Source organism: Nerophis ophidion, linkage group LG20 (genome assembly GCF_033978795.1).
Source record: "Nerophis ophidion isolate RoL-2023_Sa linkage group LG20, RoL_Noph_v1.0, whole genome shotgun sequence".
NCBI lineage: Eukaryota > Metazoa > Chordata > Actinopteri > Syngnathiformes > Syngnathidae > Nerophis > Nerophis ophidion.
In genome coordinates this window covers 19,066,580-19,122,718 of record NC_084630.1, presented here as the reverse complement: position 1 = coordinate 19,122,718, position 56,139 = coordinate 19,066,580, and the positions used below count along the sequence as shown (strand labels likewise).

At 39.3% G+C, this 56,139-nt stretch overlaps 1 protein-coding gene across 1 annotated transcript; it reads right to left on the bottom strand.

Moving 5' to 3' along the window:
- Positions 1 to 9,424: 9,424 nt before the first annotated feature.
- Positions 9,425 to 53,185, bottom strand: LOC133538825 (E3 SUMO-protein ligase CBX4-like). Its single transcript, XM_061880644.1, has 5 exons — positions 52,918 to 53,185; positions 52,799 to 52,842; positions 45,571 to 45,636; positions 38,905 to 38,971; positions 9,425 to 19,326 (listed from the first exon to the last, which is right to left on the bottom strand). Exons 1-5 carry the CDS (start codon positions 52,984 to 52,986, stop codon positions 18,103 to 18,105), a joined length of 1,470 nt encoding a protein of 489 aa, XP_061736628.1. The 5' UTR covers positions 52,987 to 53,185; the 3' UTR covers positions 9,425 to 18,102.
- Positions 53,186 to 56,139: the final 2,954 nt, after the last annotated feature.

Here is a 56,139-nt window from a genome sequence, read left to right as displayed (position 1 = left end):
CCAACAAAACAATATATAATAATGCAGTCAAATTCCAAAACCAAACCCGACCTAGCAACATTCAGAATAGCAATACACAGAGCACGGTGCAATCTAAAAGTAGTGAAACAAAAATGAATAATATCAATATTAGTAACAATTTCAAAATAGCAGTGATTAAAAATGCCTCAGTGATATTATCATTATAAACGTTAATAAAAAAATTAAAAAAATAACAATGCATCGTATCTAATAAGCTGGATAACACACTGTGTCCAATATTTTACACAAATATATAATAAGTCATATTGTGGTTCATTTAATACTTAAAACAAATTTCAATAATGGATCCCATATTCCAATACATGACTCATTATTATCTAAACTAAGTGCAGTTTTTTCTACTGATATCATTTACATAGCTTGTGTATACCAGGCAGTATGAGTTGGACTATGAACCAATTTTTTAAACATTACCCGTTTTATTATTATGCATATTGAAAGAAATGCATTTTTACTCTTTGATGACACGTTACTAAAACACATGCTTTTGAAAAATATATTTTACCGAGGCCGTGTGAATCCGACATTACGGTATTTTTTTGGGGATGTAAACCTACATTTAATTCACAAATTGTCTTGTCACGTGTGACGTTTTTTGTTGTTGTGAGTAGCTTTAAAACTACTAACATATCAATGTGCTCAAAATGCGGGTTGATTAAAGGCCTACTGAAACCAACTACTACCCACCACGCAGTCTGATAGTTTGTATATCAATGATGAAATATTAACAATACGGCCTTTTTAGTTTACTAAAATACAATTTTAAATTTCCCGGGAGTTTCGTCTTCGAAACATCGTGTAATGATGACGTGTACGCAAGACGTCACTGGTTTTTAGGAAGTGTGAGCGCTGCACACACACACAGCTAAAAGTCGTCTGCTTTAACGGCATAATTACACAGTATTTTGGACATCCGTGTTTCTGAATCTTTTGCAATTTGTTCAATTGATATTGGAGAAGTCACAGTAGAAAGATGGAGTTTGGAAGCTTTAGTCTTTAGCCACACAAACACACGGTGATTCCTTGTTTAAAATTCCTGGAGGTAAAACTTTTCTATGGATCAGAACGCGGTCAAGCGAACATGGATCCCTACCAAATGTTAACCAGCAGGTTTCGGTGAGAAAATTGTGGTTAAAAAGTCAGTTATTACCGGAGAAAAGCTGAGCTTGTGCCGTCTATAGCTGCCGTCGACTCCCCTGAGACACTGCGCGTCAAGACACCACCCTCCCGACTATCAGGTACTATTTAACTCACTAAAATGCTAGCAACACAATAGAAAGATAAGGGATTTCCCAGAATTATCCTAGTAAATGTGTCTAAAAGCATCGGAATCCATCCCGATGCAATCGCGTTTTTTTTTTTTCTTGTCCGTCACTATCAATATCCTCAAACACAAATCTTTCATCCTGGCTCAAATTAATGGGGAAATTGTCGTTTTCTTGGTCCGAATAGCACTTTTTGTTTGGAGGCTCTGTCACGCCAAATTTCTTCCCCCTACAACCCCCCCGCCCCCCCTCCATTTACTTCCGGGATCATGATTAATACAGATGTTTTTTTAACGCTATATTATAAAAATATAACGCTATATTATAAAAATACAGACGTTTTGTTAACATTATATTATAAAAAAAATAAATAAATAAATTAAAAAAACAATTTACAAACACAAGCTATGGGATGACTTAAGAGGAAACGTGAGGAAACGTAACCCCAGAAGTAAATGCGTCATCCCATAGCGAAATTGTTTTTTTAATTTTATTTTTCTAATATAGCGTTAACAAAACGTCTGTGTTTTTATAATATAGTGCAATATTTTTATAATATAGCGTTAATAAAACGTCTGTATTAATCATGACCCCGGAAGTAAATGGGGGGGAAGGTTTTTGTTGGGGGGGAATAAATTTGGCGTGACAGCTCCCATTAAAAACAATGCAAATATGTGAGGAGCCCTCAAACATGTGACGTCATCGTATGCGACTTCCGGTAGAGGCAGGGCAATTCTCTTAGCACCGAAAGTTGCGAACTTTATCGTGGATGTTCTCTACTAAATCCTTTTTAGCAAAAATATGGCAATATTGCAAAATGATCAAGTATGACACATAGAATGGACCTGCTATGCCCGTTTGAATAAGAAAATCTCATTTCAGTAGGCCTTTAAAAAAGACAGCGGAAATGTGGTTATTTATGATAATAATTAATGTGTAACAAATATACAGACATGTTTTTTATAACACACATGCTTTTGAAAAATATATTTTACTGAGGCACGTGAATCCGACATTACGGTATTTTTTTTAATGTAAACCTACATTTAATTCATCAATTGTCTTCTCACGTGTGACGTTTTTTGTTGTTGTTAGTAGCTTTAAAACTACTAACAGATCAATGTGCTCAAAATGCGGGTTGATTAAGTGGTTACATTTAAAAAAACAAACATCGCCTGTAAAATTCGTATTTACCTTTTTTTTTTATACAAGAGACGCACGCGCGGCCTGCAATCGGCAATTAGTTTTTAAATGAATTATAAATTATTTCAAGAAATGCACGCGTGTACTCAACATTTAATAGTAAGTAATAATAGAGCTATAGCATTATTATTTGATTATTAATGATAATATTATTTTAAGAGCATATCATATTGTACACGAAAAATTATTATTTAGAACAATTTCCCTTGTGGATCAATAAAGTTTGTATGAGTCTAAGTATTAATAATAAGTGAATTGCAATTATAATTAAATGTATACTTGTGCAAACACATAAATGTGCAATAATACAGTCATCTTCTAATCAATTATTGCCGAGCGAAAACAATCAATAACGTACCGTAACTGACATAGCGTGAAATTAATCAGAAATATATGAATTACCTCAACAATTTGTCAAGTTTTTTTTAATATTATTTATAATTCTGCCTGTTCCCGACTTTAATGTCGCATCGTGACAAAAGAGATTATTTATATAGAACTATTTAACGTATGCTAATTTAACCGCACTGATATTATTTATTTAAAAAAAAATTGTTAATAATAAAAAATAAATATTCATTAAATTTCGACTCTTTTTGAAGGGTTCGGTGTAAAAGTCCGGCCTTGATGGAAAATATCAATGATTTTACGACGCTATTTAAAAACACACAAAAAAATCGTAGTGTATTTTACAGAACTAAATAATTAAATATGACGGACTCAGAACTTATTTTACTTTGATTTAAGATGTTCATTTCCATACTGATTTAGATTCAACTACTGAATTAATTGCATTAAAATGATGCACACGGCATTTGTAAAGTTTTTTTTTTTTATCGTTTTAAAATACTTTGATTACATGAATTATTTCCAGTCAACCTGGCACTTTATTGTGATCCTTAAACGCACTTTAAATTAAAGCAAAAAAATAAATAAATACATGCATTTTTGTCACGTTGAAGCCATTTTAAGCCCCAAAGCCCAATATAAATATTTTCTTCATTTTCTTTGTATATGATTTTATAAAAACAGTTTAGCTATTTATCATTGTGTGCATTAAAATGGTTAAATGGTTCCTGAGCTAGGGGTCTGCAACCTGCGGCTCTTTCACGCCTCTGCCCACGCTCACACAACATTTCTATTAATAATGGCCAAATAATTTTTAATCAATTATATTTTTATTTAGTTGTGTATGTTTGTTGTCTGTATCTGTGTTGGCCTTGCCATGAGGTGGCGACTTGTCAAGGGTGTCCCCCGCCTTCCGCCCGAGTGCAGCTGAGATAGACTCCAGCACCCACCGCGACCCCAAAAGGGACACGCGGTAAAAAATGGATGGATGGATAGTGTATTTTAATGTTAGTTGTTATTTTACGGCAGATTAATCACGCCATTTATTTTGCTCTTTTACAGTCTGTCCATTCTACAAATAAAATTTCATTTATGACCAATTTTGGGCTATTTTTTTATCTAATTGAAATGTTTTATGATAATTGAATGGATGTCAGAGGACTCCTGCAAACATGACACACATGCTCTGCTCCTGTCCCTGTCTGAAAGCCTACACACTAAAAAAATGCTGGGTTATTTTGATAACCCAATTTATGAGTTGCTAGTGTTGAGTTAAATTTTTGTAGTTATTTTTATGGATAGCAATCCATTTTTGGGGTTATAAGGGTAATAATTTAACTACAATTCTGGGTTTTCGAAATTATGAACCATTTTCGGGTTGTTTTTCATATCGCTTTTTCGGGTAAAAGGCTTTTTTTTTTTTAATTAAAAAGTTATTTTTTACTTGAAGGGAATTTTATTATGGATTAATCTCAAAAACATCATTTACAATCACCCAATTATCATAACTCAACTTTTGAGGTAAATAATTGAACCCAATATTGGGTTGGGAATAACCCAACATTTAGTTATCATAACTCAACTTTTTGGTTAAATATTTCAACACAAAAAAGTCGGGTTGAAAAAATTGATCCAAAAATGTTGAGTTTAAATAACTCAAATAAGAGGTTTGTCGTTTTCCGAACCAGCAGTTGGGTTAAAATTGGGTTATTTTTCAACCCAACATTTTTTAGGTAAATTAAAGACACAAATGTGACACTCACTGTTGACAATTAACCTTTCCACTTACCTCATTTTTAAAAATTTTAATCAGTAGCACTTCTCTGTATTTTTTGGAATTCTTTTTACTTTTTTTGGTCAGTTTGTTTGATTTTTTTTTTTATCTGCTTGTAGTGAAGAGTAAGGTAGTAAATTATTTATTTATTTTATTTTATTTTTGGGGGGTTTGTCTGTTTATAAGTACCTGTATTATGATTCCCATATCAAATAAATAAACAAATCAATCGATATCATTAAAAAACAAAAACAATGTATAGTTTGCCAGCATTATACTAGTAACAACTTGACTATAATGAATTATTTTTACGAGCTGCCGGAGGCCAGTAAAAAACGAGCTGCGGGCCAAAAAAAGGCCCGAGGGCCACACTTTGGACACCTGCTTTACACGCCAGATGCAAAGCATCAATACACCTTGACATCCAGCAACATAAAAATGTCTGCCTTTATAGGCTTTTCATGGAAAAAAATATCACTATAAATCTATTTTTGAATAATAAAAAAAATAAATAAATTGTACTTTAGACACGCCATGACGTCACTCCATAATAACCCCTCATCGAGTATGGTTGTAACGTCATGAACATGACCATCAAAATTATTATTTTTTTCAATCCTCTAGACGCAAACATGACTTTATGAATTATAATACACCATCTGCTGCTGCCAGGGCGTGTTTTTGGCGCACGCCATTAAAATAGACGTCGCGGAGAAGAAGCCACGTTGTCCTGCGCGCGTCCTCACAACTGCGCATGCGTCACTGCGCATGCGTCACCGCACGTGCGCCTAAAATAAGATCGATAATCTCTATATCCTGCGTCGATTAGATAAGAAATCATGACGCTATAATTAACCGAAATACAAATATTTATGAGATCGAAACTATTGCTCAAGCGCTTTGCAACGGACACATTTGAAAAATAAATAAATAAATAAATAATAACATAATATATGTATGTATATATATATATATATATATATATATACACACACACATACATATACATATGCATATATATATATATACACATATATTTTCATATACATGTATACATATATACATACATATATATATATACACATACATTTACATATATATGTATACATACATATACATACACACATATACATATATATATACACATATATATACATATATACATACATACATACATATACATATATACATACATACATATTTATATACATAAATATACATACGGTATTGCCACAGGTCATATAGTATGTGCCTGCCTTGAATTACTGCTGGGTCAAAGTCGCTTCGCAAAATAATTAGCGCATGCTTAGTATTACCGCCATGTCAAACTCGTGACATCACGAGTTACACCTCCCCTGTCATAATTTTCAAAATGGAGGAGGCTGATTTCAATACGGTAATTTGAAATCGCATAAAGGGAAGAAGATTAAGAGCTATTCAGTAGGATTCAGGATCCAAGCTTACATCACACTCAAATTTTTACTGCATGCCTTTGGTAAGTGCCGGAGTGAGACGAGGTTTTAAAATATTTAGCGCATGCTTACTTTTACGGCGTGCCTTTGGTAAGCGCAGGAGTGAGAAGAGGTTTTAAATTAATTAGCGCCCTGGCGGCAATTCAAGGAAATACGGTATATATACATATACATATATTTTTGTGCTTAATATTAACATTTTAGTCAGAAGTGAACAATACATATACAGTAATAATTGTTGCCTTGTCCTAGTAGCATTTTTTAAATATATATTGTGACAAAGACGTCAGGGCACGTTACATTTAAAATCTAAAATACGTTTTATATGAATTCAAGTTTAGTTATCATAATTGGTACCCCCGATTAAAGCATGTTTTAAATTATATCCTTCATTTGGACGAGAGGAATTCAATTCAGTCGGGCACTAAAAAATACACCTAAAAATGAGCTATGACGTCACTTGATTGACAGTCTTGTGAGACGACGCTGGCTGCTGCGAGATCATTATTAGGACAAACTGATGTTAAATTATGTTCTCTATCACACACGGACGACATATATTGTCATTTAGACCAAACTGGGCCGTCATTTATTGTTCAACTTCGGCAGGCACGTTAATAACAGTGCTTCACAAGCTCTACTCCATTTTCCGGTGCCTCACTGAATAATGTCCCCGTTGCAACACAAACAATAGTTCCCTGGGAACGCATACCTTTACAGTAGCTCCTATTGTTCCAAGGAGGGCGAAAAACACTTTTTATTTCAACACACTCCCCCGTAGTTACCTGCCGTCAAAACTCTAAAAGACCGACCGCAAAGTTCCTGTCTTCACAATAAAAGCCCTCCTTCATCCTGCCTGCGCTACCAAAATAAGAGTCTCAGAAAGCTAGCAAGCTACGGAGTTTGCCTCCAATGTATTTCTTGTAAACTGTATAAAAATGGAGTATGGAAGCTGGAATAAGATGCCAAAAACCAACCATTTTATTGTGGCATTGGACAGAAAGGAGGACTTTTATTTTTGTCCTCAGTTAAAAATTGAGGACGTTATCATCACTAATGTCTGATTCCAATCAATGCAAGTCATCAGAATCAGGTAAAATATTATATAGACTATATATAACTACAGGGTTTCCCACACATCCATTTATCTGTGGCGGCCGCCGCAAAATAGTTACGGCCGCCACAAATAAAAAATATTTTATTTTTCCCCGCTTTTGACTCGCTCGACCGCTCATAAAAGCAATGGGACTCTGTCTGTGAATAGAGCTTGTAGTTACATATTATATAAATTTTATATAAATATGTATATAAATATATATATAAAGTGTTGTAATTATATTCCAACTCCACGTTCTTCTTGGTCATCGCCGCCACTCCCCCCCCCTCCCCCCCCGACCACACCACCACAAATAGATGCCTGACCTGTGGGAAACACTGAACTATATATTATATTCTTGTCTTCATGAAATAAATGTGTTAAACATGCTTGTATTATCATTAAACACCTTTAACGTGTTCACAAAAATGTATCTTTCATAAATAAATAAATATAAATTATATATATGAATGAGGTAGATCCCCTCGACTTGGTCAATTGAAAAGTAGCTCGCCTGCAGAAAAAGTATGGCCACCCCTGAAATATAGTAATTTACTGTGAAATCTTTACAGCTAGTAATTGTAATTGCATGCAGAGCTGTGAATTGACAGTGAATTAATCAATTTGTTATACAAAATCCCAAACCAGTGAAGTTGGCACGTTGTGTAAATGTTAAATAAAAAGAAAATACAAAGATTTGCAAATCATTTTCAACTTATATTCAATTGAATAGACTGCAAAGACAAGATATTTAATGTTCCAACTGGTAAACTTTGTTATTTTTTGCAAATATTAGCTCATTCGGAATTTGACGCCTGCAACATGTTTCAAAAAAGCTGTCACACGTGGTGAAAAAGACTGAGAAAGTTGAGGAATGCTCGTCAAACACTTATTTGGAACATCCCACAGGTGAACGGGCTAATTGGGAACGGGTGGGTGCCATGATTGGGTATAAAGGCAGCTTCCGTGAAATGCTCAGTCATTCACAAACAAGGATGGGGCGAGGGTCACCACTTTGTCAACAAATGCTTAAGCAAATTGTTTAAGAACAACATTTCTCGACATTATCCTTGGGTGGATAATGTAAATCAAAACAATCAGAGAATCTGGAGAAATCCCTGCATGTTTGCGATATTACGGATCATCCATCCCTCAGGCGATTGCGCGTCAAAAAGCGATATCAGTGTGTAAAGTATATCACCACATGGTCTCAGGAACATTTAAGAAAACCACTGTCAGTAACAACAGTTGGTCACTACATCTGTAAGTACAAGTTAAAACTCTACTATGCAAAGCAAAAGCTATTTGTCAACAACACCCAGAAACTCCGCCGGCTTCGCTGGGCCCGAGCTCATCTAAGATGGACTGATGCAAAGTGGAAACGTTCTGACGAGCCATTAAATTGTAAGTTAATGATTATTTGTAAAAAAAAAAAGTTTCCCAGTTCGAACATTACATTTCTTTGTGAGGGGGCGTGGCCTGCGGACCTGCAGCGAGGCGGGGTGTGCCGGGGCCGGCTCGGAGATCGGCGACATGTGCATAGATGGCCCACTTCGGCGCGTTGATCTGATCACCTGTCACTCTATAAAAGGGCAGTAGCCGGGAAGGAAGTGGTTTGAGAAGTTGGAGTTGATGGTCGAGAGAGAACCCTAGCACCAGCGAGAGCAAATGCGAGACGGAGACGAGAGCGGATGGTCGAAAAGTAACCTGAGGAACGAGACCATCACGAGAGGCGATTGCTGAAAAGCAGTATAAGTTTATAGAAAAATAAAGCAAATCACAAAACCGTCGAGCCTGTAATGTGTCTTCTGGGTGGTCTGAAGAACCCGGAGATGCAAGACCTCCACAATCTTATCTTTGCAGTTTATTCAATTGTATATACGTTGAAAAGGATTTACATCTCCATGAGCTTCAAGAGTTAGTCACCTGTAATGGTTTTCACTTCACAGGTGTGCTTGACGCTCATGGAGAGAATGCCAAGAGTGTGCAAAGCGTGGCTATTTTGAAGAAACTAGAATATAAAACAGGTTTTCAGTTATTTCACCTTTTTTTTTGTTATGCACATAACTCCACGCGTTCATAGTTGTGATGCCTTCAGTGATAATCTACAATGTAAATAGTCATGAAAATAAAACACATAGAATGTGAGAAGGTGTGTCATTACGCCAAAATGCAGCATAGCAGTCGCCGTGTTAGTGCTGTAAACGTCATTAAAAGTCCAACCTATTGCAAACATTTTATTACCACAAATGTTAAGGAAAAAATTGACTAATCACACAAAACAATAATAGTGCATTAAAGCAGTTTGCTGCACCTCAAGATATGCAACAGACAGAGCTGGGGTGGTTGGAAGTGGACACATAATAAGGAGGCGAGTACAGTCAGTATGTGCATAGTCCGAGACAACTAAATAATGTAAAAGGTGCACTTTCATGAAATTTATTGGTTTAACGTCCAAATAAATCAGTTTCTTCTATTTTCATACAGGTGCTTTTGGGGACTAATAACATAATGTTATTAATCTGACCTTTTAAAAGGTTGAACAGGATCTAATCTTGTTTTTAAACCGATTCACGCGATAATGAGGTTATTTTTGTGCGCATGTAAACGTGTTGACTGTTGACCATTGTCTGACCGGCACAGATGTGTGGAATGAACGAACGATAGACCACCCGGCTGGTGGTCTGAAGCAGATGGATTACACAGCTCATCTGGCACATAGATTTGGGACCGCTATCACACGGAGAATACTCTCTGCACTGCTGCAGAACAAATTTAACCTGGTCACATGGACCCGAATACATTGCTCAAAAGAGGGGGAAACTCTCTCTGAAAAAGCCATTTTCTTCAACATCAGAAATGACACTGAGCAGACACACACACACAAAAGTTTTTGTTCGTGACTTGTGGGGACCACCCTTTCTACAGGTTGTGGAGGCATTAAAAAAAAAATTGTAAAATGGCCACTCATACATGTCTTTAAATCTCTGGATTGATGAAGTAATGTGCTGATCATACTTACTGGGGACCCTGGGGAAAAAGAGTTAATATGGTTCATGGGGACCAAATTTAAATAATTTTGCATAATTCACACAAATTTGTACAGAACTACTGAGGACCATTTAAAAAAAATTAAAATAGATGTTAAACATGCTTACTTTTCAGCAAACATGTTTTATGAGCCAAAGCTTAAAACTCACTTAGGCATCTTCAGAATGGATCGGACTATTATTTAAAAAGGTTTCCCTTTAGGGGACCTGCTTTTTTGGTCCCCATACCGTCGGAGATCCCCTAAAGGTGAGTGTGTAAACAGAGCAATGTCCCCATTAAGTAAGCATTGCTAGAACACACACACACACACACACACACACACACACACACACACACACACACACACACACACACACACACACACACGTTTTTGTTCGTGACTTGTGGGGGCCACCCTTTCTACAGGTTGTGGAGGCCTTAAAAAAATTGTGTAAAATGGCCACTGCCCAGTTAGCTCATACACGTCTTTAAATCTCTGGATTGATGAAGTAATGTGCTGATCATACTTACTGGGGACCCTGGGGAAAAATAGTTGATATGGTTCATGGGGACCAAATTTAAATTTTGCATAATTCACACAAATTTGTACGGAACTACAGAGCACCATTTAAAAAAAAATATATATATTTGTTAAATATGCTTACTTTTCAGCAAACATGTTTTATGAGCCAAAGCTTATAAATCACTTAGGCATCTTCTGAATGGATCGGACTATCATTTAAAAAGGTTTCCCTTTAGGGGACCTGCTTTTTTTGGTCCCCATATCGTCGGAAGTCCCCAAAAGGTGACTGTGTAAACAGAGCGATTTCCCCTTTAAGCATTGGCAGAACAAACACACAAACACACACACCCTCACACACACACACACACACACGTATTTGTCACCTTCTTGAGACCTGAGAAAAATTCCTACCTCTTTAGTACCACCCTTTCTAGATTTACAGTATAAAAATGTGTATTTACAACATTAATAATATATAGATAGTATGCCTCACAATACGAAGGTACTGGGTAGTCCTGGGTTCAATCCCGGGCTAGGGATCTTTCTGTGTGGAGTTTGCATGTTCTCCCCATGACTGCGTGGGTTCCCTCCGGGTACTACGGCTTCCTCCCACCTCCAAAGACATGCACCTGGGGATAGGTTGATTGGCAACATTAAATGGTCCCTAGTGTGTGAATGTTGTCTGTCTATCTGTGTTGGCCCTGCTATGAGTTGGCGACTTGTCCAGGGTGTACCCTGCCTTCCGCCCGATTGTAGCTGAGATAGGCACCAGCGCCCCCCTGCGACCCCAAAGGGAATAAGCGGTAGGAAATGGATGGATGGACATACTATGCAAATATAAAAAAGCTTGTTGTGAAAAATGAGTTGGAATTTCACAAGAAAAAAGGTCACACTTTCACAAGTGGAACATAGAACTTTGGCAGTATTATAATAAAAGTTGTCATTTTACTCAAGGCAAGTCCAAATTTGACGAGAAAAATGGAACATTTGCGCATTATGATAAAAGTTGGAGTTTTACTCAGTCGCAATTTTACAAGAAAAGTTTAAAATTTTGGCAATTTTTTGAAAAGTCATAATTTTACTTGGCAAATGTTACAATTTTATAAAAATACTTTAGAATTTTGGCAATATTATAATGATTGGGATTTTACTTTGCAAAATTATGACAAAAGTCATCATTGGACTGAAAAAATTTCACTATTTTACAAGAACAACAAAAAAATTGGCAATATTGTGATGAGTAAGAATTTTATATGACAAATATTTCGCAGTAAAAAGTAATGTTACATAAAAAAGTAATAATTTTACAAGAAAATATTGCAATATTACAGAAACAGAAAGAGTATGAGAAATTGTTCCCAATTTTATAAAGTAATAGTTGACACATTGTAAGAAAAAGACTGCTTTTAGTACATTTTTAATTTTGTTTGTAATTGTTTTTTAATCATTATTTACTTCAAGTTAATACAGTATGTCTCTATAAACATATACATTTTTTTAAAGTTAATTTTGGCCAAAGGGAGCACATTTCAATTCCTTACACACAATTGTTATTTCATATGTTGACCAGAGGGCGAGCACTTTAAAAACAGACACAGTCAATTTGATAAATCCCTCTTTTTTGGGACCACCCTCATTGTGATAGATTTCCCCACCAGGGGTGCAAATGAGACATTCTCCATTAGATGTAATGGTTTTCTATATTGGGACCACGATTTATGTCCTAACTTGTTCACACCTCCTCATATGGACGGCACTTTTCCTTGTTGTTGTCTAAAGAAGGGTGTAAATTAGACATACGCGGTTTGCGGTCTCATCCGCGAGTCGGGCGATTGACATGACGAAAAAATAGATTTTAATTAGATTCGGGCGGGTGGCGGTTGAACCATCCGGATATATTTGATATACTGTACATGGTTCTGGGATCCGTATTCTTTGCCAGTCAAAGAGCCATTTAAGACCCGTGTCCTAAAGCGAAGAAGTCAATAGGAGACGCTAATATTCTCTAGAATGACTGCCGGCAGTCACCCAAAAAAAAGTATTAGGGCGTGCTATGAAGTCATTGACTTTCTCACCTTCTACAACATGTACGATCTGCTTGTCAGTCCAGCATCATGTTGTGTGTGGCTTCCGCGGCAACACGCACACGACTGCAAGGCATACTGGGTGACACAGAGTACACTAATGGTTGTGATATAAACAATTTTAACACTTAGTAATATGCGCCACGCTGTGAAGCCACACTGTGAAGCCACACCAATTAAGAACGACAAACACATTTCGGGAGAATATCCTCCCAGTAACACACCATAAACGCAACACAACAAATACCCAGAATCCTGACTATTTTATACACCCCACTAGCAGCACCCCCCCCCCCCCCCCCCCCCCCCCCCCCCACGTGCGTTGGTAAGGTGGCGGGGTTGGGGGCGCGGGGGTGTAAAATAATTCAGGAAGTGTCACGGAAACAAAGGATTCTGGATATTTGTTGTGTTGGGTTTATCATTGGGATTTGCCTTTGCAAAATTATAAAAAAGGGCATCATTGTACTAAAAAAAAGTGATTATTTTACAACAACAAAATTGGCAATATTGTGATGAAAGTCAGAATTTTATGACAAACGCCACCATTTTGCAGTAAAAAGTATTTTTACATAAAAAAGTAATAATTTTACAAGAAAAGACAAATTGTTCCCAATTTTTAAGATAAAAGTCGACACTGTGAGAAAAAGATTGCTTTTAGTTCATATTAAATGTTTTGCTTGCAACTGTTTTTTAATCTTCATTATTTACTTCAAGTTAATACAGTATCTCTCTATAAACATTTTTTTTTAATAAATTTTGGCCAAAGGGGGCACATTTCAATTTCTTACACACACTTGTTATTTCATATGTTGACCAGAGGGCGAGCACTTTAAAAACACAGTCTTTTTTAAAAATCTCTCCTTTTTGGGACCCCCCTCATTTTGATAGATTTTCTCACCAGGGGTGCAAATGAGACATTCTCTGTTAGATGTAATGGTTTTCCGGATTGGGACCATGATTTATGTCCTAACTTGTTCACCGATCCTAATAAGGACGGTACTTTTCCTTGTTGATGTCTCAAGAAGGGTGGAAATACAACACGCACACGCACACACAAGCACACGCACACACACACACACAGTGCATTTGACAATGGTTCAATATCCCCTTTTCACCCAAACCTCTCCAGTCCACATTTTTTACAAATATGTGAATTTAGACAGTAATCAAAACCTCATTAATAAAGTATCCAAACATGAACAACAGCGTATAAATGCAGTGTTTCCCCTATCATTATATTTTTTAAATCTAATTAGATTTTAATCTAATGGTTTACATATAGTGTCAAATCCCAACAAAAGTAATCTAATGTCTTTAGTTTGACTTTTTGTGTCATTTTAGAGTCTCTCATTTAGGGTTCTATTACGAAAATAAGGGAAACTAAATATTGGAGGTACAACTTATTATCGTTGCATAATTAGCCAAATTTTTTCAACCACCCCCGACTCCCGTAGGCGAGGAGAAACACTGAAGTGCATTTTTAGGTGAAGTTATCGCATTTTTTCCTCTGCTTTATGAAGTTTTTTAAATGACTGCATGTGATAAAGTGACAGATCGTAACATGTCCAGCTTATTACAGGAAATAAGATTTGTTTTCATAACTATACAAGATAAAAAAAAAAACAGGTTGGGTTTGTACATCCACACATCTGAAAATACAAATATATTTGATGGACATATAGACTGAATATTTTTAAAAACGCACTCTTCTATACCGTTGGATGAGATCTTTGTCTACATGAGAACATTCACTGCTTGTCATGATCGTTTTGTCCGATCAGAAGCCTGAAAAAGCAACTTATTTTACAATAACAATGGATGCGCCAATTGATTAGACATGGATCAGTATCTTCGGATTTAAGTGAAAACGTACGCGATTGCCATCGCAGAATGCTTCTCAGTGACGATCGCAAACGCCAAACCCCTCTGGCTGATGCTGTGTTTATTTGTGGTTTGCCGGCTGATAGGCGGCTAGCAGCTAATTGTGTATCTCCATGCACGGTGCACAAGTTAGTAATCATCACCTCCATAGTGGCAAACAAACTGCATTTCTTTAGATCATGAATATTGTTGACACTGGAGGAAGAAGCTAAACATGTTACACACCGAGAACATGTCCGGAGAAAACATGCTAATCAGCAAGGTAGCATGGAAAAACACCAGCTAATAAGTGCTTAGTAAAGTTGAAGAAGTGGAGATGGAACTGACTTACAGATATTAACAGGAAATGAACAAATAACAGTCTAGAGCAGGGGTGTCAAACTCATTTTTGATCGGAGAAAAATCTACTCCCAAGTGGGCCGGACTGGTAAAATCACGGCACGATAACGTAAAAAAAAACAAAAACACTTCAGATTGTTTTCTTTCTTTAAAAACAGAACAAGCACATTCTGAAATTGTACAAATCATGTTTTTTTTGTTTTTTTTACACTTGCATGTTACGGTTAATAGTATTCTCTCTTTATTTATACTGTCTGAATAAATGATGTGGTAATGCTGTTAATTTTCAATCTATCAGGATAAAAAAATAATATCAAAATAGAATTACAGTATGTTATTTATGTAGTTTGCTTATTTCCCGAACATGTGTTTTTTTTTTTACATATGTAGCATAATCTGCAAAGATACAAAGAATTGCTATTGTGACATCTAGTGGACACATTTAGAACAGCGGTTTCTTTCGTTAAAAATTTCAGTTCATTTTTATACTTGGCAAACTTAAATAACAGATACAATCTGTTCCCCGCGGGCCGTACGTTTGACACCCCTGGCCGAGAGAGACAATATTATTACAGAAACTGTTGTGCTCAAGAGCAGTACCAGTATATGATTGATACAATAGTGATTGTATCGATAATTTTAATTTTCTCAAAATAATATATTTTTTTGGTTCTGGTTATTGTTTACAAACTTCCAGTAAGTCCTTGACACAAGAGTAAAAACTAAGGATAAAAATGACCAAATGGTAGTTTTTGCTTTATTTATGTTATTGTGTATTGTGTTATTGGTACTACTTACTGTTATTCCTCACAATTGTATGTAATAAGGAACATAAGGAACCACAGTGGGTTTCAAATATTGTGTTGATATTGTTAAACTGTCAACAGTACTCACTAGAGATGCGCGGTTTGCGGTCTCATCTGCGGAGTCCGCGGATAAACCGCGGGTCGGGCGGGTGACATGACGAAAAAAGAGATTTTAATTAGATTCGGGCGGGTGGCGGTTAGACCATCCGGAAATATTTGATATACATGGTTCTGGGATCGGTACCCTTTACCATTCAAAGAGCCATTTAAGACCCGTGTCTCAAAGCGAAGAAGACAATAGGAGGCGCTAATATTCTCTAGAATGACTCCCGGTAGTCACCCAGTTAAAAAGTATTAGGGCGTACTATGAAGCTATTGGCTTTGTCGCCTTCTACAACATGTACGATCTACTTGTCAGTCCATTAACATGTTGTGTGTGGCTTCTGCAAACACACGCACACAACTGCAAGGCATGCTGGGTGACACAGAGTACACTAATGGGTGTGATATAAACAATTTTAACACTCTTAGTAATATGCGCCACGCTGTGAAGCCACACCAAACAAGATTGACAAACACATTTTGAGAGAACATCCTCCCAGTAACAACATACAGGCAACACAACAAATACCCAGAATCCTTTGTATCCATGAGAATTCCTGACTATTTTATACACCCCGCTAGCAGCAAACCTCGCCCCCCACGTGTTTCGGTAAGGTGGGCGGGGTGGGGGAGCGAAAAATATATTCAGGATAGCTCACGGATACAAAGGATTCTGGGTATTTGTTGTGTTGCGTTTATGTTTTGTTACTGTGAGGATGCTCTCCCGAAATGTGTTTGTCAATCTTGTTTTGTGCGGCTTCACAGTGTGGCGCATATTAGTAAGTGTTAAAGTTGTTTATATCGCAACCATCAGTGTACTCTGTGTCACCCAGTATGCCTTTCAATCTTGTACGTGTGATTGCGGAAGCTGCACACAACATGTTACGGGACTAACAATCGGTTTGCACATGTTGTTGAAGGTGTCTTAGGCAATGGCTTCACAGCACGCCCATATTCTTGTCATCAGGATGAACGCCAGAACGGTAGCGGCTCCCATTGTCTTCATTACTCTGTGAAACGGGTTTAAATAGGTCTGTGCTTGGTAATGGTGGCCTACCTCTGATGTATTTCAGTGGGCGGGTGGCGGGCGGTTACAGTTCTGATAAAATGTTGGTTCGGGTGGACGGCGGGTGAATGACAACTTTGGTGATGAGGTTGCGGATGATATAAATGCCTATCCGCGCATCTCTAGTACTCACCATAAGGACATTAAAAAAATGACAGTTGATGCATGTGTTTAGTATTAGTAAATCTCACTCATGGTTGATCGGTATCAGCAGCATCCCTAGTTAGGACGCCTCTTTCAGAATAAATATATACTGAACAATAACATAAAATAATTTTTCAAACGAGCGCTCATTTCTATTTTGGAATGGCCCGGGTGTGTTAGACATTGTGCACACTGTGGGAAGTGAAGTCAGCAGCAGTAAATCAATAGCTTAATTACTTGTTAAGGTTTAAATACTAATATATATGAATGTATATTTCTACTGACACGAGCCAAAAATAGTTCTTACACAAATACTAAGGTCGGCCAGAGTTTTGTGTGTGGCTTTAAGGGGCAAATATGTGACTTTTTAAAAAAACAAAAACCAACACCTATGTCTTGATACAGTTATGCTGTAATGTACTCCTTAAAGGTAACTGTGAGACAGTTTGTGGTAATGTCTGTGATGAGGATATTCCCATTGAAAGGCTGGAAAGAAGGAAATGTCTCTTCCTTTCTCGTTACCTGGTCACCGACAGTTGATGCATGTGTTTAGTATTAGTAAATCTCACTCATGGTTGATCGGTATCAGCAGCATCCCTAGTTAGGACGCCTCTTTCAGAATAAATATATACTGAACAATAACATAAAATAATTTTTCAAACGAGCGCTCATTTCTATTTTGGAATGGCCCGGGTGTGTTAGACATTGTGCACACTGTGGGAAGTGAAGTCAGCAGCAGTAAATCAATAGCTTAATTACTTGTTAAGGTTTAAATACTAATATATATGAATGTATATTTCTACTGACACGAGCCAAAAATAGTTCTTACACAAATACTAAGGTCGGCCAGAGTTTTGTGTGTGGCTTTAAGGGGCAAATATGTGACTTTTTAAAAAAACAAAAACCAACACCTATGTCTTGATACAGTTATGCTGTAATGTACTCCTTAAAGGTAACTGTGAGACAGTTTGTGGTAATGTCTGTGATGAGGATATTCCCATTGAAAGGCTGGAAAGAAGGAAATGTCTCTTCCTTTCTCGTTACCTGGTCACCGACAGTTGATGAATGAATAGTGTCTACATTGGCAATGGTTTCACTTTCGTTTTGTTCTTCCTCTGTCGCCACAAACACATCAGGCCTGGACTTGACAATGCGCAAGTCAATAGGGTGTTCTTGCGCAGCGTATTCACAACACTGCACGGCAGGAGGGACCTGGTGGTCGTTTTGGTCAGCGTCAAGACTTTGGGTGCGTGAAGAGACTGCGTGGGGAGAGACCCCAAACCTCTTGTTAGCTCTAAGCCCCTCGCTGTCCGTGTCTGAAAGGTGTCGTTTTAATCCTTGAAATTTGCTCAAGGTTCCTTTTCTGTCCATGGAGGCGGTAACTCCAGTGTCCGGAGGCAAAGAAACCGGATTAGGCTTGGTTGTCAATTGTAAAGGCTGATCCACCAGACCTCTGAGCTCACTTGGTTTATCCTTTACCTCTGCAAAAAGCTCCGTTTTGGCAGACTTTTTCTTTGAGCAATCTCCCGAAAATTCCAAGAGAGAGACAGCTTTGTTTTTTTTTGCAAACCCATGAATGAGGTCAAGATGTTTGACGAACTTCATCTTCTGTAGGTGATGTTCTGTGTTGGCAGGTCCTTGCAACTGCTTCTCCTCAGTTTGGGAGTCACAGTTTTTAACCTTGGCCGCTTGCATTCCATTTTCCATGTATTTGCTCATGACGATAACGATCCTTCCGTTCTTGTTTTTGTTTTTTACAATTTTTAATTTACGAGCACTCACATTATGCTGTTCGGGCTTTGCCTTCTCTGGCTCCTCGTGGCCTTTGAGGTCTGCCGGGAGCTTCTTCAGCTCCATTGTGATGTCCTTTACCTTGGTCAAAACACCTGAGGTTTTGTCCCTGAACCATTTTTGCTGTAGCACAGGGGGGAGGTTGTACCCCTTTTTGGAAAACTTTGGTGTGTTGATCTCTCTGGGCTTAGCAAATGCAGACTCGCGCGATTTCACGACTGGCTGGTAGTGGTTGTGCTTGTTGCTGTTCAGCTGGTACTGCTGGCTCTGCAGATGCAACATCGGAACAGAGCGGTCTTCATCCAGAGACGAATCATTGAGGTCAGCAAGAATACTAGATCTCCGTGCAAAAGAAGGAACCTGTACACAGAGAAGATGCACATTTGGACAATTGCCTAAAAAAGAAAGGGGAACTTGATTGACAAAATACCTCCTCAAAGGCTAAACAGTCCTAATGTAGTTCATGATCAACAGTTAATCAGTTTTTAAGGCAAACCCTCCCCACCTTCATTAAATATTATATTTTTCTATCAAAATTAAAATACTTCAAACTGCTTTATCCACAAACATTGTTTCCCAACGAGGTTGAGGGCCATGTGACATGTTGTTAATACATGTCACTATCTTACACCTGTGCTAAAGTGGGTTTATTCCAAATAATGTATTCATGATTATTGAATGTAATTTTGTAAAAATCCTTATAAAAACAAGCAGGACAGACTAAAACACTCAACTATTAACACGGATTTAGTAATCTTACTGTTGATTTTAATCATATTCAGTAATCATTGTCTAACCTACTTACACTTTACAACCTATTCAAATTATGTAAACAATGTCTTAATCACAAAGATGATTACATACTTTAGGCTTGGACATTCTTATTAAGAGGTTGGCAGAGTTAAATACTGAAAAGAGTCTGATGCTCTAGATCAGGGGTGTCAAACTCAAATACAGAGTGGGCCAAAATTTTCAACTGAACAAAGCGGCGGGCCAAGGTTGAACAAATTAACCTTTTAATAGGGACCAAAACAAGTTTTGCATTGAATATTGAACAAGCAAGACTTATATAACTTTATAGTGACATGCAAATCGAGTTTCTAACAATACTAATAATTTAAAAATAGCAACGGCATATCAAATCAAATTTAAATATAAATTGAATGCCTCTTTTCTATTTGCAGCCTTCTCAGGTAAATATCAAAATAAACATTTCCCACAGGCTATTAATAAATGTTTATATCGTAGCATCCAGGAAGAGGTAGTGCTGCAAGGGATGGATGGATGGATGTTTATGTTGTGTTACAGTGCGGATGTTCTCCCGAAATTTCCTTGTCATTCTCGTTTAGTGTTGGTTCACAGTGTGGCGCATATTTGTAACAGTCTTAAAGTCGTTTATACGGCCACCCTCAGTGTGACCAGTATGGCTGTTGACCAAGCTTGCATTGCATTAGCGTGCGTGTGTGTAAAAGCCACATATATCATGTGACTAGGCCGGCACGCTGTTTCTACATAGGAAAAGCAGACGTGACGAAAGGTTTTAGAGGACGCTTGAGGCAGTGGCTTTAAGGCACGCCCCCAATATTGTTGTCTTGGTGGGAATTGGGAGAAATTTGGGAGAATGGTTGCCCCCTGTGATTTTCGTGAGGGGCACTGAAATTTGGGAGTTTCCTTGGAAAATCAGGGAGGGGAGGGGGGGGGGGGTGTGTGTGCAAATATAAGTATTAGCGGTGAATAATACCGGCGGGCCGCCGTATAATACCGGCGGGCTAGCACTAATGTTAATTTGATATTGTCTCAAGGGCCAAATGAAAATACACGGTGGGCCAAATTTGGCCCGCGGGCCAGAGTTTGACACCCATGCTCTAGATGATGATTTTTTTCTTGTCACCCTCAAAGAGTTTGCTTAAAGGAGCTCATCCTCAGCACTGAGTGCCCACAAGCCCTTTGCTCTTCTCTCTTTATACAAACTAATTAACAATAACAATTTTTAACTGATCAAATAAGACAGATGACATGGCTTTAGTTGGCCTGTTAAAGAAATCAGATCCTTCTGGAATCTATTTTGCCCACACTAAGGCCCTTGAAGCACGATGTCTGGAGAGCCAGCAATAAATTAACACGTCCAAAACAAAGGGACTTGTTCACAAAAATCAATTAGTCTCTGAATTAGTCCGAACATTTTTGAACTTGTTTATTGTGCACATATTTACAGTGTTTTAAAAGGCCTAATGAAATGAGATTTTCTCATTTAAACGGGGATAGCAGGCCCATTCTATGTGTCATACTTGATCATTTCGCGATATTGCCATATTTTTGCTGAAAGGATTTAGTAGAGAACATTGACGATAAAGTTCACAACTTTTGGTCGCTAATAAAAAAGCCTTGCCTGTACCGGAAGTAGCAGACGATGTGCGCGTGACGTCACCGGTGTGAGGGCTCCTCACATCTTCATATAATTCATAATGTGAGCCACTAGCAGTAAGAGCAATTCGGACCGAGAAAGCAAAGATTTCCCCATTAAGTTGAGCGAGGATGAAAGATTCCTGGATGAGGAAAGTTAGAGTGAAGCACAAAAAAAAAAAAAAAAAGAAAAGGCGACGGCTTTAGGCGGCGGGAGTGGGAGAGTTTCAGATGTAATTAGACATATTTACTAGGATAATTCTGGAAAATCCCTAATCTTCTTATTGTGTTAATAGTATTTTATAGGGGTGTGACGGTACGTGTATTTGTATTGAACCGTTTCGGTGCTGGGGTTTCGGTTCGGTTCAGAGGTGTACCGAACCTCACGGAGATATTAAGTAGCGCACCGCACGTTTTGTAAACAATGCACACTGAGGCACCATGAATTGATTTACGTGGACCCCGACTTAAACAAGTTGAAAAACGTATTCGGGTGTTACCATTTAGTGGTCAATTGTACGGAATATGTACTGTACTGTGCAATCTACTAATAAACGTTTCAATCAATCAAAAAACAAAAACAAACACACGGCATGCTAGCATCGGGCTATGATAGGCTGACCATACCTCCTCTTTTCACGGGATATGTCCTCTTTGCGGAACTGTCCAGGTGGAGTTTCTTAAATGCCTCAAATGTCCGACATTTTAAGTTAAGGGTTGTGTGTATTTTCAATGTACGTTCAGGGATAAGAAAGGGGTTAAAAACAACAAAAAAAGTGGTGCACGGCAGCAGCATTCGTGAGGGCGGGGCAGAGACAGAGAGCGAGAGAGTTATGATTAATGCGCATGCGTCGCCAGGCTATGCTTTTTAACCATAGATTTATCAGATTTTATTTTTTATTATCTCTAGCAGGGGTGTCAAAAGTGTGCCCCGGAGGCCATTTACGGCCCACAGCTAATGTTTAAAGGCCCACCGCACATTCTAAAAATACTATTAAAAAAAACAAAAACATAAACAAAAGTGAAATCCAAAAGCTTAAAGGCTGAATGTAATTCAGAAAAAGTTGCAACGTTGACTAATAAAACAAGCTGTTTTTTTTTTCATTCAAACTGTCATTGCTCAAAACATAATATTGAATCGAAATCAATGTTGTTATGAATTATTGACCTATCAGAGTTTCCGATTACTTCACATCAAATATTCCACTAAGAAAAAAAATGTGGGTGGAAGATTTAGCAAATTTGTTAAATAAATAATCAAAAAATTTATATTTTGTTGTTTTCTTACTGTACCGAAAATGAACCGAACCGTGACCTCTGAAACGAGGTACGTACCGAACCGAAATTTTTGTGTACCGTTACACCCCTAGTATTTTAGTGAGATTATAAAGTCATACCTGAAAGTCGGATGGCTGCGGTGAACGCCAGTGTCTCTGAGAAAAGCCGAGGAGCCAAGATCTCAGCTGACTTTTTGAGCTGCAGGATGAGGTCGCGTAATCCACTCAAGTCTCCGGTAAGAGCCGACTTTATATCACAATGTTCCCATCCAAAAACTTGCTGGTTGACGTAGAGAAACATGTTCGCTTGACCGCTCTGTGTTAAAGCTTCACAACAAACAAAAACACTGGCTGTGTTTCGGTGCTAAAAGCAGCCGCAATCCACCGCTTTCCACCAACAGCATTATTCTTTATAGTCTCCATTATTAATTGAACAAATTGCAAAAGATTCAGCAACACAGATGTCCAAAATACTGCGTAATTGCGCAATGAAAAGAGACGACTTTTAGACGTAAGTGGTGCTGGGCTAATATGTCCCCTCCAACCAATAACATCACAAAAACGTGTCATCATTCCATGACGTTTTCAACAGGAAACTCAGTGGGAAATTTAAAATTGTAATTTAGTAAACTAAACTGGCTGTATTGGCATGTGTTGCAATGTTAATATTTCATCATGGATATATAAACTATCAGACTGCGTGGTCGGAAGTAGTGGGTTTCAGTAGGCCTTTAAAATGTGCTTGGTTTGGTCACTTGACTTGTAAGCTAAATACAAACTACACAGAATAGTTTAAATGGCTGCTAAAATAGTGTGTTAATTAGGGCTGGGCGTCATCAGGTACCTCGCGGTACGATAATATCACGATATTTTGCCCACGATAACGATAAGATCACGATACGATTATGCGATAATCGATGTATTGAAAGAAATTTCATCCACGATACATCATGATTTCAGTGTCACTGAAGAAATTCAAAATTTATTGACTGCACTGAATCAATTTCACCAAAATATTTTTGTCTGTGCAAATTAAAATTATTAAAAAAACAAAATGAATGCAGAAAATATACATTTCAGTGCTACTGAGCTTCTATGTAATCATGGACACATCAGTGCTTAACAATTAAAATCTAATTGTTTTATAAAAACTGGCACTTCACTGTATATAAAAAATAAACATTTCAGTCAGTGCATTACATTATCAACACCTGGGTGGTCTTATGAAAACCTGAGAACACATTTTAAGATCCTATATGGTCCAAGATCTTTACAAATAAAGCAAGCAATGGACTTTGTAATGCTCGCAGCCCTGGGGGATACAGAAGGGAGCTTTGCTTTATATACGGTGTTGATTGTAGGCTGGCTAACAGAAACGTTAGCATTAGCGTCGCTACTCGCCCTTTCCTGCGTGGCAAGCTCAGGATGATGGCGGACAAGATGGCTGTGCATGTTCGCTGTGTTGCCCCTGTACTTGACCTTCGCGAGACAGTTCTTGCAGATTGCGAACTCTTTATCAAGTGTTGTTTCATTGTCTGTATAGTAAAAGCCGAAGTGGGCCCAGACTTTAGATTTAAAATTCGCCGGTGCATCTTTCACGTGTTTTTCTCTGCTATTCGCTCCTCCGCTTTGCGCCATTCCCTCCATCTGTTGCTGCTGCTGCTTCTTCTTCTTTCCTTTCAAAGAGTACTCTACCAGAGTACTCTAGAGTACTGCGCTAGAGCGCCATAATATGGAGGCTCGAAGTAGTGACTCCATAAATCAAACAGGTTTTTGTGGGCGAATCTGTTTAAAACGGCTGTATGTTTATGTTTATAAATATCGATATTTGACGCCCGTGTATCGATAACGCACCGCAAGAGGAAATATCGCGATATATCGTAGTATCGATGTTTTGGCACACCCCTAGTGTTAATCCCAGAAGCCTCTGGGACACAGGTGGAGAGCTCACATGTGATGGCAGTTTGTGCTCATGACGCCAGGGAGGCGCTATAGAGCTCCACTGAGCAGAGGTCCTTTTAAAAAGTATTTTATCCCAAATGCTGTTGACAGTCTTAATGTGACAAAGTAAACAAATCCACCTTTAACAGGAACTGCTTTGCTTTTATGTTTTACAGATTCTCTTTTAGGTCCTAACTTATAGTTACTTTACTTCCTGTTTTTACCTAGCTTCTGTTCCAATTGTTATATGTTTTAGTAGAGATGTCCGATAATATAGGACTGCCGATATTATCGGCCAATTAATGTTTGAAAATGTAATATCGGGAATTATCGGGATCGGTTTCAAAAAGTAACATTTACGACTTTTTAAAACGCCGCTGTACGGAGCGGTACACGGACGTAGGGAGAAGTACAGAGCGCCAATAAACCTTAAAGGCACTGCCTTTGCTTGTCAGCCCAATCACATAATATCTACGGCTTTTCACACACACACAAGTGAATGCAAATATGCGCCACAATGTGAACCCACACCAAACAGGAATGACAAACACATTTCGGAAGAACATCCGCACCGTAACACAACATAAACACAACAGAACAAATACCTAGAACCCCTTGCAGCACTAACTCTTCCGGGACGCTACAGTATCCACCCCTTCCCGCAACGCCCCAACCTCAACCTCCTCATGCTCTCTCAGGGAGAGCATGTCCCAAATTCCAAGCTGCTGTTTTGAGGCATGTTAAAAAAAATAATGCACTTTGTGACTTCAATAATAAATTTGGCAGTGCCATGTTGGCATTTTCTTTCCATAACTTGAGTTGATTTATTTTGGAAAACCTTGTTACATTGTTTAATGCATCCAGCGGGGGCATCACAACAAAATTAAGCATAATGATGTATTAATTCCACAACTGTATATATCGGTTGGTATCGAAATCGGTAATTAAGAGTTGGACAATACCAAAATATCGGCAAAAAAGCCATTATCGGACATCTGTATGTTTTATTTGTATAAGAGTGTTTGTATTTTAGTGCTGTCTATCACCTGTCAATAGTTTTCCACCTCGGTGGCAATAAACATTTACTATTTTCTATTCTATTCTTAGGTCAGGCTGATTAGAAAAATAAGTACTAATCAAATAAAGAAATCATTAGTAGCTGACAAAAAATACCTTTATATATAATTATGTAATGCTAAAATAAGTACATCAATAGTGATAAAGTTTCTTAACTCAACTGTCAATAAAATTAAAGTGCAATTGAAAACACAGCTCTACCACTTTACTCATAATTTTTGCATTTAATAAACTTCTGTGACCTTAGCTCCAAACTTATTCTGTTTGTTTGAGATTGTCATTACTGCCCCAAGTGGTGGTAAAGTGTGCTGCAATTGAAGACTGTCATGGCCCATGCAGACCGCAACTGAAAAACAAATATTTTTAGGAGACGCTCGCGGCTCTATGGTTGAGAAAAACTGAAGTAGAGCGTTTCATATGTGCAAACAAATGTGTTTTTTGTCAGCACCACTACTGTGCACTTCTTTCAGTGACTTTTGTTTCAAGTGCTTCCCGTGACAGTGATCTCAGCTTAGAGGAATGTCACTGGTATGCTTTGTGACCTGTCACTGACTTCATCCCGTGTGTTACCACTGACACACTCCAAGGAAGAATTGAGGCAGCTCACTTTGACCCTTTCCACCAGTTGCACACAATTTTTAATTCATGGACCCAACACAATCATGGAATTGAATTGTGTTCTTTGTATATAGTCCGTTATCTGGACAAAGGGGTCGATAGTGGAACTTAATCTACAAAATTCAAATCAGTGAAGTTGGAACATTGTGTAAATGGTAAATAAAAACAGAACACAGTGTTGAAAATCCTTTTCAACTTATATTCAATTGAATAGACTGCAAAGTCAAGATATTTAATGTTCTAACTGAGAAACTATTTTTTTGTGTGCAAATAATCATTAAAGGGGAACATTATCACCAAACCTATTCCCAGCGTCAATATATACCTTGATGTTGCAGAAAAAAGACCATGTATTTTTTTAACCGATTTCCGAACTCTAAATGGGTGAATTTTGGCGGATTAAACGCCCTTCTGTTTATCGGTCTTTTGGTGATGACGTCAGAACGTGACGTCACCGAGGTAACACCCCCCCCGCCATATTCATTTTCAGATTACAAACACCGGGTCTCAACTCTGTTATTTTCCGTTTTTTCAACTATTTTTTGGAACCTTGCAGACATCATGCCTAGTCAGTGTGTTGTCGGAGGGTGTAACAACACTAACAGGGAGGGATTCAAGTTGCACCACTGGCCCAAAGATGAGAAAGTGTCTGCCGCCAGACCCCCATTGAATGTACCAAAGTGTCTTCACATTTGACCGGCGATGCTAAGGCAGACATGGCACAGAGATGTATGGATAACCTGCAGATGCATTTGCAATGATAAATTCAACGAAATCACAAAGGTGAGTTTTGTTGATGTTGACTTATTTGCTAATCAGACATATTTGGTCATGTCATGACTGCCAGCTAATCGATGCTAACATGCTATGCTAATCGATGCTAACACGCTATTTACGATAGCTGCATATACATTTGAAACTAGATACCCACATTTAATGCGAAACAAACACTTACCAATCGACGGATTTAAGTTGCTCCGTGTCACAAGATGGGAATGTCTTGATTGTTTGGTCCGCACATTTTACCGGCGATGCTAATAAGGCAGCCATGCTATGGGTCACTTCATTAGGTACACCCACGCTATGGCCGAATAGCGTCAATAGCTATTCGCCCAATAGCTTCAATTTCTTCTTCAATTTTGTTTTTGCTATCTGCCTCCATACTCCGACCATCTGTTTCAATACATGCGTAATCTTAATCTTAAACCGCTGAAATCCGAGTCTGAATCCGAGCTAATGTCGCTATATCTTGCTGTGGTAACCGCCATGTTGTTTGTATTGGCAGCCCTGTATGACGTCACAGGGAAATGGATAGTGGTTTCGAAGACAGCGAAAATAAGGCACTTTAAAGCTTTATTTAGGGATATTCCGGGACGTGTAAAATTTTGAAAAAAACTTCAAAAAATACAACAAGCCACTGGGAACTGATTTTTATTGTTTTTAACCCTTTTGAAATTGTGATAATGTTCCCCTTTAACTTAGAATTTAATGGCGGCAAAACATTGCAAAAACGTTGGCACAGGGGCATTTTTACCACTGTGTTACAGGCCTTTACTTTTAACAACACTCAGTAAATGTTTGCGAACTGAGGAAACACATTTTTTAAGCTTTTCAGTTGTAATTATTTCCCATTCTTTTTTGATGTACAGCTTAAGTTGTAACAGTTGTAACAGTTGTGGTATTTTAGGCTTCATAATACAGCACACAGGTCTGGACTACAGGCAGGCCAGTCTAGTACCCGCAATCTTTTACTATGAAGCCACGCCGTTGTAACCCGTGGCTTGTCATTGTCTTGCTGAAATAAGTAGGGGCGTCTATGATAACGTTGCTTGGATGGCAACACATGTTGCTCCAAAAACCTGTATGTACCTTTCAGCATTAATGGTGCCTTCACTGATGTGTAAGTTACCCATGCCTTGGGCAATAATACACTCCCCTACCATCACAGATGCTGGCTTTTCAACTTTGCGCCTGCAACAGTCCGGATGGTTCTTTTCCTCTTTGGTCAGAGGATACGACATCCACAGTTTCTAAATACAATTTGAAGTGTCGACTTGTCATACCATTTTTCCACTTTGCACCAGTCCATCTTAGATGAGCTCGGGCACAGCCAAGCCAGCGGCGTTTCTGGGCGTTGTTGATAAATGGGTTTGGCTTTGCATAGTAGAGTTTTAACTTGCACGTACAGATGTAGGGACCAACTGTAGTTGCCTAATGGTTAGAGTGTCCGCCCTGAGATCGGTAGGTTGTAAGTTTGAACCCTGGCCGAGTCATACCAAAGACTATAAAAATGGGAAATATTACCTCCCTGCTTGGCACTCAGCATCAAGGGTTGGAATTGGGGGTTAAATCACCAAAAATGATTCCCCGACGCGGCCACCGCTGCTGCCCACTGCTCCCCTCACCTCCCAGGGGGTGATCGAGGGTGATGGGTCAAATGCAGAGAATAATTTCGCCAAATCTAGTGTGTGTGTGTGTGTGTGTGTGTGTGTGTGACAATCACAGGTAATTTAACTTATTAGTTACTGACAGTGGTATTCTGAAGTGTTCCTGAAACCATGTGGTGATATCCTTTACACATTGATGTTGCTTTCTGATGCAGTACCGCCTGAGGGGTCAAAGGTCACAGGCATTCAATGTTGGTTTTCGGCCTTTCTCCAAATTTTCCGAACCTTTTGAGGATATTACGGTCTGTAGATTGTTAAATCCCTAAATTCCTTGCAATAGCTTGTTAAAAAATGTTGTTCTTAAACTGTTCGACAATTTGCTCACGCATTTGTTGACAAAGTGGTGACCCTCGCCCCATCCTTGTTTGTGAATGACTGAGCATTTCACGGAAGCTGCTTTTATAGCCACCTGTTCCCAATTAGCCTGTTCACCTTTGGGATGTTCCACATAAGTGTTTGATGAGCATTCCTCAACTTTCTCAGTCTTTTTTGCCACTTTTTTTGAACATGTTGCAGGAATCAAAATTCCAAATGAGCTAATATTTGCAAAAAAAAAGTTTTTCTTGCCTCTCTTTCTTTGTCTTTGCAGTCCATTCAATTGAATATAAGTTGAAAAGGATTTGCAGATCATTGTAGTCTGTTTTTATTTACCATTTACACTTCCAAAGACATGCACCTGGGGATAGGTTGATTGGCAACACAAAATTGGCCCTAGTGTGTGAATGTGAGTGTGAATGTTGTCTGTCTATCTGTGTTGGCCCTGCGATGAGTTGGCGACTTGTCCAGGGTGTACCCCGCCTTCCGCCCGATTGTAGCTGAGATAGGCGCCAGCGCCCCCCGCGACCCCGAAAGGGAATAAGCGGTACAAAATGGATGGATGGACAAAGTGCCAATTTCACTGGTTTTGGGTTTTGTAACTTATTGTCGTTTTAGGGCATCTTACCCTCCGGATCCACCAAATGTGGTGAAACACAGCGTGACAGTTGCCGTCCACTTTCAATTTACACTACTACCACCTACAGAAGTGGAGTGGAACAATATCGCCAGGCACCGCTTTGGGATTGTTGAGTGTCCTTCATGTAAACCCGGTTTCCAGATGAGTTGGGAAATTGTGTTAGATGTAAATATAAACGGAATACAATGATTTGCAAATCCTTTTCAACCCATATTCAGTTGAATGCACTACAAACACAACATATTTGATGTTCAAACTCATAAACTTTATTTTTTTTTGCAAAAAATAATTAACTTAGAATTTCATGGCTGCAACACGTGCCAAAGTAGTTGGGAAAGAGCATGTTCACCACTGTGTTACATCACCTTTTCTTTCAACAACACTCACTGAGGAAACTAATTGTTGAAGATTTGAAAGTGGAATTCTTTCCCATTTATGTTTTATGTAGAGCTTCAGTCGTTCAACAGTCCAGGGTCTCCGCTGTCGTATTTTACGCTTCATAACGCGCCACACATTTTCGATGGGAGACAGGTCTGGACTGCAGGCGGGCTAGGAAAGTACCCGCACTCTTATTTTACGAAGCCACGCTGTTGTAACACTTGTCTTGTGGAAATAAGCAGGGGCGTCCATGATAACGTTGATTGGATGACAACATATGTTGCTTCAAAACCTGTATGGACCTTTCAGCAATAATGGTGCCTTCACAGATGTGTAAGTTTCCCATGCCTTGCGCACTAATACACCCCCATACCATCACAAATGCTGGCTTAGGGCTGGGCGATAAAACGATAACGATATATATCGCGATAGACATGTGATCAATATCAATAGAAAATGGGGTCGATAGAACGTTCGATAATTTCACTGAGTTCTGTTAGAAAAAAATAGTAAGAAACGCAGAGCCGGAACCGCACGGCATTCTGGGGGGTGTAGGCAAAGGAAGGGCTTTAGCCTCTCGACCTATCACGGCCGAGCCTGAACCGCAACGCATTCTGGGAAATGCTAACAGGGAAAAAAAAAAGCAACGATTGATTGATACTTTTATTAGTAGATTGCACAGTTCAGTACATATTCCGTACAATTGACCACTAAATGGTAACACCCGAATAAGTTTTTCAACTTGTTTAAGTCGGAGTCCACGTAAATCAACGAAACGGGAATATGAGTGCGGCAGCACGAGAGGAAATTGTAAATAAAAAAGGAAACGTCACCAGTTTGGCAGTATTTTGGATTGTTTAAGTCCGATACGAATCAGAGTAATACTGTCTGCAAACTTTGCAAGGTCGTAGTCCCGACCGAGTGTTGGAACACGACAAACTTATTTTACCACCGGAGCCGCTCTCACCCGCTGGAGTACAGCAGCAAACAGCCACAAGCATCTACATCAGCCGGTGCAAGTGGAACAGCACCGAAGCGGCAACAACAGACCACCATCGAGAGGCACTCGGCAGCAGTGCCATACAACAACAATTCAAAACATTGTAAAGAAATAAGGGATGCAGTGGTGTATCAATTAGCGAAGGACATGCTACCGCTCAGCATAGTTGAGAAGTCTGGGTAAGCATTTATTTAATGTCAATATTTGCACATCGACCAGTATTTTCATTTATTTGACAGTTTTTCTTAATGCTGACCTCGTTCTAAAGGTTAAAGGTTATATTTAAAATAAAAGTATTTAAATTCAGCCTTTTTTCTCCTGGTCTTTATTTAGAATAGTTTTTTTTTTTTTTTTTATCGATAATTATCGATATCGACTGATATGAAACACTTATATTGTGATCATTTTTTTTGTCATATCGCCCAGCCCTATGCTGGCTTTTGAACTTTGCGCGTATAACAATCCGAATGGTTATTTTCTTCTTTGTTCCGGAGGACACCACGTCCTCTAATGTTTCCAAATATAATTTGAAATGTGGACTCGTCAGACCACAGAACACCTTTCCACTTTGCATTAGTCCATCTTAGGTGAGCTCGGGCCCGGCCAAGCCAGCGGCGTTTCAGGATATTGTTGATAAATGAGTTTGGCTTTGCATAGTAGAGTTTTAACTTGCACTTACAGATGTAGTTACCAACTATAATTATTGACAGTGGTTTTATGAAGTGTTCCTGAGCCTATGTGGTGATATCCTTTACACACTGATGTCAGTGTTTGATGCAGTACCACCTGAGGGGTCAAAGGTCCATAATAACATTGCTTACGTGCAGTGACTTCTCCAGATTCTCTGAACTTTTTGATGATTTTACGGACCGTAGATTGTAAAATCCCTAAATTCCTTGCAATAGCTCGTTGAGAAATGTTGTTCTAAAACTGTTCGACAATTTGCTTACAAATTGGTGACCCTCGCCCCATCCTTGTTTGTGAATTTCTTAGCATTTCATGGAAGCTGCTTTCATACCCAATCATGGCACCCAATTGTTCCCAATTAGTCTGCACACCTGTGGGATTTTCCATATAAGTGTTTGATGAGCATTCCTCAACTTTATCAGTATTTATTGCCACCTTTCTCAACTTCTTTGTCACGTGTTGCTGGCATCAAATTCTAAAGTTAATGATTATTTGCAAAAAAAAAAAAAAAAAGTTTATCAGTTTGAACATCAAATATGTTGTCTTTGTAGCATATTCAACTGAATATGGGTTGAAAATGATTTGCAAATCATTGTATTCTGTTTATATTTACATTTAACACAATTTCCCAACTCATACGGAAACGGGGTTTGCAAAAGGATCATTGTAAATTAACATAACTTATTTCCCTACCATTTTATCAGGACACGTGCATCAAAAATTTTAACCATAGAGAAGCCATCACATTACAGTTGACTAAGCTGTGTCTGTGCATGACAGCCCAAAGCTGTAATCTTATGGCAAACATTGAGCATTAAAAATGTTAAACAATATAGAAATGTGTGTTTAACTCAATCAAGTTGCTGAATTGGTTTCTACCAGATAGTAAGAAAGGATCGAGGGCCAATAGTTGCCTTTTTTTAATTGATGGGTGATCTTTACCGCAGCTGTGTGCTGGTGTTCACAATTGGGCAAAGATTGTACTCACTGGAAAGATTCCTCCAAAGAAATCAGGAATCGAATTAGGGCTGGGCGATATATCGAGATATACGATATATCGCAGGTTTGTCTCTGTGAGATATAGAAAATGACTATATCGTAATATTCGATTATATGTTCTCACACTGTTGCTTTAAGCTGCGTGTATTACATTACTGGCGTGTCTCACTTCTTCTCGTCTGTCCTTCTCCCAGAGACGTAAAATAGGCCCGCCTTCTTACATACATCACATACTGTCGCGCATGTAGCGTCACACGCTCTTGCCGAGAGCTAACGTTAGCATAGTCATCATTGTCACTGGCGTCCCACCGGGTGTGAGTTTTCCTTGCCCACTGGGTGTGAGTTTTCCTTGCCCTTATGTGGGTTCTTCCGAGGATGTCGTAGTCGTTTGTACAGTCCTTAGAGACATTTGTGATTTAGGGCTATATAAATAAATATTGATTTGATTTGATTTACTGATAATGGTTTTATGAAGTGTTCCTGAGCCTATGTGGTGATATCCTTTACACACTGATGTCGGTTTTTGATGCAGTACCGCCTGAGGGATCAAACGTTCGTAATATCGTCGCTTTCGTGCAGTGATTTCTCCAGATTCTTTGAACTTTTTGGTGGCTAACGTCAGCTGAGGCAGATCGAGTTGCTTTTAGCTGCGTGCATCACACAACAGGTGTTTCTCACTCCTCCTCATCTCTCATTCTGACAGATACGGAAAACAAGCCCGCCTTCTTACATACGTCACATACTCTCGCGCGTCTAGCGTCATAGCGCTCGCCGATCAGAGAGGTAGCAGCATGGCTAACGTTAGCTGGGCCAGGTCGAGCGAGCGGAGCTTGTGACAATACAAGAGAGAGATGGTGTAAAACTTATCACAAATGGAGGAAGAACAATAAATGCTCAACATAAAGAGCAGGGGATCCATCATTTGGCTGTGGTTTGGCTTCAAGTGGGAAGATATTCAGCAGACAACAGCAATATACTGTTCAATGTATATACTATGATGATTAACCTGTGTGATGACTATATTATGCTGATAGTATAGATTTGTACCATGAAATGATTAACGTGGACCCCAATTTAAACAAGTTGAAAAATTTATTCAGGTGTTACCATTTAGTGGTCAATTGTACGGAATATGTACTGAACTGTGAAATCTACTAATAAAAGTATCAATCAATCAATGCAAAGTATGCAGCAGACGTGTTACTACAAAAAGGTAGCAACACTATTAATTTGTTCTTTCATTTAAAAAGTCACCCATGAGAGAATGAAGAGTGTTTAATAAATACAGTTTTGGTCAATTGACTTTGTTGTGATTTCCCTCTCTGCATGAAAGTTTAAAAGTAGCATATATTAATGCAGTATGAAGAAGAATGTTTTAATGTAGACACATAGAATCATCATACTGCTGTGATTATATGCATCAAGTGTTCATTCAAGGCCAAGGCAAAATATCGTAATATATATATCGTATATACCAATATGGCATAAAAATAACGCGATATTAATAAAAGCCAATATCGCCCAGCCCTAGATCGGATTTAACTACAGCAACACGTGCCGCGACCGCCCCTGTCATTTGCCGTAATGTCCTAAACAATTGACCAACAATAGCGGCAGGAACATGCTGTGACCGCCCTTGACTTTTTACTTGTTTCATGCACGAGGTATGTAACAGGAAACGGTATAATGATAATTCGCGATAAAATTCCAGATGGTTAGTAATACCGTCTAATTTATTAATTATTGAAAAACTGTCATTTATTAATGCATTTTAGTCAGGCGAATGCGCACGAGCGTCATTTGGCTTGATAATCATGGCGGACTAACGACCCAGACTTTGCTCGGGAGATTTTCTCTCGGAGTAAACAGAGCCAAGCGCTTGGTTTAACGTCATTTTCTTTCGCCGCCCGGCATGCGGTTAAGAGCGCACTCCTGTGTTTAGATGGATACAGGTGTGGACAATATTGAAGACAGATGCACTTGTCCCCACACTAAAAGAATACAGTGAAAGAGAATTATATTTGATGTTGCTTTTCTTTTTCTCAATACATCAGCTGCTGCGACTAAGAGTTAATGAGGTGAGGAAACATGCAGCAGGCGATGTGTAGTGAACGTTGTCACAACTCATTTATAAAGTCTTCGACATCCATTGCTTTCCTCCTCTCCAAGGTTCTCATAGTTATCATTGTCACCGACGTCCCACTGGGTCATTATTGTCACCGATGTCCCACTGGGTGTGAGTTTTCCTTGCCCTTATGTGGGCCTACCGAGGATGTCGTAGTGGTTTGTGCAGCCCTTTGAGACAATAGTGATTTAGGGCTATATAAGTAAACATTGATTGATTGATTTAATTTGTTTACTGGGATGTTCACTCGTCTTTTAACTGTAAACTGTATCAATGTTCAAATAACATCAATACTACCTAAAATGATTTGTCATCTCATCAAATTGAAAGGCTGTGATGATTGTGTATTCGATGTGAGACGAGTCACTCTATTTTTGTTGGCCAAAATGTTGTACTGATAGGAGGCGTTTGAGAAGAACAAAGCTTGTTTATTTGACTTAATCTTCATTAGCCAAACTGTTTTTTGTTTTATTTCAATAAGTACACTTGTGCAATTGCAATGCCTTGATTTTAGCGATGTTAGTAAATGCAACGTCATTAATTGTCATAACTTATTTTTATGTTTCAGCGAGGGCTGTACGATAAATCAAATATATACATGTGTATACGAGTATACATTCTCACGCAGTTGCTTTTAGCTGCGGGCATTACACTTAAGGCTTTTCTCACTCTTTCTTGTCTCTCCTTTTCACAGAGAGATAAAACAAGCACACCTTCTTACATAAGTCAAATACTGTCGCATCTGCAACGTCATACACCCTCGCCGAGCAGAGAGGTAGCGGCATGGGTAAAGTTAGCTGTAGCAGGTGGTGCTAGCGGAGCGGTGCGAGTGATAATACGAGAGAGTGAAAGATGCGAATCTGTTAACAAATGATGGAAGTATTATTTCCCAAGAAAAACAGCACGGAGTCCATCGTCTGGCGGTGGTTCGGCTTCAAGCGGGAAGATGTTGAACAGACAACCGTAATATGTCAAGTATGCGGCAAAAGCGTCGCTACAAAAAGTAGCCACACTACTCATTTGTAGCATCTTTTGAAAAGTCACCCGCTAGAGAATGAAAAGTGCTTAAAGGGGAACATTATCACAATTTCAGAAGGGTTAAAACCAATAAAAATCAGTTCTCAGTAGCTTATTTTATTTTTTGAAGTTTTTTTCAAAATTTTACCCATCAGGGAATATCCCGAAAAAAGGCTTTAAAGTGTCTGATTTTCGCTATCTTTAAATCCATCGTCCATTTTCCTGTGATGTCATTTAGTGATGCCAACATGGCAGATAGCACAGCAAGATATAGCGACATTAGCTCGGATTCAGACTTGGATTTCAGCGGCTTAAACGATTCAACAGATTACGCATGTATTGAAACGGATGGTTGGAGTATGGAGGCAGATAGCGAAAATGAAATTGAAGAAGAAACTGAAGCTATTGAGCGAGTAGCTATTGACGCTATTCGGCGATCGCCTTCGATTGATTGTCGCAAGATATCCATACATCTCTGTGCCACGTATGCCTTAGCATCGCCAGTAAAATGTGCAGACCAAATGATCGGGACTTTTGCATCTTGTGACACTGGAGCAACTTAAATCTGTCGATTGGTAAGTGTTTGTTTGGCATTAAATGTGGGTGGAGAGAAAGGCTGGATGCAAATGTACATACAGCTAGCCTAAATAGCATGTTAGCATCGATTAACATGCCGTGCTAATCGATGCACACTCCACGTAAGTCAACTTGAATCCGTCCCTGATCGTGTTGTTACACCCTCCGACAACAAACCGACGGGCATGATGTCTCCAAGGTACGGAAAACAGTTGAAAAAATTGAAAATAACAGAGCTGATTAGATTCGATGTTTGTAATGTGTTTGAGAAAATGGCGGATTGACTACCTAGGTGATGTCACAAGAGAGTGAATAATTGAAAGGCGTTTAATTTGCCAAAATTCACCCATTTAGAGTTCGGATATCGGTTAAAAAAATAAATGGTCTTTTTTCTGCAACATCAAGGTATATATTGACGCTTACATAGGTCTGGTGATAATGTTCCCCTTTAAAACTCCGCATGTCGACATCTCCGTTTGGTGCCACACCCAACAAAATGCCGAATCAACCAGCAATAAACCAATTAACCCATTTCCACATCAACAAAAACAGTCAAAAACATCCGCAGTAACCTACCACATGGAGAAAGACATACACTATTTGATTTCCTATTATGCAGTTAACTTTTATTTGACAGTTATTGAAATATCTTGTGTGACATCATGCACTAAAGTGCACTTTATTTGTTTTTAAAGGGGAACATTATCACAATTTCAAAAGGGTTAAAAACAATAAAAATCAGTTCCCAGTGGCTTGTTGTATTTTTTGAAGTTTTTTTCAAAATTTTACCGGTCTCGGAATATACCTAAATAAAGCTTTAAAGTGCCTTATTTTCGCTCTCTGCGAAGACACTGGCCATTTCCCTGTGACGTCATACAGTGCTGCCAATACAAACAACATGGCGGTTACCACAGCAAGATATAGCGACATTAGCTCGGATTCAAACTCAGATTTCAGCGACTTAAGCGATTCAACAGATTACGCATGTATTGAAACAGATGGTTGGAGTATGAAAGTATTGAAGAAGAAACTGAAGCTATTGAGCGAATAGCTATTGACGCTATTCATAGCCATAGCATGGCCGAATAGCTGCGTTAGCATGGCCGGTAAAATGTGCGGACCAAACGATCAGGACTTTCGCATCTTTTGACACTGGAGCAACTTAAATCCGTCGATTGGTAAGTGTTTTTTTCGCATTAAATGTGGGTGGAAGGAAACGTAATATAGTTGCAAACGCATCTACAGGTTATCCATACATCTCTGTTCCATGTCTGCTTTAGCACCGCCGGTAAATAGCATCTTAGCATCGATTAGCGTAGCATGTTAGCATCGATTAGCTGGCAGTCAACATCAACAAAACTCACCTTTGTGATTTCGTTGACTATCGTTGCAAATACATTTGCAGGTTATCCATACATCTCTGTGCCATGTCTGCCTTAGCATTGCCGGTCAAATGTTGAGACACTCTGGCACATTCAATGGGGGTCTGGCGGTAGACACTTTCGCATCTTCGGGCCAGTGGTGCAACTTGAATCCCTCTCTGTTAGTGTTGTTACACCCTCCCACAACACACCGACGAGGCATGATGTCTCCAAGGTTCCAAAAAATAGTAGAAAAAACGGAAAATAACTGAGCTGAGACCCGGTGTTCGTAATGTATTGAAAATGAAAATGGCGGCTGTATTACCTCGGCGACGTCACATTCTGACGTCATCGCCTCCAGCGCGATAAACAGAAAGGTGTTTAATTCGCCAAAATTCACCCATTTAGAGTTTGGAAATCGGTTAAAAAAATAGATGGTCTTTTTTCTGCACCATCAAGGTATATATTGACGCTTACATAGGTCTGATGATAATGTTCCCCTTTAACTATTGTGGCGTTCTGTACAAAAAGTGCACTTTAATTTAGTTTTGTTTTGATATGTCATCTTAGTGACATCATGCACAAAAGTGCACTCAGCTTGTTTTAAAATGTCTCTGACATGACCGGTGTGCTTAGTAACTGTTTAATAAATACAGTTTTGGTAAATTGACATAGTTGTGATTTCCCTCTCTGCATGAAAGTTTAAAAGTAGCATATATTAATGCAGTATGAAGAAGAATGTTTTAATGTAGACACATAGAATCATCATACTGCTGTGATTATATGAATCAGGTGTTCATTCAAGGCTAAGAAAAAATATGGAAATATATACGGTGTATCGTGACATGGCCTAAAAATATCGAGATATAAATAAAAGGCCATTACGCACAGCCCTAATTTCAGCCTTTGTTTCCTCATATATGGTTTCGGCCAATAATCTTCATTATGGTGCATCCCTAACATTTTTTAATAATTACAAAGTAACTGCATTTTTATGTCTAGACTTTGGGAACACCCTGTGCATAATTTACTGCTCAGTGTTATAGTATGTTTTACCTCTTTGCACTACTTTCTTACCTGAACCAACAGGTGCTTGGGCTTCGGTCCTCTCTTGCGATATCCGATCAGCTGCTCTTGGCGTTCCCTGTGGAGAAATAAACAGCAGGCAGTGAGTGCAACCACCTCACATACGTAGACTGAGGTTTGTGTTGCATAACACAACGTACACACAATTCTCAAGTGATGTACAGTAGGTTATCTGCAAAGCAAATGAGTGGGGTCCTTACAAAATAACCTATTTAGTGAAAGTATCCAGGAGCTAAAAAGTAGCCTCCTGTTGACCTTTTCCCCCGGTCTCCACATTGTTCCCTCAACAGCAGTAACTCAATCCTGCAGACAGAAGTGATGTCAGTCCGCTACCCCGCCCTCCGCCCTCACATCTAATTACAGTGACTCAGTGTATTTTCATAGCCTGGCATTCAGACAATTTGGCTCCCAGGAGAGACATGCAATTAGTTTCAATAAAACGTCTCTTTTAGCATGAGAGTGAGAGAAAAAAAAACGCAGGTAATTGCTAAAACAGACGGAGAGGGATTTTCATGTTTTCCTATAACGTGCGACCTGTGGCAAAAAGGTCGAGGCGAAAGCACAGAGCCTTAAATAAAAGCCAATTGCAGTTTTAACATAATATGCATTTAGTATTAGTATAAGGTAGGTATTAATGCTAAATGAATACTAAATATTAGGGGTGTAACGGTACGTGTATTTGTATTGAACCGTTTCGGTACAGGGTTTCGGTTCGGTAAGAGGGTGTATCGAAGGAGTTTGTATTCTAAAGTCTTAACAAGCTGCTCTGCTTTCTGCCTGTCTGAGCAGTGAGCACCCAGCATTGTCCCGCCCACACAACCATCTGATTGGTTACATACAAAGCCAATCAGCAGTGCGTATTCAGAGCGATGTAACAGCCAATCAGCAGTGCGTATTCAGAACGCATGTTGTAAATGCTTCATTGTCGATCAGACATGTGTTTAGCAGCGGACATCGTACACTCCCCAAATTATAAAAAACACTTTCCAGTCACAACTATTACAAACATCACTATAAGCCCGTTGACATTCTAGAAACTTAAACTGCAGCTCAGCTCGCTCACAGTTCTGGCTTGAGGTGATGTGAAAGCTAATTAGCGTTATGTTAGCTCATTTTGCTGTGTGTGTGCGTGCGTGCGTGCGTGTGTGTGTGTGTGTTAGGGGCAGCAAAACCCTGTCTGTCTTATTTCACATGAACTAACATGAACTCCATAGATTTCAGGGATGAATAGTCTCTCCTATTGCAATTGTACTATTTTTCAGCTATAGTTATATTAATCATTAGTAATGTAGCAGTCTAGTTTTGAATGGCAGGTTCCCTGCTATCACATGTTGACAAAAATATAACATTTACATAATAAAAGTCAACTACAGGCTTCCCAAATGCTGTAATAAATTAAGCATGATGAGTTGACTTAAAACTGTTTAATGTTGCACTTTGTATTTGTAGAAGAAAGGTTTTTTCATTTTATTTAATCAAAGCAACAACTTGAGGTAGTTTAATGTGGATTAACGTGGGCAGAATTATTATAGTGTTCCCAATGTTAAAAGGATAAAGCCATTGTTTACAAATTTGGTAAATAAATAACCAAAAAATGTATATTTTGTTGTTTTCTTACTGTACCGAAAATGAACCGAACCGTGGCCTCTAAACCGAGGTACGTACCGAACCGAAATTTTTGTGTACCGTTACACCCCTACTAAATATGTATTACCATAATAGTAAAAAGGTGTACAAAGCTGGTCAGGCACTTAGCAGACTTTGGAGCAGGAGGCCATCTATTTGAAGCCACCAGGAAGGCCCCAGTTTGACATTTGAGGATCCTCTGAATTATAACTATAGGTTTTATTTTTTTCCAAATTCCATTTACGTATTTTTAGAACACATATCTGACTTTGACCAATTGCACTTATTTTACAAACATAGTTTGTGCTTTATGTGTCCGTGAATAAAACGTCTGGTATTTAAGAGCGACCTATTAGGATTTCAATCTTCATTTAATTATCTCTATTTAAAACACTTCTTTGAAATCTAGATCAGTTTGATAATCCTCAAACAGTGGCACGCAGGCTCTTTGTATGGGTAGACGGAAGAATCACTTGATTTAAGTACGGAGGTTTATTTTAGTAAATTCAAACCGTGCGTAATGTAACAGTGGCCAAAAAAATGAAATACACTTGTTAAAGGGGAACATTATCACCAGACCTATGTAAGCGTCAATATATACCTTGATGTTGCAGAAAAAAGACCATATATATTTTTTTAACCGATTTCCGAACTCTAAATGGGTGAATTTTGGCGAATTAAACGCCTTTCTGTTTATGCCTCTCTGAGCGACGACATCAGAACGTGACGTCACATCGGTACTCAACGCCATTTTTCCCTACACATCAGATGCATCGAGTCAAATCAGCTCTGTTATTTGATAGTATAATCACAGTATACTGCTGTGATTATATGCATCAAGTGTTCATTCAAGGCAAAATATCGTAATATATATCGTATATCACATTATGGCATAAAATATTGCAATATTAATAAAAGCCAATATCGCCCAGCCCTAATTCCAACCATTGAAACACTTTGTATAGTTTAAGACTTACGGTCAATAGAAAACATGACTGCACATCAGAATGGCAGCTACACTTTCCACCTTAAAGATCTAAAAAAAATTATTTGGGAATGTCCGGCAGGCCAGATTGAAAAACTCAACGACAGGTCTGCTCTAGACTGTGCTGTGAACATTTTGTTTCTGGTAAGTGAACACAGTTTCCAACCTCGTTTCCAACCTTTTCTGATTAATTATAATAGATTGATTGATTGAAGCATTTATTAGAAGTTTGCATAGGATCAGGTAGAGTCTCATGACGGTACAGATTGACTGGTAGAAGGTCAACTTTAAGGAGTTACCCCAAGAAAACATTACAAGCATGTCGTGTTTATTTAAAAAAAAAATGTTTCCTCCATGTCAGAGTAAAGTTTATATTTTTTAGCGTTGCAGCTATGGCAGGCAAAATCAGCCACTACTTAAAAAAACGATCTCGCAAGGTGGAAAGTCAAGAGTCCAGGTGAAACAGAGCAGAGAATTTAACCTAACAGGCAGTTAAAAAGTGTAATAATTCATGGTGGTGACATGTGGACATATTTGCCCACAGAGCGCTTGTAGGCTGCTTCAGATCATCTATGAGTGTCTCAAGCAAAAGTGGCCCCACCACACAAGCTAGGAGCCCATCATTCTCTTATGCAAGCGCTAAGGCCACAGGTGTCAAAGTCAAGGCCCGTGGGCCTGATCTGGCCCGCAAACACCTGGAAATGATATGTGTCAATAAAGAACTTATTTTCTCACCAAAGGCAATGGATTTTTAAAATTTTGACAGAAAAAATGTATCTCCGTTCGGTGCCACACCCACACAATGCCGAAGCAACAATTTCCAGATCATCACTGTATGGAAAAAAACTCTACAACAGAACGTCCGCAGGAACCTACCACAGAACGAAGGACATACTGTACACTATTTGATTTCCAATTATGCAGCTCATTTTTTTGACACTTATTGAACTATCTTATGTGACATCATGCACAAAAGTGCACTTTGTTTTACACTATCGTAGTTGCGTTCTGTACAAAAAGTGCACTTTAATTTAGTGTTGTTTTGATATGTCATCTTAGTGACATCATGCACAAAAGTGCACTATTAGCTTGTTTTAAAATGTCTCTGACAATTTTGCACTCTGTTCTGAAATGACATGAATGTTTGTGCCACTGCTTAATAACTGTTTAATAAATACACTTTTAGTTGTGACTTCCCTCTCTGCATGAAAGTTTAAAAGTAGCATATATTAATGCAGTATGAAGAAGAATGTTTTAATGTAGACACATAGAATCATCATACTGCTGTGATTACATACATCAAGTGTTCATTCAAGGCTAAGGCAAAATATGGAGATATATATAGTGTATCGTGAAATGGCCCAAAAATATTGAGATATTAGTAAAAGGCCATATCGCCCAGCCCTACAGGGAAATGAAAACCATTTCAGGTGACTACCGTTCGAGAGAATGCCGTAATCAGAGCAAAGGGTGGCAATATTGAAGAAACTAGACTATAAAACATGTTTTCATTTATTTCACCTTTTTTTTTTTTAAGTACATAACTCCACGTGTTCATTCATAGTTGTGATGCCTTAGGTGACAATCTACAACAGTGGTTCTCAAATGGGGGTACGATGGGGGTACGCGTACCCCTTGGGGTACTTGAAGGTATGCCAAGGGGTATGTGAGATTTAAAAAATATATATTTTGAAAATAGCAACAATTCAAAAATCTTTTATAAATATATTTATTGAATAATAACTCAACAAAATATGAATGCAAGTTCATTAACAGTGAAAGGAAATGGAACAATGCAATATTCAGTGTTGACAGCTAGATTTTTTTGTGGACATGTTCCATAAATATTGATGTTAAAGATTTATTTTTTTGTGAAAAAATGTTTAGAATGAAGTTCATGAATCCAGATGGATCTCTATTACAATCCCCAAAGAGGGCACTTTAAGTTGATGATTACTTCTGTGTATAAATCTTTATTTATAATTGAATCACTTGGTTTTTTTTCAACAAGTTTTTAGTTTTTTTTAATATCTTTTTTTCCAAATAGTTCAAGAAAGACCACTACAAATGAGCAATATTTTGCACTGTTATACAATTGGATGAATCCGAAACTGATGACATAGTGCTGCTGTATTTTACTTCTTTATCTCTTTTTTTCAACCAAAAATGCTTCGCTCTGATTAGGGGGTACTTGAATTAAAAAAATGTTCACAGGGGGTACATCACTGAAAAAAGTTTGAGAACCACTGATCTACAATGTAAATAGTCATGAAAATAAAGAAAACGCATTGAACGAGAAGGTGCGTCCAAACTTTTGCTTGTGGGATCTGAACAGAGTATGTCGTTGGGGCTTGTGCAGCCCTTTGAGACACTCGTGATTTAGGGCTATATAAATAAACATTGATGACTGACATTTGACATTTTTAGAAGAGCAAGCACTCCTAACAATGGTGGGGAAACACTTATATGGCATTTGAAGGGGTTAAATTTGTATCAATTGTGAATTAACTGAAGAAAACACATGGTCCTGGAAACCAGGTGATGACTTTTAAAAATGTGACATGCTGTTCAGCGGACAATGACATAGGTGCAAGTGGGGACCAGATGGTGGTGGGACAGCAGGCAGCGCTCACACATGATAACCTGATGCTGTCATAGGACAAAAGGGCCAGGGAGGCGCCACTAAGTATGACACTTTACTCCAGTATGTCTTCACTGGCTTGGCCCTAGTTTCAATACTAACGCCAGTGATGAATAACTGACACACAATGCAGACCATTTATCATCAGCTTCCGAATTTTGGAAATGTTTGACGAGGACACACAGTTTGTGCTTCAAACACAAATCTTGCTTACAATGTGGATGAGCAACACAGGTGTCAAGTATTGTCCTGTTTGGTCATGTACTGTGAGATGGCAATTGACCTTCTAAAACAGGCCTGGGAAATTATTTTACTCGGTGGGCAGATATAGATTAAAAAAAAGTGTGTCTGGGGCTCGGTATATCTATTTTTAGGAACAATGATTGAAAGCTAAAAACGTTATGACAGACCGCCTAAAGAAAACGGAAAGGAATTTGACAATTTTTTTTTTACTGAATGAGACACCCAGAATGTACATGAAAATAAAGAATGTGGGATTTACAATATTAACTATGAACAATAAAACACTGAATATTGACAACTTATTTTACAATCAACCGAAACGCAACCAAAAACAATGCAGAGCGAGGCACTACACATGACAGGCTAGCAACGACCGGGCTAGGAAAACATGCAAAAGCCAGAGCTGGAACACCCTCCTGCCTCGTTAAGACCTCCCCTCTGGGAACACTTTGGCTGCGCGGTGCGATACAACAATGGAGGACGGATGTTTGCCGACATTGTTCAGCAGTAGTAGGGTGCGCTTCTGCCAACACGTCAAACATGCTAACCCCTTTTGATGCAGCACCACCACATTCAAGCAGCCTCTCCTCGACGAGTGAGGCACGGCTGAAGCAATAACAAATGTTTTTATAGCAGCAGATTTAAGACCATCCATTCATCCATTTTCTACCGCTTGTCCCGTTCGGGGTGGCAGAGGGTTGCTGTATTGCATTAAAAACTAGATTTTGACCCACTTCTATGGTGGAAGAACAATAAGCCCATATATCCTCTTACTGCCAAATTAATTAATTATGTTGACCACATTAACCTTGGCAATGGACCCTGTGTGTATATGTGTGTTATTCCATTGTTTACAAATTTGGTAAATTAACCAAAAAAATTTATATTGTATTGTTTTCTTACTGTACCAAAAATGAACCGAACAGTGACCTCTAAACCGAGGTACGTACCGAACCGAAATTTTTGTGTACCATTACACCCCTACTTAGTATAGTTGAAGACTTCTGGTCATTAGAAAACATAAGTGCACATCATAATGGCAGCTACACTTTAAAGATCTAAAACAATTATTTGGGAATGTCGGGCGGGCCAGATTGAAAAGCTCAACGTGGGGCATGCGGCCCCCGGGCCTTAATTTGCCCAGGTCTGTTCTAAAACATACCTGTCTTCAAAAGCATCTAGCAGTCTGGGGTCCAGAATGTTCTCCTCTGGTTCCCATGTGTTGTACCTGTTAGAAAATACAAATAAACACAGTTTAACTGGCAGTAATCCTCGTCCTCCCTGATCACATCACTAGTTGTGAGCATAAATCAACATGCAGGTCTTGTGTATGCACTTTTAAAAAAGGCTCAAATCCAAACATCAAAAGAGAAGTACAGTGAATATGTGCATGGCATATTCCATGCATTCTAAGTGCATCCTTCACTGACAGGTAACCGTACAAAGTTTTCTAATTGGTCACAAGCTAAAGCCCACCTTGTGTTGGATCAACTACTTTAAAGGGGAACATTATCACCAGACCTATGTAAGCGTCTATACCTTGATGTTGCAGAAAAAAGACCATCTATTTTTTTAACCGATTTCCGAACTCTAAATGGGTGAATTTTGGCGATTTAAACGCCTTTCTGTTTATTGCGTTGGAGGCGATGACGTCAGAATGTGACGTCGCCGAGGTAACACACCCACCATTTTCATTTTCAACACATTACAAAAACCGGGTCTCAGCTCTGTTATTTTCCGTTTTTTTGACAATTTTTTGGAACCTTGGAGACATCATGCCTCGACGGTGTGTTGTCGGAGGGTGTAACAACACTAACAGGGAGGGTTTCAAGTTGCACCACTGGCCCGAAGATGCGAAAGTGTCTGCCGCCAGACCCCCATTGAATGTGCCAGAGTGTCTCCACATTTGACCGGCGATGCTAAGGCAGACATGGCACAGAGATGTATGGATAACCTGCAAATGCATTTGCAACGATAGTCAACGAAATCACAAAGGTGAGTTTTGTTGATGTTGACTGCCAGCTAATCGATGCTAACATGCTACGCTAATTGATGCTAACATGCTATTTACCGGCGGTGCTAAAGCAGACATGGAACAGAGATGTTTGGATAACCTGCAGATGCATTTGCAACTATATTACGTTTCCTTCCACCCACATTTAATGCGAAAAAAACACTTACCAATCGACGGATTTAAGTTGCTCCAGTGTCACGAGATGCGAAAGTCCTGATCGTTTGGTCCGCACATTTTACCGGCGATGCTAACGCAGCTATTCGGCCATGCTATGGCTATGAATAGCTTCAATAGCTATTCGCTCAATAGCTTCAGATTCTTCTTCAATATTTTCATACTCCAACCATCCGTTTCAATACATGAGTAATCTGTTGAATCGCTAAAGTCGCTGAAATCCGAGTTTGAATCCGAGCTAATGTCACTATATCTTGCTGTGGTATTCCCATTGTTTGTTTACATTGGCAGCACTGTGTGACATCACAGGGAAATGGCCAGTGTCTTCGCAGAGAGCCGAAAATAAGGCACTTTAAAGCTTTATTTAGGGATATTCCGAGACCGGTAAAATTTAGAAAAAAACTTCAAAAAATACAACAAGCCACTGGGAACTGATTTTTATTGTTTTTAACCCTTTTGAAATTGTGATAATGTTCCCCTTTAATAAGGTTTGTCCTAAGTCAAGCCCACGGCTTATTTTCCACTGTAAAAATAGAATTCAATACCATAATTTGCTGTCACATACTGCATAACACAGAGCTATCATGTTGATATTTGGTTCAAATAGTTCAGCCTATTTTGTGGTCACGTGATGTGCTACACTGAGGACTGACATCCTCATGTTTACGCTTTTTTAAAATTACTTTAACCTACCTCTGTAAACATTTTCACTGTACATTCATGCATTACTTTATATAACATATATTTACAGTCATTAACTATAACTGTAGAGCTGTGATTTTAAAGTAATTTACAATAAGGTTACAACTAGGACTGGGCGATATATCGATATACTCGATATATCGTGGGTTTGTCTCTGTGCGATATGAAAATGACTATCGTGATATTCGAGTATACGTTCTCACGCAGTTGCTTATAGCTGTGGGCATTACACTACAGGCTTTTTTTTTACTCTTTCTTGGGGTAGGGAACCTATGGCTCTCGAGCCAGATGTGGCTCTTTTGATGACTGCATCTGGCTCTCATATAAATCTTAGATGACATTGCTTATGATAAGTAATGAATAATTCCGCTGGTAATCAGTGTTGAAAATAACGTTCAAAATATTAAACATTCTCATACATTTTAATCCATCCATCTGTTTTCTACCGCACCTGTTCAAGACGTCGCATTCATGGTGAGAAGCATTTTATTTATCATCGTTGAGCTTCCGAATAAGAATAAAAGACTTATTATTTGAAGATCTGTCACTTCATTTCAGTTTGTGCTTCTTTGTTTTGTATTTACTTCCAATCAGTGCTCGTATTTTGTTTCCATTTCCTGCTTGTCCCTCTGAGCGCTGGGTTTTTTTCCCCTCACCTGCTGTTGATTGGCAGCCGGACCACACCTGCTACCAATCAGCATGTTTTTATTTATGCTTGTATTGTGCGCTCCTCAGGGCTCGAAGATTAACTATTATTTAGTACTGTACATGCAAGACTGCTTCATTCTCCACTGTTGATGATATTAAAAGCATCTTACCTTCTCATAGCTCTCCTGGTTCCTGCATCTTGGGGTCCATACTACTGCTGCCATGCGAGTTTGTGACATATTTTACTCTATAAATGTTGGTCTTACTTAAAAATGCAGACATTTAGTTGTATTCAGTGTTAAAAAATATTATATGGCTATAACGGAAATACATTTTTAAATAATTCGCTTGAAGGTCTACTGAAACCCACTACTACCGACCACGCAGTCTGATAGTTTATATATCAATGTAAAATTGCAACACATGCCAATATGGTTAGTTTATTCAATCGCAATTTTAAATTTTGCGCCAAAAAATCCTGCTGAAATTTCTCGAGATGATGACGCGTGTGCGTGACGTCACGCATTGTAGAGGACATTTTGTTCCAGCATCGTTCCCATCTAAAAGTCGTCTGTTTTCATCGCAAAATTCCACAGTATTCTAGACATCTGTGTTGCTTAATCTTTTGCAATTTGTTCAATGAACAATGGAGACATCAGAGAAGAACGCTGTAGGTGGGAAGCGTTGTATTGCGGCCGCCTTTAGCAACACAAACACAGCCGCTGTTTCCTCGTTTACATTCCCGAAAGACGACGGTGAAGCTTTACTATGAATCAGAGCGGTCAAGCAAACATGGTTCCCTACCACATGTCAACCGGCAGGTTTCAGTGAGAAAATGGTGGTAATAAGTCAGCTCTTACCGTTGACATGAGCTGAGAGTTTGCGTCGTTCCTCCTTCACTTGTCAAAGAGGCAGCTGCGGAAACTCTTGCCTCCTCCCACCGGCCGCCCCCGACCGTCAGATGCTTCCACCGTGGAGGAAGCATTGGCTGCTTTCGCTTCGTCGAGAAACGTGGCTTCCCTCAGAGACACTGGCGGTCACCACACCCGTGGCCACACCCCTCCAACTTTCAGGTTGTATAGGTACGACCATATAATCCCACTGAAACACTAGTAACACGATAAGTAGATAAGGGATTTTCCAGAATTATCCTACTAAATTTGTCTAATAACATCTGAATCGCTCTATTTTTTTTTTTTTTTTCAAGTCCTTCACTCTCACTTTCCTCATCCATGAATCTTTCATCATCGCTCAAATTAATGGGGAAATCGTCGATTTCTCGGTCCGAATCGCTCTCGCTGCTGGTGGCCATGATTGTAAACAATGTGCGGATGTGAGGAGTTCCACAATCCGTGACTTCACACCCACATCGTCTGCTACTTCCGGTACAGGCAAGGTTTTTTATTAGCGACCAAAAGTTGCAAACTTTATCGTCGATGTTCTCTACTAAATCCTTTCATCAAAAATATGGCAATATCGCGAAATGATCAAGTATGACACATACAATGGACCTGCTATCCCCGTTTAAATAAGAAAATAAAAAAGCCTTGCCTGTACCGGAAGTAGCAGACGATGTGCGCTTGACGTCACGGGCTGTGGAGCTCCTCACATCTGAACATTGTTTACAATCATGGCCACCAGCAGCGAGAGCGATTCGGACCGAGAAAGCGACGATTTCCCCATTAATTTGAGCGAGGATGAAAGATGTGTGGATGAGGAAAGTGACAGTGAAGGACTAGAGAAAAAAAAAAGAAAAAGACGAAGGCAGTGGGAGCGATTCAGATGTTATTAGACACATTTACTAGGATAATTCTGTAAAATCCCTTATTTGCTTATTGTGTTACTATTGTATTAGTGAGATGAAATGGTCGTACCTGAAAGTCAGAGGGGTGTGGTGACCACCAGTGTCTCCGAGGGAAGCCACGTTTCTCGACGAGGCAAGGCAGCCGGACTGAGATTTTTTTTCCCTCCTCCACGAACTAAGCATCCGACGGTCGGTGGCGGCCAGTGAGAGGAGGCAGAAGAGTCCACAGCTGCAGGAGGAACGACGCAAACTCTCCGCTCATGTCTACGGTAAGAGCCAAATGTAAACAAGGAAACACCGGCTGTGTTTAATTTGCTAACGGTGGCCGCAATTCACCGCTTCCCACCAACATCTTTCTTCTTTGACGTCTCCATTATTAATTGAACAAAGAGCAAAATATTCAGCAACACAGATGTCCAGAATACTGTGTAATTATGCGATTAAATCAGACCACTTATAGCTGTGATCGGTGCTGGATCAAAATGTCCGCTACAATCCGTGACGTTACGCGCACGCCTCATCATAGCGCGACGTTTTCAACGGGATACTTTGCGCGAAATTTAAAATTGCAATTTAGTAAACTAAAAAGGTCGTATTGGCATGTGTTGCAATGTTAATATTTCATCATTAATATATAATCTATCAGACTGCGTGGTCGGTAGTAGTGGGTTTCAGTAGGCCTTTAAGTGGATCTCTCAGCCTAAAAGGTTCCCAACCCCTGGTTTAAGGGGTTATCCGGCTTAGTGTAGACATTGCCTAAGACCTTTTAGGTAATTTTTCGAGAATTTTAGACATTTTAAGGCCTTATATTCGAATGATTGGACTTAAGACTTTTTGGGAGGCTTTTTTAGACCCCGGGGATACCCAGTTAAAAAAAAAAGCGTAGAGTCGCAAACAATATGTATAATATTTAGTTACACCAGGAGCTAAGTGTAACAGGAAACATCCGTCAAAATAGTAAATACTAGGGCTGCGAATCTTTGGGTGTACCACGATTCGATTAAATATAGATTTGTGGGGTCGCGATTCGATAATATATCGATTTTATTCGATTCCACGCGATTCTCAATTCAAAAACGATATTTTTCCGATTCAAAACGATTCAATACATAGGATTTCAGCAGGATCTACCCAAGTCTGCTGACATGTTAGCAGAGTAGTAGATTTTTTTTAAAAAGCTTTTATAAAGTTTACTTTAACTTTAACTCATGATTGTCACACACACACTAGGTGTGGCAAAATTATTCTCTGCATTTGACCCATCACCCTTGATCCCCCCCTGGTAGGTGAGGGGAGCAGTGAGCAGCAGCGGTGCCGCGCCCGGGAATCATTTATGGTGATTTAACCCCCAATTCCAACCCTTGATGCTGAGTGCCAAGCAGTCTTTGGTATGTCACGGCCGGAATTTGAACTCACAACCTACCGAATTCAGGTCGGACACTCTAACCCAGGAGTCGGGAACCTTTTTGGCTGAGAGAGCCTTGAAAGCCAAATATTTCAAAATCTATTTCCATGAGAGCCATATCAGATTTTTTTAACACTGAATACAACTAAATGCGTGCATTTTTAAGTAAGACCAACATTTTTAGAGTATAATAAGTCTCTTATTCTTGTTAATAACATTGTTATTCTGAAGCTAACCAATAATAAATAAAATGTCATGTCTGTTGATCATGTTTTTGTTTGGCCATGTGCTGTTTGTCCTTTGGACTCTTTAAGTTCCTGTTTTTTTCCACTCCCTTGTCTGGTTTCCTTGGTTACTCATTTTGTCCACCTGTCTCTGGTGGACAAAATGCCCGCTCACCTGCTTCCCGAACACTAATCAGAGGCAGTATTTAAGCTCGTCTTTGCCAGTCAGTCGCCCTGTGCTGACTTGTTTCATGGCTTGCCATAGTTTCATGCTTCATGCCATGCCAAGTAAGTTTTGATTGATATATGTTCTTAGTCTGTTTATGCGTTAGCTTTGTTCTTTAGCCCAAGTTGTGCCTCCGCAGTGAGCGATTTTTGTTTGTATATTTTTTTAGTTAAAATTAAATCATGTTTTTACCTAAATGCCATGTTCCGAGTAGTCCGTCTGCCTTCCTGGGAGAACGACCCCGCAGCAAGCTGCAACCCCCCCCATCGTGACATAAAATACTTCTTACCATTAATGCGACTTCTTGAACGGGTGCGGTAGAAAATGGATGGATGGATATAAATGCATGAGAATGTTTGCTATTTTGCACATTATTTTTAGCACTGTGATTACCAGCGAAATTATTCATAATTATCGCGTTAAGCAATGTCAGCTAAGATTTGTCTGAGAGCCAGATGCAGTCATCAAAAGAGCCGCATCTGGCTCGAGAGCCAAAGGTTCCCTACCCCTGCTCTAACAACTAGGCCACTGAAAGGACAATGTTTTATCAACTGATTGCAATAATGTAAATTTGTTTTAAATATTAAGCAAACCAAAAATATAACTTATTTTATCTTTGTGAAAACATTGGACAGTGTGTTGTCAAGCTTATGAGATGCAATGCAAGTGTAAGCCACTGTGACACTATTCTTTTTTTAATTTTTTATAAAAGTCTAATGATAATGTCAGAGGGATTTTTAATCACTGCTATGCTGAAATCATAACTAATATTGATACTGTTGTTGATTATATTCATTTTTGTTTCACTACTTTTGGTTTGTTCTATGTCGTGTTTGTGTCTCCTCTCAATTGCTCTGTTTATTGCAGTTCTGAGTGTTGCTGGGTCAGGTTTGGTTTTGGAATTGGATTGCATTGTTATGGTATTGCTGTGTATTGTTTTGTTGGATACATTTAAATAAATAAATATATAAAATAAAAAACAAAAATCGTTTTTTTTAAAAAATCAGAATTGATTCTGAATCGCACAACGTGAGAATCGCGATTCGTATTCGAATCGATTTTCCCCCACACCCCTAGTAAATACATTTGGCAGAATAGATGAATATAAATCCTAGGCCACAATAATGGATGTGGCCTTGACTGGAACACCTGCGTGTTAGAATGTGATCGTCACTGTTTATTGGCTCACTTACTTTGGGGACCATCCACGCCACTTCACCAAATATTCACGCTTGCCCTGTGAGGGGACAGAAAAGCAACATTTCAACCCAGGTCGTCGTGGCTGAAACAATAATGTCATCATTCGTCCAACCTTCCGGCTGCGCTTCTTCTCGATGCTCTCCACCGCGAAGACGTGCTCTCCCGCGGCGGGAAGCTCCATTTTCACACGCAAGTGGAGCGGTTCCTCTTTTTTTTTTTTCCGCGACTTTATATTCTTTCATAAACCCACTCGAAAGAAAAACGCAGCTTTTGTCTTAATATCCAACCTGTTTTCTCCCCCCGCCTAAGCGGAAGAGACTCGCGGTGTCTGACAGGAGTGAGCAGCGGCCAGAAAATGCTTCATGAAAATAGCCATTTGTGTGACGTCATAAAAAGGGGCGGTCAAAGAGGCGGGGTGTTTTCATGCTGCTTTCAAGACTGTAGGAATATTTACAACCACGACTGAGAGCGATTTGAACGTGAAGTGAGAGGCCTACTGAAATGAGATGTTCTTATTTAACCGGGGATAGCAGGTCCATTCTATCTGTCATACTTAGATTAGATTAGATTAGATTAAATAGTACTTTATGTGTTCCTTCAGGAGAGTTCCTTCAGGAAAATTTAAATTTTCAGCACAATCCCATTCAAGATCAGACAAACACTGCAGGGAGACAGAAGAGGATCGCTGACAGTAGTGTTGTGTCATTCGCGAACGATTCGAACGAACGAATCTTTTGAGTGAACGTACTGAACCGAATCACTTCATGAATTGATTCGTTCCTTTCTCAGTTCGGTTGAGCGCCGCTGCGACCATGCCGGTATGAGTGGAACTGGCGCGAATCACGTGAATCACGTTCGCGTACGTACTGATGTAGGGAACTGACTGTGTCGTGACGTGAATCATGTGAATCACGTTCGCGAACGTACTGACACAGAGAACTGTGTCGTGGAGGATGACGTCACATTGAGGATCTCGTTCAGTCACTGTGTGCGTCGTTCATTGGGTGCTGAGGGCTTGTGTCGTTCGCCAACTGACACACAGCGAGATCTGCCGCTGGGGAAGCTGTTACTGACTTACTCATGATTCGCCGACCTGCACACATTTTTTTATCCTATTTTTCATATCGTGTTTATTATATACCGCTTTTAGAGTGATCATAAATGTTTAAAAAAAAACAAAAAACACATTGGATGTGATATAAAAGGAAGAGTGATTTTTATTACATTTTTAATACATGTATGTTTTGTTAGAAACATTACATGTTAAAATAATAAAATGTAATGTGGAAAAAGAAAACTTGTAAAACATTTTAGAATCGTTTTTTCTATCTTGTCAGATCCACTATGAATTGTTAAAATAAATTTAATGTAATAATGTAGAAAATAATTGCATTTCAAACACATTTAAGAATATATTTCAATTTTGTCGTCGAGTCAAATGTTAAAATGTAAAAATAATAATACCATTTGTAAATTTGTATGTCATTTTTACCACTTAAAAAAATGTTTTTTGTTTTTTTTTGTTTTCAGATCCATTTTAAAATGTCATGGACACTTCATGGAGAGGACACAAAAAAAAGAAGGGGGAAAAAAAAGAAAATAATATTTGTAGCAAATTTAAAAACAAATTGTTATTATCTTGTCAGATATCGAGATCTGCCGCTGGGGAAGCTGTTACTGACTGACTCATGATTCGCCGACCTGCAAACAGAACTGCTGCTGCAGAAGTGATTCGGTGAACGAATCTTTTGAACGAATCAATTTAAGGAACCGATTCTAGTGAGTCAGTACAGTCAAAAGAACTGCCGATCCCATCACTAGCTGACAGGTCTGCCGACTTCCAGCGCCCCTTAAAAAAAGATGAGATACAGGTAAACAAGGGAGGGAATGGGAGGAAAAAAAATAGAAGATTAAAATAAAATAATGTTTGTGTGGCTAAAGGCTAAAGCTTCCCAACTCCATCTTTCTAATGTGACTCCTCCAATATTAATTGAACAAATTGCAAAAGATTCAGCAACACAGATGTCCAAAATACTGTGTAATTATGCAGTTAAAGCGGACGACTTTTAGCTGTGTGTGTGTGCAGTGCGCATATTTCCTAACAGCCCGTGACGTCCTGCGTACACGTCATCATTACACGACGTTTTCAAGAAGAAACTCCCAGGAAATTTAAAATTGCAATTTAGTAAACTAAAAAGGCCGTATTTGCATGTGTTGCAATGTTAATATTTCATCATTGATGTATAAACTATCAGACTGCGTGGTGGGTAGTAGTGGGTTTCAGTATGACACGAAGGCGAGGCATAATGGATGCGTGTTGCTACCCCAGGGATGCAAGAGGACCAGGACAGGCAGGAGTTGCAGGTAAGATTAGATTTAATACAAAAACAAAAATAATACTGGTACAAAATGCAAAGAAAAGGCGTGCCGAATGCACGGAGACTTATGCTAATAATTAGCAACGAGAGCAGAGTACAGGAATAGAGGTGCAGAGCGCACGCAAAGCTAAGGCGAGACTTAGCAACAGTGATTACAAAAATAAGAACCAACGTACGTGTTGCAAGTAGCAAACAAAACAGCCAGGAGGAACTAAGGTAGCAGGTGGTCTTAAATACAACACAAATAATTCAAAACAGGTGTGCGTAATGAGTCCGTGCAGGAGGCGTAATTAGGTTGCCATGGTGACAATACAAAACAAGGAAGTGCGCTAACAAACGGGATCGGTAGAGTCCAAAACATGATCAAAACATAGGACAATACAAAAAGGACATAAACATGCTAGAGATGTGTGATCCGGAAGCCGGATCACAACATTACCCCCCCCTTAAGGGGCAGATCCCAGATGCCCCCAAAAAAAACAGCAATAAAGAGAACCCCCTCCCACAAGGAGACAGTCTGAAAATGAAGGGAGGGTGGAGGGAGGACCTGGTGGAGGGTCGATAAGTCCTGTGTCCCCGGATCCACCGAGGACACGCTAGGTGGCGGCGGCGGATGGAACGTCGCTGCCACAACAGTCCAGGCGGGCGAACCAGCAGAGGCCACTTTAGTTGCTGACGAAGACCCGGGCACGTCCTACGAGGAGGACGCCCGGGGTAGGGCCACACCCGTGGCCGGAGTGGAGGTGGGCGCACCCGTTGAGGGGGACGCCTGTGGTACGGCCACACCCGTGGCCGGAGTGGAGGTGGACGCACCCGCTGAGGGGGACGCCCGTGGTACGGCCACACCCGTGGCCGACGTGGAGGAGGACTAGGCTTGGCAGCAGCAGACGAAGGCGCGGGGGCTGCAACCGAAGCAGGCAGCGGATCAGGTGCAGAGGCCGGCAGCGGAACAGGTG

Excerpts from the sequence above, each read along its gene's own strand:
- LOC133538825 (XM_061880644.1), bottom strand. The coding sequence starts at position 52,986 with ATGGAGCTTCCCGCCGCGGGAGAGCACGTCTTCGCGGTGGAGAGCATC. Across the intron at positions 52,843-52,917 it reads AGAAGAAGCGCAGCCGGAAG|GGCAAGCGTGAATATTTGGT; the intron begins GTTGGACGAATG and ends GTCCCCTCACAG. Across the intron at positions 45,637-52,798 it reads TGGCGTGGATGGTCCCCAAA|GTACAACACATGGGAACCAG; the intron begins GTAAGTGAGCCA and ends ATTTTCTAACAG.